The sequence below is a fragment of the Salvelinus alpinus genome, chromosome 2, assembly GCF_045679555.1.
Source record: "Salvelinus alpinus chromosome 2, SLU_Salpinus.1, whole genome shotgun sequence".
In the NCBI taxonomy this organism is placed as follows: Eukaryota; Metazoa; Chordata; class Actinopteri; order Salmoniformes; family Salmonidae; genus Salvelinus; species Salvelinus alpinus.
The window spans coordinates 117,621,288-117,693,112 of record NC_092087.1 but is presented as its reverse complement, the minus strand read 5'-3'; the positions used below and the strand labels follow the sequence as shown (position 1 = coordinate 117,693,112).

General features: G+C 45.0%; 1 protein-coding gene across 6 annotated transcripts; it reads left to right on the top strand.

Moving 5' to 3' along the window:
• Positions 1-13,563: 13,563 nt before the first annotated feature.
• On the top strand, positions 13,564-70,568 carry LOC139568445 (uncharacterized). 6 transcript variants are annotated; one of them, XM_071390264.1, is made up of 22 exons: positions 13,564-13,770; positions 21,166-21,280; positions 21,527-21,653; positions 22,357-22,450; positions 23,108-23,209; positions 26,420-26,468; positions 27,008-27,161; positions 29,863-29,988; positions 33,428-33,490; positions 41,483-41,605; positions 46,278-46,331; positions 47,519-47,754; positions 52,481-52,560; positions 53,316-53,387; positions 53,600-53,683; positions 58,580-58,684; positions 59,603-59,705; positions 59,873-59,921; positions 61,865-61,886; positions 64,709-64,778; positions 68,982-69,026; positions 70,162-70,568. In XM_071390264.1, the coding sequence occupies exons 2-22, from the start codon at positions 21,178-21,180 to the stop codon at positions 70,269-70,271; spliced, it is 1,971 nt and encodes a 656-aa protein (XP_071246365.1). In that variant the 5' UTR covers positions 13,564-13,770; positions 21,166-21,177; the 3' UTR covers positions 70,272-70,568. The 6 variants fall into 6 exon arrangements, 5 of the variants coding, with proteins under 5 accessions (XP_071246365.1, XP_071246364.1, XP_071246367.1 ...); XM_071390263.1 differs by having other exon boundaries at positions 21,163-21,280; XM_071390262.1 differs by having other exon boundaries at positions 13,565-13,770; positions 21,524-21,653.
• The last annotated feature ends 1,257 nt before the right edge of the window (positions 70,569-71,825 follow it).

The window sequence follows — 71,825 nt, the reverse complement described above, 5'->3', positions numbered from 1 at the left end:
TGGTAAACTCATTGGAACCTCTAACCCTGGTAATCTGACTGGTAAACTCATTGGAACCTCTAACCCTGGTAATCTGACTGGTAAACTCATTGGAACCTGAACCCTGGTAATCTGACTGGTAAACTCATTGGAACCTCTAACCCTGGTAATCTGACTGGTAAACTCATTGGAACCTCTAACCCTGGTAATCTGACTGGTCAACTCATTGGAACCTCTAACCCTGGTAATCTGACTGGTCAACTCATTGGAACCTCTAACCCTGGTAATCTGACTGGTCAACTCATTGGAACCTCTAACCCTGGTAATCTGACTGGTCAACTCATTGGAACCTCTAACCCTGGTAATCTGACTGGTAAACTCATTGGAACCTCTAACCCTGGTAATCTGACTGGTAAACTCATTGGAACCTCTAACCCTGGTAATCTGACTGGTCAACTCATTGGAACCTCTAACCCTGGTAATCTGACTGGTCAACTCATTGGAACCTCTAACCCTGGTAATCTGACTGGTCAACTCATTGGAACCTCTAACCCTGGTAATCTGACTGGTCAACTCATTGGAACCTCTAACCCTGGTAATCTGACTGGTCAACTCATTGGAACCTAACCCTGGTAATCTGACTGGTAAACTCATTGGAACCTCTAACCCTGGTAATCTGACTGGTAAACTCATTGGAACCTCTAACCCTGGTAATCTGACTGGTAAACTCATTGGAACCTCTAACCCTGGTAATCTGACTGGTAAACTCATTGGAACCTCTAACCCTGGTAATCTGACTGGTAAACTCATTGGAACCTCTAACCCTGGTAATCTGACTGGTAAACTCATTGGAACCTCTAACCCTGGTAATCTGACTGGTAAACTCATTGGAACCTCTAACCCTGGTAATCTGACTGGTAAACTCATTGGAACCTCTAACCCTGGTAATCTGACTGGTCAACTCATTGGAACCTCTAACCCTGGTAATCTGACTGGTCAACTCATTGGAACCTCTAACCCTGGTAATCTGACTGGTCAACTCATTGGAACCTCTAACCCTGGTAATCTGACTGGTCAACTCATTGGAACCTCTAACCCTGGTAATCTGACTGGTCAACTCATTGGAACCTCTAACCCTGGTAATCTGACTGGTAAACTCATTGGAACCTCTAACCCTGGTAATCTGACTGGTAAACTCATTGGAACCTCTAACCCTGGTAATCTGACTGGTAAACTCATTGGAACCTCTAACCCTGGTAATCTGACTGGTAAACTCATTGGAACCTCTAACCCTGGTAATCTGACTGGTAAACTCATTGGAACCTCTAACCCTGGTAATCTGACTGGTAAACTCATTGGAACCTCTAACCCTGGTAATCTGACTGGTCAACTCATTGGAACCTCTAACCCTGGTAATCTGACTGGTCAACTCATTGGAACCTCTAACCCTGGTAATCTGACTGGTCAACTCATTGGAACCTCTAACCCTGGTAATCTGACTGGTCAACTCATTGGAACCTCTAACCCTGGTAATCTGACTGGTCAACTCATTGGAACCTCTAACCCTGGTAATCTGACTGGTCAACTCATTGGAACCTCTAACCCTGGTAATCTGACTGGTCAACTCATTGGAACCTCTAACCCTGGTAATCTGACTGGTCAACTCATTGGAATCTCTAACCCTGGTAATCTGACTGGTCAACTCATTGGAACCTCTAACCCTGGTAATCTGACTGGTAAACTCATTGGAACCTCTAACCCTGGTAATCTGACTGGTAAACTCATTGGAACCTCTAACCCTGGTAATCTGACTGGTAAACTCATTGGAACCTCTAACCCTGGTAATCTGACTGGTAAACTCATTGGAACCTCTAACCCTGGTAATCTGACTGGTAAACTCATTGGAACCTCTAACCCTGGTAATCTGACTGGTAAACTCATTGGAACCTCTAACCCTGGTAATCTGACTGGTCAACTCATTGGAACCTCTAACCCTGGTAATCTGACTGGTAAACTCATTGGAACCTCTAACCCTGGTAATCTGACTGGTAAACTCATTGGAACCTCTAACCCTGGTAATCTGACTGGTCAACTCATTGGAACCTCTAACCCTGGTAATCTGACTGGTAAACTCATTGGAACCTCTAACCCTGGTAATCTGACTGGTGAACTCATTGGAACCTCTAACCCTGGTAATCTGACTGGTGAACTCATTGGAACCTCTAACCCTGGTAATCTGACTGGTAAACTCATTGGAACCTCTAACCCTGGTAATCTGACTGGTAAACTCATTGGAACCTCTAACCCTGGTAATCTGACTGGTAAACTCATTGGAACCTCTAACCCTGGTAATCTGACTGGTAAACTCATTGGAACCTCTAACCCTGGTAATCTGACTGGTAAACTCATTGGAACCTCTAACCCTGGTAATCTGACTGGTAAACTCATTGGAACCTCTAACCCTGGTAATCTGACTGGTAAACTCATTGGAACCTCTAACCCTGGTAATCTGACTGGTAAACTCATTAGAACCTCTAACCCTGGTAATCTGACTGGTAAACTCATTGGAACCTCTAACCCTGGTAATCTGACTGGTAAACTCATTGGAACCTCTAACCCTGGTAATCTGACTGGTAAACTCATTGGAACCTCTAACCCTGGTAATCTGACTGGTAAACTCATTGGAACCTCTAACCCTGGTAATCTGACTGGTAAACTCATTGGAACCTCTAACCCTGGTAATCTGACTGGTAAACTCATTGGAACCTCTAACCCTGGTAATCTGACTGGTAAACTCATTGGAACCTCTAACCCTGGTAATCTGACTGGTAAACTCATTGGAACCTCTAACCCTGGTAATCTGACTGGTCAACTCATTGGAACCTCTAACCCTGGTAATCTGACTGGTCAACTCAATGGAACCTCTAACCCTGGTAATCTGACTGGTCAACTCATTGGAACCTCTAACCCTGGTAATCTGACTGGTAAACTCATTGGAACCTCTAACCCTGGTAATCAGACTGGTAAACTCATTGGAACCTCTAACCCTGGTAATCTGACTGGTAAACTCATTGGAACCTCTAACCCTGGTAATCTGACTGGTAAACTCATTGGAACCTCTAACCCTGGTAATCTGACTGGTAAACTCATTGGAACCTCTAACCCTGGTAATCTGACTGGTAAACTCATTGGAACCTCTAACCCTGGTAATCTGACTGGTAAACTCATTGGAACCTCTAACCCTGGTAATCTGACTGGTAAACTCATTGGAACCTCTAACCCTGGTAATCTGACTGGTAAACTCATTGGAACCTCTAACCCTGGTAATCTGACTGGTAAACTCATTGGAACCTCTAACCCTGGTAATCTGACTGGTAAACTCATTGGAACCTCTAACCCTGGTAATCTGACTGGTAAACTCATTGGAACCTCTAACCCTGGTAATCTGACTGGTAAACTCATTGGAACCTCTAACCCTGGTAATCTGACTGGTAAACTCATTGGAACCTCTAACCCTGGTAATCTGACTGGTAAACTCATTGGAACCTCTAACCCTGGTAATCTGACTGGTAAACTCATTGGAACCTCTAACCCTGGTAATCTGACTGGTCAACTCATTGGAACCTCTAACCCTGGTAATCTGACTGGTCAACTCAATGGAACCTCTAACCCTGGTAATCTGACTGGTCAACTCATTGGAACCTCTAACCCTGGTAATCTGACTGGTCAACTCATTGGAACCTCTAACCCTGGTAATCTGACTGGTAAACTCATTGGAACCTCTAACCCTGGTAATCAGACTGGTAAACTCATTGGAACCTCTAACCCTGGTAATCTGACTGGTAAACTCATTGGAACCTCTAACCCTGGTAATCTGACTGGTAAACTCATTGGAATCTCTAACCCTGGTAATCTGACTGGTAAACTCATTGGAACCTCTAACCCTGGTAATCTGACTGGTCAACTCATTGGAACCTCTAACCCTGGTAATCTGACTGGTAAACTCATTGGAACCTCTAACCCTGGTAATCTGACTGGTCAACTCATTGGAACCTCTAACCCTGGTAATCTGACTGGTAAACTCATTGGAACCTCTAACCCTGGTAATCTGACTGGTAAACTCATTGGAACCTCTAACCCTGGTAATCTGACTGGTAAACTCATTGGAACCTCTAACCCTGGTAATCTGACTGGTCAACTCATTGGAACCTCTAACCCTGGTAATCTGACTGGTCAACTCATTGGAACCTCTAACCCTGGTAATCTGACTGGTCAACTCATTGGAACCTCTAACCCTGGTAATCTGACTGGTAAACTCATTGGAACCTCTAACCCTGGTAATCTGACTGGTAAACTCATTGGAACCTCTAACCCTGGTAATCTGACTGGTCAACTCATTGGAACCTCTAACCCTGGTAATCTGACTGGTCAACTCATTGGAACCTCTAACCCTGGTAATCTGACTGGTAAACTCATTGGAACCTCTAACCCTGGTAATCTGACTGGTAAACTCATTGGAACCTCTAACCCTGGTAATCTGACTGGTAAACTCATTGGAACCTCTAACCCTGGTAATCTGACTGGTAAACTCATTGGAACCTCTAACCCTGGTAATCTGACTGGTAAACTCATTGGAACCTCTAACCCTGGTAATCTGACTGGTAAACTCATTGGAACCTCTAACCCTGGTAATCTGACTGGTAAACTCATTGGAACCTCTAACCCTGGTAATCTGACTGGTAAACTCATTGGAACCTCTAAACCTGGTAATCTGACTGGTAAACTCATTGGAACCTCTAACCCTGGTAATCTGACTGGTAAACTCATTGGAACCTCTAACCCTGGTAATCTGACTGGTAAACTCATTGGAACCTCTAACCCTGGTAATCTGACTGGTAAACTCATTGGAACCTCTAACCCTGGTAATCTGACTGGTAAACTCATTGGAACCTCTAACCCTGGTAATCTGACTGGTAAACTCATTGGAACCTCTAACCCTGGTAATCTGACTGGTAAACTCATTGGAACCTCTAACCCTGGTAATCTGACTGGTAAACTCATTGGAACCTCTAACCCTGGTAATCTGACTGGTAAACTCATTGGAACCTCTAACCCTGGTAATCTGACTGGTAAACTCATTGGAACCTCTAACCCTGGTAATCTGACTGGTAAACTCATTGGAACCTCTAACCCTGGTAATCTGACTGGTAAACTCATTGGAACCTCTAACCCTGGTAATCTGACTGGTCAACTCATTGGAACCTCTAACCCTGGTAATCTGACTGGTCAACTCATTGGAACCTCTAACCCTGGTAATCTGACTGGTCAACTCATTGGAACCTCTAACCCTGGTAATCTGACTGGTAAACTCATTGGAACCTCTAACCCTGGTAATCTGACTGGTAAACTCATTGGAACCTCTAACCCTGGTAATCTGACTGGTAAACTCATTGGAACCTCTAACCCTGGTAATCTGACTGGTCAACTCATTGGAACCTCTAACCCTGGTAATCTGACTGGTAAACTCATTGGAACCTCTAACCCTGGTAATCTGACTGGTCAACTCATTGGAACCTCTAACCCTGGTAATCTGACTGGTAAACTCATTGGAACCTCTAACCCTGGTAATCTGACTGGTAAACTCATTGGAACCTCTAACCCTGGTAATCTGACTGGTAAACTCATTGGAACCTCTAACCCTGGTAATCTGACTGGTAAACTCATTGGAACCTCTAACCCTGGTAATCTGACTGGTAAACTCATTGGAACCTCTAACCCTGGTAATCTGACTGGTAAACTCATTGGAACCTCTAACCCTGGTAATCTGACTGGTAAACTCATTGGAACCTCTAACCCTGGTAATCTGACTGGTAAACTCATTGGAACCTCTAACCCTGGTAATCTGACTGGTCAACTCATTGGAACCTCTAACCCTGGTAATCTGACTGGTAAACTCATTGGAACCTCTAACCCTGGTAATCTGACTGGTCAACTCATTGGAACCTCTAACCCTGGTAATCTGACTGGTAAACTCATTGGAACCTCTAACCCTGGTAATCTGACTGGTAAACTCATTGGAACCTCTAACCCTGGTAATCTGACTGGTAAACTCATTGGAACCTCTAACCCTGGTAATCTGACTGGTAAACTCATTGGAACCTCTAACCCTGGTAATCTGACTGGTCAACTCATTGGAACCTCTAACCCTGGTAATCTGACTGGTAAACTCATTGGAACCTCTAACCCTGGTAATCTGACTGGTAAACTCATTGGAACCTCTAACCCTGGTAATCTGACTGGTAAACTCATTGGAACCTCTAACCCTGGTAATCTGACTGGTCAACTCATTGGAACCTCTAACCCTGGTAATCTGACTGGTCAACTCAATGGAACCTCTAACCCTGGTAATCTGACTGGTCAACTCATTGGAACCTCTAACCCTGGTAATCTGACTGGTCAACTCATTGGAACCTCTAACCCTGGTAATCTGACTGGTAAACTCATTGGAACCTCTAACCCTGGTAATCAGACTGGTAAACTCATTGGAACCTCTAACCCTGGTAATCTGACTGGTAAACTCATTGGAACCTCTAACCCTGGTAATCTGACTGGTAAACTCATTGGAATCTCTAACCCTGGTAATCTGACTGGTAAACTCATTGGAACCTCTAACCCTGGTAATCTGACTGGTCAACTCATTGGAACCTCTAACCCTGGTAATCTGACTGGTAAACTCATTGGAACCTCTAACCCTGGTAATCTGACTGGTCAACTCATTGGAACCTCTAACCCTGGTAATCTGACTGGTCAACTCATTGGAACCTCTAACCCTGGTAATCTGACTGGTAAACTCATTGGAACCTCTAACCCTGGTAATCTGACTGGTAAACTCATTGGAACCTCTAACCCTGGTAATCTGACTGGTAAACTCATTGGAACCTCTAACCCTGGTAATCTGACTGGTAAACTCATTGGAACCTCTAACCCTGGTAATCTGACTGGTAAACTCATTGGAACCTCTAACCCTGGTAATCTGACTGGTAAACTCATTGGAACCTCTAACCCTGGTAATCTGACTGGTAAACTCATTGGAACCTCTAACCCTGGTAATCTGACTGGTCAACTCATTGGAACCTCTAACCCTGGTAATCTGACTGGTCAACTCATTGGAACCTCTAACCCTGGTAATCTGACTGGTAAACTCATTGGAACCTCTAACCCTGGTAATCTGACTGGTAAACTCATTGGAACCTCTAACCCTGGTAATCTGACTGGTAAACTCATTGGAACCTCTAACCCTGGTAATCTGACTGGTAAACTCATTGGAACCTCTAACCCTGGTAATCTGACTGGTAAACTCATTGGAACCTCTAACCCTGGTAATCTGACTGGTAAACTCATTGGAACCTCTAACCCTGGTAATCTGACTGGTAAACTCATTGGAACCTCTAACCCTGGTAATCTGACTGGTAAACTCATTGGAACCTCTAACCCTGGTAATCTGACTGGTAAACTCATTGGAACCTCTAACCCTGGTAATCTGACTGGTAAACTCATTGGAACCTCTAACCCTGGTAATCTGACTGGTAAACTCATTGGAACCTCTAACCCTGGTAATCTGACTGGTAAACTCATTGGAACCTCTAACCCTGGTAATCTGACTGGTCAACTCATTGGAACCTCTAACCCTGGTAATCTGACTGGTCAACTCATTGGAACCTCTAACCCTGGTAATCTGACTGGTCAACTCATTGGAACCTCTAACCCTGGTAATCTGACTGGTAAACTCATTGGAACCTCTAACCCTGGTAATCTGACTGGTAAACTCATTGGAACCTCTAACCCTGGTAATCTGACTGGTAAACTCATTGGAACCTCTAACCCTGGTAATCTGACTGGTCAACTCATTGGAACCTCTAACCCTGGTAATCTGACTGGTAAACTCATTGGAACCTCTAACCCTGGTAATCTGACTGGTCAACTCATTGGAACCTCTAACCCTGGTAATCTGACTGGTAAACTCATTGGAACCTCTAACCCTGGTAATCTGACTGGTAAACTCATTGGAACCTCTAACCCTGGTAATCTGACTGGTCAACTCATTGGAACCTCTAACCCTGGTAATCTGACTGGTAAACTCATTGGAACCTCTAACCCTGGTAATCTGACTGGTAAACTCATTGGAACCTCTAACCCTGGTAATCTGACTGGTAAACTCATTGGAACCTCTAACCCTGGTAATCTGACTGGTAAACTCATTGGAACCTCTAACCCTGGTAATCTGACTGGTAAACTCATTGGAACCTCTAACCCTGGTAATCTGACTGGTCAACTCATTGGAACCTCTAACCCTGGTAATCTGACTGGTAAACTCATTGGAACCTCTAACCCTGGTAATCTGACTGGTCAACTCATTGGAACCTCTAACCCTGGTAATCTGACTGGTAAACTCATTGGAACCTCTAACCCTGGTAATCTGACTGGTAAACTCATTGGAACCTCTAACCCTGGTAATCTGACTGGTAAACTCATTGGAACCTCTAACCCTGGTAATCTGACTGGTAAACTCATTGGAACCTCTAACCCTGGTAATCTGACTGGTAAACTCATTGGAACCTCTAACCCTGGTAATCTGACTGGTAAACTCATTGGAACCTCTAACCCTGGTAATCTGACTGGTCAACTCATTGGAACCTCTAACCCTGGTAATCTGACTGGTCAACTCATTGGAACCTCTAACCCTGGTAATCTGACTGGTCAACTCATTGGAACCTCTAACCCTGGTAATCTGACTGGTAAACTCATTGGAACCTCTAACCCTGGTAATCTGACTGGTAAACTCATTGGAACCTCTAACCCTGGTAATCTGACTGGTAAACTCATTGGAACCTCTAACCCTGGTAATCTGACTGGTAAACTCATTGGAACCTCTAACCCTGGTAATCTGACTGGTAAACTCATTGGAATCTCTAACCCTGGTAATCTGACTGGTAAACTCATTGGAACCTCTAACCCTGGTAATCTGACTGGTCAACTCATTGGAACCTCTAACCCTGGTAATCTGACTGGTAAACTCATTGGAACCTCTAACCCTGGTAATCTGACTGGTCAACTCATTGGAACCTCTAACCCTGGTAATCTGACTGGTAAACTCATTGGAACCTCTAACCCTGGTAATCTGACTGGTAAACTCATTGGAACCTCTAACCCTGGTAATCTGACTGGTAAACTCATTGGAACCTCTAACCCTGGTAATCTGACTGGTCAACTCATTGGAACCTCTAACCCTGGTAATCTGACTGGTCAACTCATTGGAACCTCTAACCCTGGTAATCTGACTGGTCAACTCATTGGAACCTCTAACCCTGGTAATCTGACTGGTAAACTCATTGGAACCTCTAACCCTGGTAATCTGACTGGTAAACTCATTGGAACCTCTAACCCTGGTAATCTGACTGGTCAACTCATTGGAACCTCTAACCCTGGTAATCTGACTGGTCAACTCATTGGAACCTCTAACCCTGGTAATCTGACTGGTAAACTCATTGGAACCTCTAACCCTGGTAATCTGACTGGTAAACTCATTGGAACCTCTAACCCTGGTAATCTGACTGGTAAACTCATTGGAACCTCTAACCCTGGTAATCTGACTGGTAAACTCATTGGAACCTCTAACCCTGGTAATCTGACTGGTAAACTCATTGGAACCTCTAACCCTGGTAATCTGACTGGTAAACTCATTGGAACCTCTAACCCTGGTAATCTGACTGGTAAACTCATTGGAACCTCTAACCCTGGTAATCTGACTGGTAAACTCATTGGAACCTCTAACCCTGGTAATCTGACTGGTAAACTCATTGGAACCTCTAACCCTGGTAATCTGACTGGTAAACTCATTGGAACCTCTAACCCTGGTAATCTGACTGGTAAACTCATTGGAACCTCTAACCCTGGTAATCTGACTGGTAAACTCATTGGAACCTCTAACCCTGGTAATCTGACTGGTAAACTCATTGGAACCTCTAACCCTGGTAATCTGACTGGTAAACTCATTGGAACCTCTAACCCTGGTAATCTGACTGGTAAACTCATTGGAACCTCTAACCCTGGTAATCTGACTGGTAAACTCATTGGAACCTCTAACCCTGGTAATCTGACTGGTAAACTCATTGGAACCTCTAACCCTGGTAATCTGACTGGTAAACTCATTGGAACCTCTAACCCTGGTAATCTGACTGGTAAACTCATTGGAACCTCTAACCCTGGTAATCTGACTGGTAAACTCATTGGAACCTCTAACCCTGGTAATCTGACTGGTAAACTCATTGGAACCTCTAACCCTGGTAATCTGACTGGTCAACTCATTGGAACCTCTAACCCTGGTAATCTGACTGGTCAACTCATTGGAACCTCTAACCCTGGTAATCTGACTGGTCAACTCATTGGAACCTCTAACCCTGGTAATCTGACTGGTAAACTCATTGGAACCTCTAACCCTGGTAATCTGACTGGTAAACTCATTGGAACCTCTAACCCTGGTAATCTGACTGGTAAACTCATTGGAACCTCTAACCCTGGTAATCTGACTGGTCAACTCATTGGAACCTCTAACCCTGGTAATCTGACTGGTAAACTCATTGGAACCTCTAACCCTGGTAATCTGACTGGTCAACTCATTGGAACCTCTAACCCTGGTAATCTGACTGGTAAACTCATTGGAACCTCTAACCCTGGTAATCTGACTGGTAAACTCATTGGAACCTCTAACCCTGGTAATCTGACTGGTAAACTCATTGGAACCTCTAACCCTGGTAATCTGACTGGTAAACTCATTGGAACCTCTAACCCTGGTAATCTGACTGGTAAACTCATTGGAACCTCTAACCCTGGTAATCTGACTGGTAAACTCATTGGAACCTCTAACCCTGGTAATCTGACTGGTAAACTCATTGGAACCTCTAACCCTGGTAATCTGACTGGTAAACTCATTGGAACCTCTAACCCTGGTAATCTGACTGGTCAACTCATTGGAACCTCTAACCCTGGTAATCTGACTGGTAAACTCATTGGAACCTCTAACCCTGGTAATCTGACTGGTCAACTCATTGGAACCTCTAACCCTGGTAATCTGACTGGTAAACTCATTGGAACCTCTAACCCTGGTAATCTGACTGGTAAACTCATTGGAACCTCTAACCCTGGTAATCTGACTGGTAAACTCATTGGAACCTCTAACCCTGGTAATCTGACTGGTAAACTCATTGGAACCTCTAACCCTGGTAATCTGACTGGTAAACTCATTGGAACCTCTAACCCTGGTAATCTGACTGGTAAACTCATTGGAACCTCTAACCCTGGTAATCTGACTGGTAAACTCATTGGAACCTCTAACCCTGGTAATCTGACTGGTAAACTCATTGGAACCTCTAACCCTGGTAATCTGACTGGTAAACTCATTGGAACCTCTAACCCTGGTAATCTGACTGGTCAACTCATTGGAACCTCTAACCCTGGTAATCTGACTGGTCAACTCATTGGAACCTCTAACCCTGGTAATCTGACTGGTCAACTCATTGGAACCTCTAACCCTGGTAATCTGACTGGTAAACTCATTGGAACCTCTAACCCTGGTAATCTGACTGGTAAACTCATTGGAACCTCTAACCCTGGTAATCTGACTGGTAAACTCATTGGAACCTCTAACCCTGGTAATCTGACTGGTCAACTCATTGGAACCTCTAACCCTGGTAATCTGACTGGTAAACTCATTGGAACCTCTAACCCTGGTAATCTGACTGGTCAACTCATTGGAACCTCTAACCCTGGTAATCTGACTGGTAAACTCATTGGAACCTCTAACCCTGGTAATCTGACTGGTAAACTCATTGGAACCTCTAACCCTGGTAATCTGACTGGTAAACTCATTGGAACCTCTAACCCTGGTAATCTGACTGGTAAACTCATTGGAACCTCTAACCCTGGTAATCTGACTGGTAAACTCATTGGAACCTCTAACCCTGGTAATCTGACTGGTAAACTCATTGGAACCTCTAACCCTGGTAATCTGACTGGTAAACTCATTGGAACCTCTAACCCTGGTAATCTGACTGGTAAACTCATTGGAACCTCTAACCCTGGTAATCTGACTGGTCAACTCATTGGAACCTCTAACCCTGGTAATCTGACTGGTAAACTCATTGGAACCTCTAACCCTGGTAATCTGACTGGTCAACTCATTGGAACCTCTAACCCTGGTAATCTGACTGGTAAACTCATTGGAACCTCTAACCCTGGTAATCTGACTGGTAAACTCATTGGAACCTCTAACCCTGGTAATCTGACTGGTAAACTCATTGGAACCTCTAACCCTGGTAATCTGACTGGTAAACTCATTGGAACCTCTAACCCTGGTAATCTGACTGGTCAACTCATTGGAACCTCTAACCCTGGTAATCTGACTGGTAAACTCATTGGAACCTCTAACCCTGGTAATCTGACTGGTAAACTCATTGGAACCTCTAACCCTGGTAATCTGACTGGTAAACTCATTGGAACCTCTAACCCTGGTAATCTGACTGGTAAACTCATTGGAACCTCTAACCCTGGTAATCTGACTGGTAAACTCATTGGTGGACACACAAAATGGCTGCCTGGTATTATGATGCAATAACTTCCATAGGAATGTAGACTGTTCATTCTAATGATGTTTAACTGATGTGGTTCATGCAATAACACATTACATGTGTCTACTACTCTACTTATCTACAATACAACATCCCCCCCATGTGTACGTGTGTGTGTCTTATGTGTGTGTGTGTGTGTGTGTGTATCCGTCTGTCTGTCTGTGTGTGTCTCTTCACAGTCCCCATTGTTCCATCAGGGGTATTTTGATCTGTTTTTTAAATCTGATTCTACTGCTGCATCAGTTACCTGATGTGGAATAGAGTTCCATGTAGTCATGGCTCTATGTAGTACTGTGCACCTCCCATAGTCTGTTCTGGACAAACCTCTGGTGGCATGTCTTGTGAGCTGTGTGCTAGTCGTTTAAACAGACACCGTGGTGCATTTCAGCTTGTCAACACTTCTTACAAAAAAACAAGTAGTGATGATGTCAATCTCTCCTCCACTTTGAGCCATGAGAGATGTACATGCATATAATTAATGTTAGCTCTCTGTGTACATTTAAGGGCCAGCCGAACAAATCCCAGCAGATATTGATGGGTACACTTCCTGCTTTTACTTCCTGCTTTGCCCCTATGGGTATGCTCGCAATGGCCGCCAGTCCACCCATTATGCCATCGTTAACTTGAACGGGGACGACCGTTCTATTCATTCTATTTCTATGATTACACCCTTTTCGGCTGGGTCGTCACTCTTTACTACAGCCACAAAGTCATAACCCCGCTTATTTATACAATTTATCTCCTTAAAATATTATTTTAAACCGTAACCTTAATCAAAGTGCTAAAACTTAACTTTAAATGAAGACCAAAAAGTTCATTTTTTGTTTTCCTAAATTCTTACGATGAAAAGCACATTTTGACGTTGTTGCTGTGGTAACTAGGGAACACTTCTTGGCTGGTCGCCCAGGTGACGCCGTGTCCGTCACTTCCGGTCTGAAGTTTTGGAAGCCGGCGCGAAACGAAAAAGGAAAACAAGGTCGTGAGAAGGAACCGTCACTCCGGTTAAACGACTTTAATAATTACTCGTTATATATTACATCTAACGCTGTCGGTTCTCACGCTTTATAACCGTATTGTCAACTCAGAAGTGTTCCATTTTTCAAGCAAGGTAACGTAGCTAACGAACGTTTTAACCAACTAGCCAGCCACATCCGCTTTGATACTCTTTTAACTACAGCTGACAAGGATATCAATCAAACTGTTGTTAGCTGGCTAAGGTAGCTAGTTAGGTATGCTAACGTCTGGTTAAATCACAGACCGACGAAAATAAACATGTGCTTTCTCTGGTCGAAGTTGTGTGTTTGGGTTGCGTCGAGGCTGAGTTAGTTGGTTAGATATTGAATATGATTAGTTAGCCTCTGTGCACCTTCATTAATTAGTTATTTATCTCCACCGGTCAGAATTGAAAGTAGTTTTGTTTTCCCCCCTAACCAGTTACATTAAGCTAGTTGTCTACAGATCATTAACGTTGTGTGTCTTGTTATTCTAGTTAACGTTAGTTGGACCGAATCAGAATCAACTTTATCCACCAAGTACATTTTATAGTGAAGGATATACAATGCAGTGTGTGGTTTATAGTGAAGGATATATAATGCAGTGTGGGGTTTATAGTGAAGGATATACAATGCAGTGTGTGGTTTATAGTGAAGGATATATAATGCAGTGTGTGGTTTATAGTGAATGATATACAATGCAGTGTGTGGTTTATAGTGAAGGATATACAATGCAGTGTGTGGTTTATAGTGAAGGATATATAATGCAGTGTGTGGTTTATAGTGAAGGATATATAATGCAGTGTGTGGTTTATAGTGAAGGATATACAATGCAGTGTGTGGTTTATAGTGAAGGATATACAATGCAGTGTGTGGTTTATAGTGAAGGATATACAATGCAGTGTGTGGTTTATAGTGAAGGATATATAATGCAGTGTGTGGTTTATAGTGAAGGATATACAATGCAGTGTGGGGTTTATAGTGAAGGATATACAATGCAGTGTGTGGTTTATAGTGAAGGATATATAATGCAGTGTGTGGTTTATAGTGAAGGATATACAATGCAGTGTGTGGTTTATAGTGAAGGATATACAATGCAGTGTGTGGTTTATAGTGAAGGATATATAATGCAGTGTGTGGTTTATAGTGAAGGATATATAATGCAGTGTGTGGTTTATAGTGAAGGATATACAATGCAGTGTGTGGTTTATAGTGAAGGATATATAATGCAGTGTGTGGTTTATAGTGAAGGATATACAATGCAGTGTGTGGTTTATAGTGAAGGATATATAATGCAGTGTGTGGTTTATAGTGAAGGATATACAATGCAGTGTGGGGTTTATAGTGAAGGATATACAATGCAGTGTGTGGTTTATAGTGAAGGATATATAATGCAGTGTGTGGTTTATAGTGAAGGATATACAATGCAGTGTGTGGTTTATAGTGAAGGATATACAATGCAGTGTGTGGTTTATAGTGAAGGATATATAATGCAGTGTGTGGTTTATAGTGAAGGATATATAATGCAGTGTGTGGTTTATAGTGAAGGATATACAATGCAGTGTGTGGTTTATAGTGAAGGATATACAATGCAGTGTGGGGTTTATAGTGAAGGATATACAATGCAGTGTGTGGTTTATAGTGAAGGATATACAATGCTGTGTGTGGTTTATAGTGAAGGATATACAATGCAGTGTGTGGTTTATAGTGAAGGATATACAATGCAGTGTGGGGTTTATAGTGAAGGATATACAATGCAGTGTGGTTTATAGTGAAGGATATACAATGCAGTGTGTGGTTTATAGTGAAGGATACACAATGCAGTGTGTGGTTTATAGTGAAGGATATACAATGCAGTGTGTGGTTTATAGTGAAGGATATACAATGCAGTGTGGTTTATAGTGAAGGATATACAATGCAGTGTGTGGTTTATAGTGAAGGATATACAATGCAGTGTGTGGTTTATAGTGAAGGATATATAATGCAGTGTGTGGTTTACAGTGAAGGATATACAATGCAGTGTGTGGTTTATAGTGAAGGATATACAATGCAGTGTGTGGTTTATAGTGAAGGATATATAATGCAGTGTGGTTTATAGTGAAGGATATACAATGCAGTGTGTGGTTTATAGTGAAGGATATACAATGCAGTGTGTGGTTTATAGTGAAGGATATACAATGCAGAGTGTGGTTTATAGTGAAGGATATATAATGCAGTGTGTGGTTTATAGTGAAGGATATACAATGCAGTGTGTGGTTTATAGTGAAGGATATACAATGCAGTGTGTGGTTTATAGTGAAGGATATATAATGCAGTGTGGGGTTTATAGTGAAGGATATATAATGCAGTGTGTGGTTTATAGTGAAGGATATACAATGCAGTGTGGTTTATAGTGAAGGATATATAATGCAGTGTGGTTTATAGTGAAGGATATACAATGCAGTGTGTGGTTTATAGTGAAGGATATACAATGCAGTGTGTGGTTTATAGTGAAGGATATATAATGCAGTGTGGGGTTTATAGTGAAGGATATATAATGCAGTGTGGGGTTTATAGTGAAGGATATACAATGCAGTGTGTGGTTTATAGTGAATGATATATAATGCAGTGTGTGGTTTATAGTGAAGGATACACAATGCAGTGTGTGGTTTATAGTGAAGGATATACAATGCAGTGTGTGGTTTATAGTGAAGGATATACAATGCAGTGTGGTTTATAGTGAAGGATATACAATGCAGTGTGTGGTTTATAGTGAAGGATATACAATGCAGTGTGGTTTATAGTGAAGGATATACAATGCAGTGTGTGGTTTATAGTGAAGGATATACAATGCAGTGTGTGGTTTATAGTGAAGGATATATAACGCAGTGTGTGGTTTATAGTGAAGGATATATAATGCAGTGTGTGGTTTATAGTGAAGTATATACAATGCAGTGTGGTTTATAGTGAAGGATATACAATGCAGCGTGGTTTATAGTGAAGGATATACAATGCAGCGTGGTTTATAGTGAAGGATATACAATGCAGCGTGGTTTATAGTGAAGGATATACAATGCAGTGTGGGGTTTATAGTGAAGGATACACAATGCAGTGTGGGGTTTATAGTGAAGGATATACAATGCAGTGTGGTTTATAGTGAAGGATATACAATGCAGCGTGGTTTATAGTGAAGGATATACAATGCAGTGTGGGGTTTATAGTGAAGGATATACAATGCAGTGTGGGGTTTATAGTGAAGGATATACAATGCAGTGTGGTTTATAGTGAAGGATATACAATGCAGTGTGTGGTTTATAGTGAAGGATATACAATGCAGTGTTGTTTATAGTGAAGGATATACAATGCAGTGTGTGGTTTATAGTGAAGGATATATAATGCAGTGTGTGGTTTATAGTGAAGGATATATAACGCAGTGTGTGGTTTATAGTGAAGGATATATAATGCAGTGTGTGGTTTATAGTGAAGTATATACAATGCAGTGTGGTTTATAGTGAAGGATATACAATGCAGCGTGGTTTATAGTGAAGGATATACAATGCAGCGTGGTTTATAGTGAAGGATATACAATGCAGCGTGGTTTATAGTGAAGGATATACAATGCAGTGTGGGGTTTATAGTGAAGGATACACAATGCAGTGTGGGGTTTATAGTGAAGGATATACAATGCAGTGTGGTTTATAGTGAAGGATATACAATGCAGCGTGGTTTATAGTGAAGGATATACAATGCAGTGTGGGGTTTATAGTGAATTATATACAATGCAGTGTGGGGTTTATAGTGAAGGATATACAATGCAGTGTGGGGTTTATAGTGAAGGATATACAATGCAGTGTGTGGTTTATAGTGAAGGATATACAATGCAGTGTGGTTTATAGTGAAGGATATACAATGCAGTGTGGGGTTTATAGTGAAGGATATACAATGCAGTGTGGGGTTTATAGTGAAGGATATACAATGCAGCGTGGTTTATAGTGAAGGATATACAATGCAGTGTGGGGTTTATAGTGAAGGATATACAATGCAGTGTGGGGTTTATAGTGAAGGATATACAATGCAGTGTGGGGTTTATAGTGAAGGATATACAATGCAGTGTGTGGTTTATAGTGAAGGATATACAATGCAGTGTGGTTTATAGTGAAGGATATACAATGCAGTGTGGGGTTTATAGTGAAGGATATACAATGCAGTGTGGTTTATAGTGAAGGATACACAATGCAGTGTGGTTTATAGTGAAGGATACACAATGCAGTGTGGTTTATAGTGAAGGATATACAATGCAGTGTGTGGTTTATAGTGAAGGATATATAATGCAGTGTGTGGTTTATAGTGAAGTATATACAATGCAGTGTGGTTTATAGTGAAGGATATACAATGCAGTGTGGTTTATAGTGAAGGATATACAATGCAGCGTGGTTTATAGTGAAGGATATACAATGCAGCGTGGTTTATAGTGAAGGATATACAATGCAGTGTGGGGTTTATAGTGAAGGATACACAATGCAGTGTGGGGTTTATAGTGAAGGATATACAATGCAGTGTGGTTTATAGTGAAGGATATACAATGCAGCGTGGTTTATAGTGAAGGATATACAATGCAGTGTGGGGTTTATAGTGAAGGATATACAATGCAGTGTGGGGTTTATAGTGAAGGATATACAATGCAGTGTGGTTTATAATGAAGGATATACAATGCAGTGTGGTTTATAGTGAAGGATATACAATGCAGTGTGGTTTATAGTGAAGGATATACAATGCAGTGTGGTTTATAGTGAAGGATATATAATGCAGTGTGGGGTTTATAGTGAAGGATATACAATGCAGTGTGGGGTTTATAGTGAAGGATATACAATGCAGTGTGTGGTTTATAGTGAAGGATATACAATGCAGTGTGTGGTTTATAGTGAAGGATATACAATGCAGTGTGGGGTTTATAGTGAAGGATATACAATGCAGTGTGTGGTTTATAGTGAAGGATATACAATGCAGTGTGGGGTTTATAGTGAAGGATATACAATGCAGTGTGGTTTATAGTGAAGGATATATAATGCAGTGTGTGGTTTATAGTGAAGGATATACAATGCAGTGTGTGGTTTATAGTGAAGGATATACAATGCAGTGTGGTTTATAGTGAAGGATATACAATGCAGTGTGGGGTTTATAGTGAAGGATATACAATGCAGTGTGGGGTTTATAGTGAAGGATATACAATGCAGTGTGTGGTTTATAGTGAAGGATATACAATGCAGTGTGGGGTTTATAGTGAAGGATATACAATGCAGTGTGGTTTATAGTGAAGGATATATAATGCAGTGTGTGGTTTATAGTGAAGGATATACAATGCAGTGTGTGGTTTATAGTGAAGGATATACAATGCAGTGTGGTTTATAGTGAAGGATATACAATGCAGTGTGGGGTTTATAGTGAAGGATATACAATGCAGTGTGGTTTATAGTGAAGGATACACAATGCAGTGTGGTTTATAGTGACGGATACACAATGTAAAATATATTTGGCAGGTGTTTGGTTTATATAAATATATTTAGCAGGTGTTTGGTTTATATAAATATATCTAGCAGGTGTTTGGTTTATATAAATATATTTTGCAGTTTGGTTTACAGTAATCCCTCGTTTATCGCGGGGGTTACGTTCCGAAAATGACCCGCGATAAGTGAAATCCGCGAAATAGAAAACTTTTTTTTTTTTTACAATTAGCAACTATTACATGTATACAAATACAGTGACTCACGTGTAGGCCGTTTCACTGCTCTTCAGACTGGGCCGCTGCATCCTGACTGCGCTCTGCAGTGTTCTCTTCTTCTGAAGCCCGCGGTGCAGGTGTGTTTGTTCGGGAGAAGAACATAGTGATAGGCAGCTGTTGTCGCTCTTTTTTCTTCTTTGCAAAAAGATCCTTGTACACCGACATGCCACCATCGATTACGTTGGAGAACTGTAATGAACGGCTCATCAAAGGGTCCCATTCCTCAGCTACTCGCTTAAGTTCAGTGGCCATTCGCACCATGGTTGCTAAGCGACCAAGCGTTAGTCCTTCCTTCCTTCCTGTCCAACTTAATGTAAATTTGCCAAGCTGTTTTATGTACGTACACATAACTGCACGAGACGACAAAATGATAGCACAATTCGTAGCATGTTTTGATACAAGAAGCGGGAGTGAGTTTTTAGCGAATCAGAATGCAGAGCACAATGCACCAAAAAAAAAAAAAAAATGCATTATGAAAATCCGCGAAATAGCGAATCCGCGATAAGTGAACCGCGAAGTGGCGAGGGATCACTGTATATAAATATATTTAGCAGGTGTGTGGTTTATATAAATATATTTGGCAGGTGCGTGGTTTATATAAATATATTTAGCAGGTGTTTGGTTTATATAAATATATTTGGCAGGTGTTTGGTTTATATAAATATATTTTACAGGTGTGTGGTTTATATAAATATATTTGGCAGGTGTGTGGTTTATATAAATATATTTGGCAGGTGTTTGGTTTGTATAAATATATTTGGCAGGTGTTTGGTTTATATAAATATATTTGGCAGGTGTGTGGTTTATATAAATATATCTAGCAGGTGTTTGGTTTATATAAATATATTTTGCAGGTGTTTGGTTTATATAAATATATTTTACAGGTGTGGTTTATATAAATATATTTTACAGGTGTTTGGTTTATATAAATATATTTAGCAGGTTTTTGGTTTATATAAATATATTTTGCAGGTGTTTGGTTTACATAAATATATTTAGCAGGTGTTTGGTTTATATAAATATATTTAGCAGGTGTGTGGTTTATATAAATATATTTGGCAGGTGTGTGGTTTATATAAATATATTTAGCAGGTGTTTGGTTTATATAAATATATTTTACAGGTGTGTGGTTTATATAAATATATTTTACAGGTGTTTGGTTTATATAATTATATTTAGCAGGTTTTTGGTTTATATAAATATATTTTGCAGGTGTTTGGTTTACATAAATATATTTAGCAGGTGTTTGGTTTATATAAATATATTTAGCAGGTGTGTGGTTTATATAAATATATTTGGCAGGTGTGTGGTTTATATAAATATATTTAGCAGGTGTTTGGTTTATATAAATATATTTAGCAGGTGTTTGGTTTATATACATATATTTAGCAGGTGTTTGGTTTATATACATATATCTAGCAGGTGTGTGGTTTATATACATATATCTAGCAGGTGTGTGGTTTATATAAATATATTTAGCAGGTGTTTGGTTTATATACATATATTTTGCAGGTGTTTGGTTTATATAAATATATTTAGCAGGTGTTTGGTTTTATATAAATATATTTAGCAGGTGTTTGGTTTATATACATATATTTTGCAGGTGTTTGGTTTATATACATATATTTAGCAGGTGTGTGGTTTATATACATATATTTAGCAGGTGTTTGGTTTATATAAATATATTTTGCAGGTGTGTGGTTTATATACATATATTTAGCAGGTGTGTGGTTTATATACATATATTTAGCAGGTGTTTGGAGACATGAATCCAGAAGACGTTGTGATCATTCTCAGTGATGATGATGATGATGATGATGTGTCCATCAACGACTCGGTCTACATCGTCGAAGACATCCAGAACAACGGTAAGATGTCAGCAAAAATACAACAACAGTTTGTAGGAAGATAAAAGGGGAACAACAACAACAGTTTGTAGATAGGGAAAAAAACAGAGATCGGGGAAGTGAAAGGAGAGGAACCTCAAGAAAACCACGTCAGCACTTCTTAAAATCCAGAGTGTCAACCTCTGTGTGGACTTTAGTCCAGTGGTTTCTACATCTATATCATCTATACCATATATATCTACGTGGTCTCTCTACCCACCACAGCAGCAGTACATCAGTCTAACTGCAGCAGGTCACATGATCCTGGAGGAGAAGAGGACCTGGTCGTGACCTTCTGTCAGAGAGGAGAGGTGCTGCCTCACGCACGCTATGACTGTACCTCACACACCTTCACGTGAGTCACGCGCACACCTTCACGTGAGAGAGACACACACACCTTCACGTGAGAGAGACACACACACCTTCACGTGAGAGAGACACACACACCTTCACGTGAGAGAGACACACACATTCACGTGAGAGAGACACACACCTTCACGTGAGAGACACACACCTTCACGTGAGAGACACACACACACCTTCACGTGAGAGACACACACACACCTTCACGTGAGAGACACACACACACCTTCACGTGAGAGACACACACACACCTTCACGTGAGAGACACACACACACCTTCACGTGAGAGAGACACACACACCTTCACGTGAGAGACACACACATTCACGTGAGAGAGACACAGACACACCTTCACGTGAGGGAGACACACACACACACACCTTCACGTGAGGGAGACACACACACACACACACCTTCACGTGAGGGAGACACACATACACACACACACACACCTTCACGTGAGGGAGACACACACACACACACACACACCTTCACATGAGAGAGACACAGACACACCTTCACGTGAGGGAGACACACATACACACACACACACACCTTCACGTGAGAGAGACACACACACAACTTCACGTGAGAGAGACACACACACCTTCACGTGAGCGAGACACACACACCTTCACGTGAGAGAGACACACACTTCTCCTCTTTCTAACATCAGTGTGTCTCCTCTCTTCCAGACCAACAGACAGTGATGTAGGAGGACCAGTAGAATCCAACCAGCTCTTCTGTCACCAGTGCTTCTGTTACGTCTGTGACAAGGTCGCCGCGGAGGTGAGCTGTGTGAGAGAGACGTGAAGGTTAACTCTGTAGAGCTGTCAGAGAGAGACATGAAGGTAAACTCTGTAGAGCTGTCAGAGAGAGAGACGTGAAGGTAAACTCTGTAGAGCTGTTAGAGAGAGAGACGTGAAGGTAAACTCTGTAGAGCTGTCAGAGAGACGTGAAGGTAAACTCTGTAGACCTGTCAGAGACGTGAAGGTAAACTCTGTAGACCTGTCAGAGACGTGAAGGTAAACTCTGCAGAGCTGTCAGAGAGAGACGTGAAGGTAAACTCTGTAGAGCTGTCAGAGAGACGTGAAGGTAAACTCTGTAGAGCTGTCAGAGACGTGAAGGTAAACTCTGCAGAGCTGTCAGAGAGACGTGAAGGTAAACTCTGTAGAGCTGTCAGAGAGACGTGAAGGTAAACTCTGCAGAGCTGTCAGAGAGAGACGTGAAGGTAAACTCTGTAGAGCTGTCAGAGAGAGACGTGAAGGTAAACTCTGTAGAGCTGTCAGAGAGATGTGAAGGGGTTAGGGTTACTGTGTGTGAATTGAGGTGTTGATTACAATCGGCTCACCGAGAGCTTTTCTTTTCTCTTTCCGTGTGTGTGTGTGTGTGTGTGTGTGTGTGTGTGTGTGTGTGTGTGTGTGTGTGTGTGTGTGTGTGCTGCAGTGTTCTGTGTGGACTGTGTCAGGAGTGTGCCACTGTAACGCCCATAAGAGGAGTGTGTTCTGGAGCAACAAGAGAGACAAGGTGGTTCTGGGATACCTTCAGGTCAGTTTAACCTTCAGGTCAGTTTAATAACCCTTAACCTTCAGGTCAGTTTAATAACCCTTAACCTTCAGGTCAGTTTAATAACCCTTAACCTTCAGGTCAGTTTAATAACCCTTAACCTTCAGGTCAGTTTAATAACCCTTAACCTTCAGGTCAGTTTAACAACCCTTAACCTTCAGGTCAGTTTAATAACCCTTAACCTACAGGTCAGTTTAATAACCCTTAACCTTCAGGTCAGTTTAATAACCCTTAACCGTCAGGTCAGTTTAATAACCCTTAACCTTCAGGTCATTTTAATAACCCTTAACCTTCAGGTCAGTTTAATAACCCTTAACCTTCAGGTCAGTTTAATAACCCTTAACCTTCAGGTCAGTTTAATAACCCTTAACCTACAGGTCAGTTTAATAACCCTTAACCTTCAGGTCAGTTTAATAACCCTTAACCTTCAGGTCAGTTTAACCTTCAGGTCAGTTTAATAACCCTTAACCTTCAGGTCAGTTTAATAACCCTTAACCTTCAGGTCAGTTTAATAACCCTTAACCTACAGGTCAGTTTAATAACCCTTAACCTTCAAGTCAGTTTAATAACCCTTAACCTTCAGGTCAGTTTAATAACCCTTAACCTTCAGGTCAGTTTAATAACCCTTAACCTCCAGGTCAGTTTAATAACCCTTAACCTACAGGTCAGTTTAATAACCCTTAACCTTCAGGTCAGTTTAATAACCCTTAACCTACAGGTCAGTTTAATAACCCTTAACCTTCAGGTCAGTTTAATAACCCTTAACCTTCAGGTCAGTTTAATAACCCTTTACCTTCAGGTCAGTTTAATAACCCTTAACCTTCAGGTCAGTTTAATAACCCTTAACCTTCAGGTCAGTTTAATAACCCTTAACCTTCAGGTCAGTTTAATAACCCTTAACCTTCAGGTCAGTTTAATAACCCTTAACCTTCAGGTCAGTTTAATAACCCTTAACCTTCAGGTCAGTTTAATAACCCTTAACCTTCAAGTCAGTTTAATAACCCTTAACCTTCAGGTCAGTTTAATAACCCTTAACCTTCAGGTCAGTTTAATAACCCTTAACCTTCAGGTCAGTTTAATAACCCTTAACCTTCAGGTCAGTTTAATAACCCTTTACCTTCAGGTCAGTTTAATAACCCTTAACCTTCAGGTCAGTTTAATAACCCTTAACCTTCAGGTCAGTTTAATAACCCTTAACCTTCAGGTCAGTTTAATAACCCTTAACCTTCAGGTCAGTTTAATAACCCTTAACCTTCAGGTCAGTTTAATAACCCTTAACCTTCAGGTCAGTTTAATAACCCTTAACCTTCAGGTCAGTTTAATAACCCTTAACCTACAGGTCAGTTTAATAACCCTTAACCTACAGGTCAGTTTAATAACCCTTAACCTACAGGTCAGTTTAATAACCCTTAACCTACAGGTCAGTTTAATAACCCTTAACCTTCAAGTCAGTTTAATAACCCTTAACCTTCAGGTCAGTTTAATAACCCTTAACCTTCAGGTCAGTTTAATAACCCTTAACCTTCAGGTCAGTTTAATAACCCTTTACCTTCAGGTCAGTTTAACCTTCAGGTCAGTTTAATAACCCTTAACCTTCAGGTCAGTTTAATAACCCTTAACCTTCAGGTCAGTTTAATAACCCTTTACCTTCAGGTCAGTTTAATAACCCTTAACCTTCAGGTCAGTTTAATAACCCTTAACCTTCAGGTCAGTTTAATAACCCTTAACCTTCAGGTCAGTTTAATAACCCTTAACCTTCAGGTCAGTTTAATAACCCTTAACCTTCAGGTCAGTTTAATAACCCTTAACCTACAGGTCAGTTTAATAACCCTTAACCTTCAGGTCAGTTTAATAACCCTTAACCTACAGGTCAGTTTAATAACCCTTAACCTTCAGGTCAGTTTAATAACCCTTAACCTTCAGGTCAGTTTAATAACCCTTAACCTTCAGGTCAGTTTAATAACCCTTAACCTTCAGGTCAGTTTAATAACCCTTAACCTTCAGGTCAGTTTAATAACCCTTAACCTTCAGGTCAGTTTAATAACCCTTAACCTTCAGGTCAGTTTAATAACCCTTAACCTTCAGGTCAGTTTAATAACCCTTAACCTTCAGGTCAGTTTAATAACCCTTAACCTTCAGGTCAGTTTAATAACCCTTAACCTTCAGGTCAGTTTAATAACCCTTAACCTTCAGGTCAGTTTAATAACCCTTAACCTTCAGGTCAGTTTAATAACCCTTAACCTTCAGGTCAGTTTAATAACCCTTAACCTACAGGTCAGTTTAATAACCCTTAACCTTCAGGTCAGTTTAATAACCCTTAACCTTCAGGTCAGTTTAATAACCCTTAACCTTCAGGTCAGTTTAATAACCCTTAACCTACAGGTCAGTTTAATAACCCTTAACCTTCAGGTCAGTTTAATAACCCTTAACCTACAGGTCAGTTTAATAACCCTTAACCTTCAGGTCAGTTTAATAACCCTTAACCTTCAGGTCAGTTTAATAACCCTTAACCTTCAGGTCAGTTTAATAACCCTTAACCTTCAGGTCAGTTTAATAACCCTTAACCTTCAGGTCAGTTTAATAACCCTTAACCTTCAGGTCAGTTTAATAACCCTTAACCTTCAGGTCAGTTTAATAACCCTTAACCTTCAGGTCAGTTTAATAACCCTTAACCTTCAGGTCAGTTTAATAACCCTTAACCTTCAGGTCAGTTTAATAACCCTTAACCTTCAGGTCAGTTTAATAACCCTTAACCTTCAGGTCAGTTTAATAACCCTTAACCTTCAGGTCAGTTTAATAACCCTTAACCTTCAGGTCAGTTTAATAACCCTTAACCTACAGGTCAGTTTAATAACCCTTAACCTTCAGGTCAGTTTAATAACCCTTAACCTTCAGGTCAGTTTAATAACCCTTAACCTACAGGTCAGTTTAATAACCCTTAACCTTCAAGTCAGTTTAACCTTCAGGTCTTATCTAGTGCCCTGCTTTTGAGTGGGAGTTGGGAACCATCTCTATCTGTCTGTCTGTTCACCTCCTGTCTGTCTGTCTGTCCACCTCCTGTCTGTCTGTCTGTCTGTCCACCTCCTGTCTGGCTGTCTGTCTGTCCACCTCCTGTCTGTCTGTCTGTCCACCTCCTGTCTGTCTGTTCTCCTTCTGGGTCTCAATTAATCCTCAATTAACTTTCATCTGCAGATATTTAACTTCAACCTGCTGGAGATCGACAGCGACCTCCGACTAGCAGGTACACACACACACACACAAACACACAGAGATGCACACACACACGCACACGCACACACAGAGACAAAGGCACACACACAATGTCCATCCATTACCACGAGCCCAATTAAGGTGCCACCAACCAACTGTGCGGTACAGACACACACACACACACACACACACACACACACACACACACACACACACACACACACACACACACACACACACACACACACACACACACACACACACACACACACACACACACACACACACACACAGAGACAAAGGTACACACACACACACAGACACACACACACACAGACAGACAGACACACACACACACACACACACACACACACACACACACACACACACACACACACACACACACACACACACACACACACACACACACACACACACACACACACATACACACACACATACACACACACAGAGACAAAGGTACACACACACACAGAGACACACACACAGACAAAGGTACACACACACACACAAAGGTACAGATATTACGTCTGTGTTCTGTGTGTGTAGAGTCCTTACTGCTGCAGTTGGAGGAGGAGTTATCGACGGAGTACGCCTCCTTCCAGAGGGGCGTGGCTGTCCAATGTGCCTGTTACTGCCACACAGCCAATCGTTTGGAATGCGAGAACTGCCAATCAAATCACCTGCTGCTACTGGTCTACGAGTAAGACCCCCTTGTTCCAGCGTTAATATCTTGTTACCATGGGGACTGTTACTATGGGGATTATTACCATGGGGAGTGTTACCATGTTGGACTGGGGAATATTACCATGTTGGACTGGGGAGTATTACCATGTTGGGCTGGGGAGTATTACCATGTTGGACTGGGGAGTGTTACCATGTTGGACTGGGGAGTATTACCATGTTGGACTGGGGAGTATTACCATTTTGGACTGGGGAGTATTACCATGTTGGACTGGGGAGTATTACCATGTTGGACTGGGGAGTATTACCATGTTGGACTGGGGAGTGTTACCATGTTGGACTGGGGAGTATTACCATGTTGGACTGGGGAGTGTTACCATGTTGGACTGGGGAGTGTTACCATGTTGGACTGGGGAGTGTTACCATGTTGGACTGGGGAGTATTACCATGTTGGACTGGGGAGTATCACCATGTTGGACTGGGGAGTATTACCATGTTGGACTGGGGAGTATTACCATGTTGGACTGGGGAGTATTACCATGTTGGGCTGGGGAGTGTTACCATGTTGGACTGGGGAGTATTACCATGTTGGACTGGGGAGTATTACCATGTTGGACTGGGGAGTATTACCATGTTGGACTGGGGAGTGTTACCATGTTGGACTGGGGAGTGTTACCATGTTGGACTGGGGAGTATTACCATGTTGGACTGGGGAGTATCACCATGTTGGACTGGGGACTGGGGAGTATTACCATGTTGGACTGGGGAGTATTACCATGTTGGACTGGGGAGTATTACCATGTTGGCCTGGGGAGTATTACCATGTTGGACTGGGGAGTATTACCATGTTGGACTGGGGAGTATTACCATGGTGGACTGGGGAGTATTACCATGTTGGACTGGGGGGTATTACCATGTTGGACTGGGGAGTATTACCATGTTGGACTGGGGAGTATTACCATGTTGGACTGGGGAGTGTTACCATGTTGGACTGGGGAGTGTTACCATGTTGGACTGGGGAGTGTTACCATGTTGGACTGGGGAGTGTTACCATGTTGGACTGGGGAGTATTACCATGTTGGACTGGGGAGTATCACCATGTTGGACTGGGGAGTATTACCATGTTGGACTGGGGAGTATTACCATGTTGGGCTGGGGAGTGTTACCATGTTGGACTGGGGAGTATTACCATGTTGGACTGGGGAGTATTACCATGTTGGACTGGGGAGTATTACCATGTTGGACTGGGGAGTGTTACCATGTTGGACTGGGGAGTGTTACCATGTTGGACTGGGGAGTATTACCATGTTGGACTGGGGAGTATCACCATGTTGGACTGGGGACTGGGGAGTATTACCATGTTGGACTGGGGAGTATTACCATGTTGGACTGGGTGGACTGGGGAGTATTACCATGTTGGACTGGGGAGTATTACCATGTTGGACTGGGGAGTATTACCATGTTGGACTGGGTGGACTGGGGAGTATTACCATGTTGGACTGGGGAGTATTACCATGTTGGACTGGGGAGTATTACCATGGTGGACTGGGGAGTATTACCATGTTGGACTGGGGGGTATTACCATGTTGGACTGGGGAGTATTACCATGTTGGACTGGGGAGTATTACCATGTTGGACTGGGGAGTATTACCATGTTGGACTGGGGAGTATTACCATGTTGGACTGGGGAGTATTACCATGTTGGACTGGGGAGTATTACCATGTTGGACTGGGGGGTATTACCATGTTGGACTGGGGAGTATTACCATGTTGGACTGGGGAGTGTTACCATGTTGGACTGGGGAGTGTTACCATGTTGGACTGGGGAGTGTTACCATGTTGGACTGGGGAGTGTTACCATGTTGGACTGGGGAGTGTTACCATGTTGGACTGGGGAGTATTACCATGTTGGACTGGGGAGTATCACCATGTTGGACTGGGGACTGGGGAGTATTACCATGTTGGACTGGGGAGTATTACCATGTTGGACTGGGTGGACTGGGGAGTATTACCATGTTGGACTGGGGAGTATTACCATGTTGGACTGGGGAGTATTACCATGTTGGACTGGGGAGTATTACCATGTTGGACTGGGGAGTATTACCATGTTGGACTGGGTGGACTGGGGAGTATTACCATGTTGGACTGGGGAGTATTACCATGTTGGACTGGGGAGTATTACCATGTTGGACTGGGGAGTATTACCATGGTGGACTGGGGAGTATTACCATGTTGGACTGGGGGGTATTACCATGTTGGACTGGGGAGTATTACCATGTTGGACTGGGGAGTATTACCATGTTGGACTGGGGAGTATTACCATGTTGGACTGGGGAGTATTACCATGTTGGACTGGGGAGTATTACCATGTTGGACTGGGGAGTATTACCATGTTGGACTGGGGGGTATTACCATGTTGGACTGGGGAGTATTACCATGTTGGACTGGGGAGTATTACCATGTTGGACTGGGGAGTATTACCCTGTTGGACTGGGGAGTATTACCATGTTGGACTGGGGAGTATTACCATGTTGGACTGGGGAGTATTACCATGTTGGACTGGGGAGTATTACCATGTTGGACTGGGGAGTATTACCATGTTGGACTGGGGAGTATTACCATGTTGGACTGGGGAGTATTACCCTTATCTACTGTTTTCTGTTCTTTGTGTTAATGATTTTTGTATTCTCATGTCCTGTGTGTTTGTGTGTGTGTTGCAGTTATTCGCAGGTGTTTCAGTGTGTGTGTCGCTTCCTTGGACGTGCTGAGAGAGAGAGACCGAGAGCAGCAGCTGTTATGAGACTGGGAGCAGCTCACCTCTTCATTACACACTGTCAACCTCCTGGGTACGTACTGTCAACCCTCCTGTCAACCTCCTGTCAACCTCCTGGGTACGTACTGTCAACCTCCTGGGTACACACTGTCAACCTCCTGGGTATGCACTGTCAACCTCCTGGGTACGCACTGTCAACCTCCTGGGTACGTACTGTCAACCTCCTGGGTACGTACTGTCAACCTCCTGGGTACGTACTGTCAACCTCCTGGGTACACACTGTCAACCTCCTGGGTACACACTGTCAACCTCCTGGGTACACACTGTCAACCTCCTGGGTACACACTGTCAACCTCCTGGGTACACACTGTCAACCTCCTGGGTACACACTGTCAACCTCCTGGGTACACACTGTCAACCTCCTGTACGCACTGTCAACCCCCTGTCAACCTCCTGGGTACGCACTGTCAACCTCCTGGGTACGTACTGTCAACCTCCTGGGTACGCGCTGTCAACCTCCTGGGTACGCGCTGTCAACCTCCTGGGTATGTGCTGTCAACCGCCTGGGTATGCACTGTCAACCTCCTGGGTATGCACTGTCAACCTCCTGGGTACGTACTGTCAACCTCCTGGGTACGTACTGTCAACCTCCTGGGTACGTACTGTCAACCTCCTGGGTACGTACTGTCAACCTCCTGGGTACACACTGTCAACCTCCTGGGTACGCACTGTCATCCTCCTGGGTACGTACTGTCAACCTCCTGGGTACGCACTGTCAACATCCTGGGTACGCACTGTCAACATCCTGGGTACGCACTGTCAACCTCCTGGGTACGTGCTGTCAACCTCCTGGGTACGCGCTGTCAACCTCCTGGGTACGTACTGTCAAGATCCTGGGTACGTACTGTCAAGATCCTGGGTACATACTGTCAACCTCCTGGGTACGTACTGTCAACCTCCTGGGTACGCACTGTCAACCTCCTGGGTACGCACTGTCAACATCCTGGGTACGTACTGTCAAGATCCTGGGTACATACTGTCAACCTCCTGGGTACGTACTGTCAACCTCCTGGGTACGTACTGTCAACCTCCTGGGTACGTACTGTCAACCTCCTGGGTACGCGCTGTCAACCTCCTGGGTACGCACTGTCAACCTCCTGGGTACGCACTGTCAACCTCCTGGGTACGCACTGTCAACCTCCTGGGTACGCACTGTCAACCTCCTGGGTACGCACTGTCAACCAGCTGGGTACGCACTGTCAACCAGCTGGGTATGCACTGTCAACCTCCTGTACGCACTGTCAACCTCCTGTCAACCTCCTGGGTAGACACTGTCAACCTCCTGTACGTACTGTCAACCTCCTGGGTACGTACTGTCAACCTCCTGGGTACGCACTGTCATCCTCCTGGGTAAGTACTGTCAACCTCCTGCGTACGTACTGTCATCCTCCTGGGTACGTACTGTCAACCTCCTGGGTACGCACTGTCAACATCCTGGGTACGCACTGTCAACCTCCTGGGTACGTACTGTCAACCTCCTGGGTACGTACTGTCAACCTCCTGGGTATGTACTGTCAACCTCCTGGGTACGTACTGTCAACCTCCTGGGTACACACTGTCAACCTCCTGGGTACGTACTGTCAACCTCCTGGGTACGCACTGTCAACCTCCTGGGTACGCACTGTCAACCAGCTGGGTAGACACTGTCAACCTCCTGGGTATGCACTGTCAACCTCCTTCCAGATATAATGAAAAGTTGGCGGCAATACCTTCCAGATACTGTTCCTTCCAGATACTGTTCTTTCCAGATACCGTACCTTCCAGATACCGTACCTTCCAGATACCGTACCTTCCAGATACCGTACCTTCCAGATACCGTACCGTCCAGATACCGTACCGTCCAGATACCGTACCGTCCAGATACCGTACCTTCCAGATACCGTACCTTCCAGATACCGTACCTTCCAGATACCGTACCTTCCAGATACCGTACCGTCCAGATACCGTACCGTCCAGATACCGTACCTTCCAGATACCGTACCTTCCAGATACCGTACCATCCAGATACCGTACCTTCCAGATACCGTACCGTCCAGATACCGTACCGTCCAGATACCGTACCTTCCAGATACCGTACCTTCCAGAGACCGTACCGTCCAGATACCGTACCGTCCAGATACCGTACCGTCCAGATACCGTACCGTCCAGATACCGTACCTTCCAGATACCGTACCGTCCAGATACCGTACCGTCCAGATACCGTACCTTCCAGAGACCGTACCTTCCAGATACAGATAAAAAAAAATATATATGTATACCCCCTTTTTCTCCCCAATTTCGTGGTATCCGATTGGTTATTAGTCTTGTCTCATCGCTGCAACTCCCGTACGGACTCGGCAGAGGCGAAGGTCGAGCCGTGCGTCCCCACGAAACACGACCCAACCAAGCCATACTGCTTCTTGACACAATGCCCACTTAACCCGGAAGCCAGCCGCGTCCCCACGAAACACGACCCAACCAAGCCGCACTGCTTCTTGACACAATGCCCACTTAACCCGGAAGCCAGCCGCGTCCCCACGAAACACGACCCAACCAAGCCGCACTGCTTCTTGACACAATGCCCACTTAACCCGGAAGCCAGCCGCATCCCCACGAAACAAGACCCAACCAAGCCACACTGCTTCTTGACACAATGCCCACTTAACCCGGAAGCCAGCCGCATCCCCACGAAACACGACCCAACCAAGCCACACTGCTTCTTGACACAATGCCCACTTAACCCGGAAGCCAGCCGCGTCCCCACGAAACACGACCCAACCAAGCCATACTGCTTCTTGACACAATGCCCACTTAACCCGGAAGCCAGCCGCGTCCCCACGAAACACGACCCAACCAAGCCATACTGCTTCTTGACACAATGCCCACTTAACCCGGAAGCCAGCCGCGTCCCCACGAAACACGACCCAACCAAGCCACACTGCTTCTTGACACAATGCCCACTTAACCCGGAAGCCAGCCGCGTCCCCACGAAACACGACCCAACCAAGCCATACTGCTTCTTGACACAATGCCCACTTAACCCGGAAGCCAGCCGCGTCCCCACGAAACACGACCCAACCAAGCCATACTGCTTCTTGACACAATGCCCACTTAACCCGGAAGCCAGCCGCATCCCCACGAAACACGACCCAACCAAGCCACACTGCTTCTTGACACAATGCCCACTTAACCCGGAAGCCAGCCGCATCCCCACGAAACACGACCCAACCAAGCCACACTGCTTCTTGACACAATGCCCACTTAACCCGGAAGCCAGCCGCGTCCCCACGAAACACAACCCAACCAAGCCGCACTCGAACCCAGAATCTCGAGTGGCACAGCTGCGATGCAGTGCCTTAGACAACGGCACCACTCGGGAGGCTTCTCACACACTTCTGATATGACAAAATCCGATACAGCTTCCCTTTAATCTTCCTCGAGGTCTAACCCCTGACTTCTCTAACCCCTAACAGACCAGTGATTTCCCATCATCTCGAGGCCAGGATAGAGGAGGCCCTGCCCTTGCTGCTAACCAGGTACACATACACAACATACACCAAATCCCATATGGACCCCTACACCCTAAAGCACGTGGCCATCTCAGGTGTTTGGGATAGGGGAATAGCTCCACCTTGCGCTCTGATAAGCTTGGTGGTAGTTTCAACATATTGCTTAGACTCATCAAATCCTCTCAGACCTCCACAAGTGGTGTAGGGTCTAGGGGTCCATTTAGGACTGGGTAACACCATAGGGTCTAGAGGTCCATTTAGGACTGGGTAACACCATAGGGTCTAGAGGTCCATTTAGGACTGGGTAACACCATAGGGTCTAGAGGTCCATTTAGGACTGGGTAACACCTTAGGGTCTAGAGGTCCATTTAGGACTGGGTAACACCATAGGGTCTAGGGGTCCATTTAGGACTGGGTAACACCATATGGTCTAGGGGTCCATTTAGGACTGGGTAACACCATAGGGTCTAGAGGTCCATTTAGGACCGGGTAACACCATAGGGTCTAGAGGTCCATTTAGGACTGGGTAACACCATAGGGTCTAGGGGTCCATTTAGGACTGGGTAACACCATAGGGTCTAGAGGTCCATTTAGGACTGGGTAACACCATAGGGTCTAGAGGTCCATTTAGGACTGGGTAACACCATAGGGTCTAGAGGTCCATTTAGGACTGGGTAACACCATAGGGTCTAGGGGTCCATTTAGGACTGGGTAACACCATAGGGTCTCGGGGTCCATTTAGGACTGGGTAACACCATAGGGTCTAGAGGTCCATTTAGGACTGGGTAACACCATAGGGTCTAGGGGTCCATTTAGAACCGGGTAACACCATAGGGTCTAGAGGTCCATTTAGGACTGGGTAACACCATAGGGTCTAGAGGTCCATTTAGGACTGGGTAACACCATAGGGTCTAGGGGTCCATTTAGGACTGGGTAACACCATAGGGTCTAGGGGTCCATTTAGGACTGGGTAACACCATAGGGTCTAGAGGTCCATTTAGGACTGGGTAACACCATAGGGTCTAGGGGTCCATTTAGGACTGGGTAACACCATAGGGTCTAGGGGTCCATTTAGGACTGGGTAACACCATAGGGTCTAGGGGTCCATTTAGGACTGGGTAACACCATAGGGTCTCGGGGTCCATTTAGGACTGGGTAACACCATAGGGTCTAGGGGTCCATTTAGGACTGGGTAACACCATAGGGTCTAGAGGTCCATTTAGGACTGGGTAACACCATAGGGTCTAGGGGTCCATTTAGGACTGGGTAACACCATAGGGTCTAGAGGTCCATTTAGGACTGGGTAACACCATAGGGTCTAGAGGTCCATTTAGGACTGGGTAACACCATAGGGTCTAGGGGTCCATTTAAGACTGGGTAACACCATAGGGTCTAGGGGTCCATTTAGGACTGGGTAACACCATAGGGTCTAGGGGTCCATTTAGGACTGGGAAACACCATAGGGTCTAGAGGTCCATTTAGGACTGGGTAACACCATAGGGTCTAGGGGTCCATTTAGGACTGGGTAACACCATAGGGTCTAGAGGTCCATTTAGGACTGGGTAACACCATAGGGTCTAGGGGTACATTTAGGACTGGGTAACACCATAGGGTCTAGGGGTCCATTTAGGACTGGGTAACACCATAGGGTCTAGAGGTCCATTTAGGACTGGGTAACACCATAGGGTCTAGGGGTCCATTTAGGACTGGGTAACACCATAGGGTCTAGGGGTCCATTTAGGACTGGGTAACACCATAGGGTCTAGGGGTCCATTTAGGACTGGGAAACACCATAGGGTCTAGAGGTCCATTTAGGACTGGGTAACACCATAGGGTCTAGAGGTCCATTTAGGACTGGGTAACACCATAGGGTCTAGGGGTCCATTTAGGACTGGGTAACACCATAGGGTCTAGAGGTCCATTTAGGACTGGGTAACACCATAGGGTCTAGAGGTCCATTTAGGACTGGGTAACACCATAGGGTCTAGAGGTCCATTTAGGACTGGGTAACACCATAGGGTCTAGGGGTCCATTTAGGACTGGGTAACACCATAGGGTCTAGAGGTCCATTTAGGACTGGGTAAAACCATAGGGTCTAGGGGTCCATTTAGGACTGGGTAACACCATAGGGTCTAGAGGTCCATTTAGGACTGGGTAACACCATAGGGTCTAGGGGTCCATTTAGGACTGGGTAACACCATATGGTCTAGGGGTCCATTTAGGACTGGGTAACACCATAGGGTCTAGGGGTGCATTTAGGACTGGGTATCACCATAGGGTCTAGGGGTCCATTTAGGACTGGGTAACACCATAGGGTCCAGGGGTCCATTTAGGACTGGGTAACACCATAGGGTCTAGAGGTCCATTTAGGACTGGGTAACACCATAGGGTCTAGAGGTCCATTTAGGACTGGGTAACACCATAGGGTCTAGGGGTCCATTTAGGACTGGGTAACACCATAGGGTCTAGAGGTCCATTTAGGACTGGGTAACACCATAGGGTCTAGAGGTCCATTTAGGACTGGGTAACACCATAGGGTCTAGAGGTCCATTTAGGACTGGGTAACACCATAGGGTCTAGGGGTCCATTTAGGACCGGGTAACACCATAGGGTCTAGGGGTCCATTTAGGACCGGGTAACAGCATAGGGTCTAGAGGTCCATTTAGGACCGGGTAACACCATAGGGTCTAGAGGTCCATTTAGGACCGGGTAACACCATAGGGTCTAGAGGTCCATTTAGGACTGGGTAACACCATAGGGTCTAGAGGTCCATTTAGGACTGGGTAACACCATAGGGTCTAGAGGTCCATTTAGGACTGGGTAACACCATAGGGTCTAGAGGTCCATTTAGGACTGGGTAACACCATAGGGTCTAGAGGTCCATTTAGGACTGGGTAACACCATAGGGTCTAGGGGTCCATTTAGGACTGGGTAACACCATAGGGTCTAGAGGTCCATTTAGGACTGGGTAACACCATAGGGTCTAGGGGTCCATTTAGGACTGGGTAACACCATAGGGTCTAGAGGTCCATTTAGGACTGGGTAACACCATAGGGTCTAGAGGTCCATTTAGGACTGGGTAACACCATAGGGTCTAGGGGTCCATTTAGGACTGGGTAACACCATAGGGTCTAGAGGTCCATTTAGGACTGGGTAACACCATAGGGTCTAGGGGTCCATTTAGGACTGGGAAACACCATAGGGTCTAGAGGTCCATTTAGGACTGGGTAACACCATAGGGTCTAGAGGTCCATTTAGGACTGGGTAACACCATAGGGTCTAGAGGTCCATTTAGGACTGGGTAACACCATAGGGTCTAGGGGTCCATTTAGGACTGGGTACCACCATAGGGTCTAGGGGTCCATTTAGGACTGGGTAACACCATAGGGTCTAGGGGTCCATTTAGGACTGGGTAACACCATAGGGTCTAGAGGTCCATTTAGGACTGGGTAACACCATAGGGTCTAGAGGTCCATTTAGGACTGGGTAACACCATAGGGTCTAGGGGTCCATTTAGGACTGGGTAACACCATAGGGTCTAGAGGTCCATTTAGGACTGGGTAACACCATAGGGTCTAGAGGTCCATTTAGGACTGGGTAACACCATAGGGTCTAGAGGTCCATTTAGGACTGGGTAACACCATAGGGTCTAGGGGTCCATTTAGGACTGGGTAACACCATAGGGTCTAGAGGTCCATTTAGGACTGGGTAAAACCATAGGGTCTAGGGGTCCATTTAGGACTGGGTAACACCATAGGGTCTAGAGGTCCATTTAGGACTGGGTAACACCATAGGGTCTAGGGGTCCATTTAGGACTGGGTAACACCATATGGTCTAGGGGTCCATTTAGGACTGGGTAACACCATAGGGTCTAGGGGTGCATTTAGGACTGGGTATCACCATAGGGTCTAGGGGTCCATTTAGGACTGGGTAACACCATAGGGTCTAGGGGTCCATTTAGGACTGGGTAACACCATAGGGTCTAGAGGTCCATTTAGGACTGGGTAACACCATAGGGTCTAGGGGTCCATTTAGGACTGGGTAACACCATAGGGTCTAGAGGTCCATTTAGGACTGGGTAACACCATAGGGTCTAGAGGTCCATTTAGGACTGGGTAACACCATAGGGTCTAGGGGTCCATTTAGGACTGGGTAACACCATAGGGTCTAGGGGTCCATTTAGGACCGGGTAACACCATAGGGTCTAGAGGTCCATTTAGGACCGGGTAACACCATAGGGTCTAGAGGTCCATTTAGGACCGGGTAACACCATAGGGTCTAGAGGTCCATTTAGGACTGGGTAACACCATAGGGTCTAGGGGTCCATTTAGGACTGGGTAACACCATAGGGTCTAGAGGTCCATTTAGGACTGGGTAACACCATAGGGTCTAGAGGTCCATTTAGGACTGGGTAACACCATAGGGTCTAGAGGTCCATTTAGGACTGGGTAACACCATAGGGTCTAGAGGTCCATTTAGGACTGGGTAACACCATAGGGTCTAGGGGTCCATTTAGGACTGGGTAACACCATAGGGTCTAGAGGTCCATTTAGGACTGGGTAACACCATAGGGTCTAGGGGTCCATTTAGGACTGGGTAACACCATAGGGTCTAGAGGTCCATTTAGGACTGGGTAACACCATAGGGTCTAGAGGTCCATTTAGGACTGGGTAACACCATAGGGTCTAGGGGTCCATTTAGGACTGGGTAACACCATAGGGTCTAGGGGTCCATTTAGGACTGGGTAACACCATAGGGTCTAGAGGTCCATTTAGGACTGGGTAACACCATAGGGTCTAGGGGTCCATTTAGGACTGGGTAACACCATAGGGTCTAGGGGTCCATTTAGGACTGGGTAACACCATAGGGTCTAGAGGTCCATTTAGGACTGGGTAACACCATAGGGTCTAGAGGTCCATTTAGGACTGGGTAACACCATAGGGTTTAGAGGTCCATTTAGGACTGGGTAACACCATAGGGTCTAGGGGTCCATTTAGGACTGGGTAACACCATAGGGTCTAGAGGTCCATTTAGGACTGGGTAACACCATAGGGTCTAGAGGTCCATTTAGGACTGGGTAACACCATAGGGTCTAGGGGTCCATTTAGGACTGGGTAACACCATAGGGTCTATGGGTCCATTTAGGACTGGGTAACACCATAGGGTCTAGAGGTCCATTTAGGACTGGGTAACACCATAGGGTCTAGGGGTCCATTTAGGACTGGGTAACACCATAGGGTCTAGAGGTCCATTTAGGACCGGGTAACACCATAGGGTCTAGAGGTCCATTTAGGACCGGGTAACACCTTAGGGTCTAGGGGTCCATTTAGGACCGGGTAACACCATAGGGTCTAGGGGTCCATTTAGGACTGGGTAACACCATAGGGTCTAGGGGTCCATTTAGGACTGGGTAACACCATAGGGTCTAGGGGTCCATTTAGGACTGGGTAACACCATAGGGTCTAGGGGTCCATTTAGGACTGGGTAACACCATAGGGTCTAGGGGTCCATTTAGGACTGGGTAACACCATAGGGTCTAGGGGTCCATTTAGGACTGGGTAACACCATAGGGTCTAGGGGTCCTTTTAGGACTGGGTAACACCATAGGGTCTAGGGGTCCATTTAGGACTGGGAAACACCATAGGGTCTAGGGGTCCATTTAGGACTGGGTAACACCATAGGGTCTAGGGGTCCATTTAGGACTGGGTAACACCATAGGGTCTAGGGGTCCATTTAGGACTGGGTAACACCATAGGGTCTAGGGGTCCATTTAGGACTGGGTAACACCATAGGGTCTAGGGGTCCATTTAGGACTGGGTAACACCATAGGGTCTAGGGGTCCATTTAGGACTGGGTAACACCATAGGGTCTAGGGGTCCATTTAGGACCGGTTAACACCATAGGGTCTAGGGGTCCATTTAGGACCGGGTAACACCATAGGGTCTAGGGGTCCATTTAGGACCGGGTAACACCATAGGGTCTAGAGGTCCATTTAGGACTGGGTAACACCATAGGGTCTAGAGGTCCATTTAGGACTGGGTAACACCATAGGGTCTAGGGGTCCATTTAGGACCGGGTAACACCATAGGGTCTAGAGGTCCATTTAGGACTGGGTAACACCATAGGGTCTAGGGATCCATTTAGGACCGGGTAACACCATAGGGTCTAGGGATCCATTTAGGACTGGGTAACACCATAGGGTCTAGGGATCCATTTAGGACTGGGTAACACCAAGGCAGCAGCTACTCTTCCTACTACCTTCCTTTCCTATTATTTTAAAACACTGTACATCAAATACACTACATACAGTATATTATACTGCAGTATTAAAACACTGTACATCAAATACACTACATACAGTATATTATACTGCAGTATTAAAACACTGTACATCAAACACACTACATAGAGTATATTATACTGCAGTATTAAAACACTGTACATCAAATACACTACATACAGTATATTATATTGCAGTATTAAAACACTATACATCAAATACACTACATACAGTATATTATACTGCAGTATTAAAACACTGTACATCAAACACACTACATACAGTATATTATACTGCAGTATTAAAACACTATACATCAAATACACTACATACAGTATATTATACTGCAGTATTAAAACACTATACATCAAATACACTACATACAGTATATTATACTGCAGTATTAAAAACACTATACATCAAATACACTACATACAGTATATTATACTGCAGTATTAAAACACTATACATCAAATACACTACATACAGTATATTATACTGCAGTATTAAAACACTATACATCAAATACATCAAATACACTACATACAGTATATTATACTGCAGTATTAAAACACTATACATCAAATACACTACATACAGTATATTATACTGCAGTATTAAAACACTACATCAAGTACACTACATACAGTATATTATACTGCAGTATTAAAACACTATACATCAAATACACTACATACAGTATATTATACTGCAGTATTAAAACACTATACAAAAAATACACTACATACAGTATATTATACTGCAGTATTAAAACACTGTTGTATACATCAAATAGAGTATATTATACTGCAGTATTAAAACACTGTTGTATACATCAAATACAGTATATTATACTGCAGTATTAAAACACTATACATCAAATACACTCCATACAGTATATTATACTGCAGTATTGAAACACTATACATCAAATACACTATATACAGTATATTATACTGCAGTATTAAACCATTATACAGCAAATACACTACATACAGTATATTATACTGCAGTATTAAAACACTATACATCAAATACATCAAATACACTACATACAGTATATTATACTGCAGTATTAAAACACTATACATCAAATACACTACATACAGTATATTATACTGCAGTATTAAAACACTACATCAAGTACACTACATACAGTATATTATACTGCAGTATTAAAACACTATACATCAAATACACTACATACAGTATATTATACTGCAGTATTAAAACACTATACAAAAAATACACTACATACAGTATATTATACTGCAGTATTAAAACACTGTTGTATACATCAAATAGAGTATATTATACTGCAGTATTAAAACACTGTTGTATACATCAAATACAGTATATTATACTGCAGTATTAAAACACTGTTGTATACATCAAATAGAGTATATTATACTGCAGTATTAAAACACTGTTGTATACATCAAATACAGTATATTATACTGCAGTATTAAAACACTGTATGTATGTGTCTGTGTGTGTCTCTTCACAGTCCCCGCTGTTCCATAAGGTGTATTTTTATCTGTGTTTTAAATCTGATTCTCCTGCGTCATCAGTTACCTGATGTGGAATAGAGTTCCATGTAGTCATGGCTCTATGTAGTACTGTGAGCCTCCCATCGTCTGTTCTGGACTTGGGGACTGTGAAGTGACCTCTGGTGACCTCTGGTGTGTGTGGTGTGTTTCTCTCTGTGTGTGTGTGTGTGTGTGTGTTTGTGTGTTCAGGGTAATGGAGGCGGTGCGGAGACAGATGGTGGAGTGTGACTTCAGTCCAGAGTTTCTCCAGAAACTTCAAAGTTTCTACCAGACCCTCCCCCTACCTCCCAGCTGCATCGCTCTGAGAAACAGGTACAGACCAGACCCTCCCCATACCCCCCAGCTGCATCTCTCTGAGAAACAGGTACAGACCCTCCCCCCTACCCCCCAGCTGCATCGCTCTGAGAAACAGGTACAGACCCTCCCCCCTACCTCCCAGCTGCATCGCTCTGAGAAACAGGTACAGACCCTCCCCCCTACCTCCCAGCTGCATCGCTCTGAGAAACAGGTACAGACCCTCCCCCCTACCCCCCCCAGCTGCATCTCTCTGAGAAACAGGTACAGACCCTCCCCCTACCTCCCAGCTGCATCGCTCTGAGAAACAGGTACAGACCCTCCCCCTACCCCCCAGCTGCATCGCTCTGAGAAACAGGTACAGACCAGACCCTCCCCCCTACCTCCCAGCTGCATCGCTCTGAGAAACAGGTACAGACCCTCCCCCCTACCTCCCAGCTGCATCGCTCTGAGAAACAGGGACAGACCCTCCCCCCTACCTCCCAGCTGCATCGCTCTGAGAAACAGGTACAGACCCTCCCCCTACCTCCCAGCTGCATCGCTCTGAGAAACAGGTACAGACCAGACCCTCCCCCCTACCCCCCAGCTGCATCGCTCTGAGAAACAGGTACAGACCCTCCCCCCTACCCCCCAGCTGCATCGCTCTGAGAAACAGGTACAGACCCTCCCCCCTACCTCCCAGCTGCATCGCTCTGAGAAACAGGTACAGACCCTCCCCCTACCTCCCAGCTGCATCTCTCTGAGAAACAGGTACAGACCAGACCCTCCCCCTACCTACCAGCTGCATCGCTCTGAGAAACAGGTACAGACCCTCCCCCCTACCCCCCAGCTGCATCTCTCTGAGAAACAGGGACAGACCCTCCCCCCTACCTCCCAGCTGCATCGCTCTGAGAAACAGGGACAGACCCTCCCCCCTACCTCCCAGCTGCATCGCTCTGAGAAACAGGTACAGACCCTCCCCCCTACCCCCCAGCTGCATCGCTCTGAGAAACAGGGACAGACCCTCCCCCCTACCTCCCAGCTGCATCGCTCTGAGAAACAGGTACAGACCCTCCCCCTACCTCCCAGCTGCATCTCTCTGAGAAACAGGTACAGACCAGACCCTCCCCCTACCTACCAGCTGCATCGCTCTGAGAAACAGGTACAGACCCTCCCCCCTACCCCCCAGCTGCATCTCTCTGAGAAACAGGGACAGACCCTCCACCCTACCTCCCAGCTGCATCGCTCTGAGAAACAGGGACAGACCCTCCCCCCTACCTCCCAGCTGCATCGCTCTGAGAAACAGGTATAGACCCTCCCCCCTACCCTCCAGCTGCATCGCTCTGAGAAACAGGTACAGACCCTCCCCCCTACCCCCCAGCTGCATCGCTCTGAGAAACAGGGACAGACCCTCCCCCCTACCTCTCAGCTGCATCGGTCGGTCTCAGTGTTAAAGGGACAGGACGTTAATGTGTTCCAGGCTGTGTGTTCTCCCCTGGTCAGACGTCCTGCTGGTCTCAGTGTTAAAGGGACAGGACGTTAATGTGTTCCAGGCTGTGTGTTCTCCCCTGGTCAGACGTCCTGCTGGTCTCAGTGTTAAAGGGACAGGACGTTAATGTGTTCCAGGCTGTGTGTTCTCCCCTGGTCAGACGTCCTGCTGGTCTCAGTGTTAAAGGGACAGAACGTTAATGTGTTCCAGGCTGTGTGTTCTCCCCTGGTCAGACGTCCTGCTGGTCTCAGTGTTAAAGGGACAGGACGTTAATGTGTTCCAGGCTGTGTGTTCTCCCCTGGTCAGACGTCCTGCTGGTCTCAGTGTTAAAGGGACAGGACGTTAATGTGTTCCAGGCTGTGTGTTCTCCCCTGGTCAGACGTCCTGCTGGTCTCAGTGTTAAAGGGACAGGACGTTAATGTGTTCCAGGCTGTGTGTTCTCCCCTGGTCAGACGTCCTGCTGGTCTCAGTGTTAAAGGGACAGGACGTTAATGTGTTCCAGGCTGTGTGTTCTCCCCTGGTCAGACGTCCTGCTGGTCTCAGTGTTAAAGGGACAGGACGTTAATGTGTTCCAGGCTGTGTGTTCTCCCCTGGTCAGACGTCCTGCTGGTCTCAGTGTTAAAGGGACAGGACGTTAATGTGTTCCAGGCTGTGTGTTCTCCCCTGGTCAGACGTCCTGCTGGTCTCAGTGTTAAAGGGACAGGACGTTAATGTGTTCCAGGCTGTGTGTTCTCCCCTGGTCAGACGTCCTGCTGGTCTCAGTGTTAAAGGGACAGGACGTTAATGTGTTCCAGGCTGTGTGTTCTCCCCTGGTCAGACGTCCTGCTGGTCTCAGTGTTAAAGGGACAGAACGTTAATGTGTTCCAGGCTGTGTGTTCTCCCCTGGTCAGACGTCCTGCTGGTCTCAGTGTTAAAGGGACAGGACGTTAATGTGTTCCAGGCTGTGTGTTCTCCCCTGGTCAGACGTCCTGCTGGTCTCAGTGTTAAAGGGACAGGACGTTAATGTGTTCCAGGCTGTGTGTTCTCCCCTGGTCAGACGTCCTGCTGGTCTCAGTGTTAAAGGGACAGGACGTTAATGTGTTCCAGGCTGTGTGTTCTCCCCTGGTCAGACGTCCTGCTGGTCTCAGTGTTAAAGGGACAGGACGTTAATGTGTTCCAGGCTGTGTGTTCTCCCCTGGTCAGACGTCCTGCTGGTCTCAGTGTTAAAGGGACAGGACGTTAATGTGTTCCAGGCTGTGTGTTCTCCCCTGGTCAGACGTCCTGCTGGTCTCAGTGTTAAAGGGACAGGACGTTAATGTGTTCCAGGCTGTGTGTTCTCCCCTGGTCAGACGTCCTGCTGGTCTCAGTGTTAAAGGGACAGGACGTTAATGTGTTCCAGGCTGTGTGTTCCCCCCTGGTCAGACGTCCTGCTGGTCTCAGTGTTAAAGGGACAGGACGTTAATGTGTTCCAGGCTGTGTGTTCTCCCCTGGTCAGACGTCCTGCTGGTCTCAGTGTTAAAGGGACAGGACGTTAATGTGTTCCAGGCTGTGTGTTCTCCCCTGGTCAGACGTCCTGCTGGTCTCAGTGTTAAAGGGACAGGACGTTAATGTGTTCCAGGCTGTGTGTTCTCCCCTGGTCAGACGTCCTGCTGGTCTCAGTGTTAAAGGGACAGAACGTTAATGTGTTCCAGGCTGTGTGTTCTCCCCTGGTCAGACGTCCTGCTGGTCTCAGTGTTAAAGGGACAGGACGTTAATGTGTTCCAGGCTGTGTGTTCTCCCCTGGTCAGACGTCCTGCTGGTCTCAGTGTTAAAGGGACAGGACGTTAATGTGTTCCAGGCTGTGTGTTCTCCCCTGGTCAGACGTCCTGCTGGTCTCAGTGTTAAAGGGACAGGACGTTAATGTGTTCCAGGCTGTGTGTTCTCCCCTGGTCAGACGTCCTGCTGGTCTCAGTGTTAAAGGGACAGAACGTGACGGGGATCCGACCGGGAAAAGGGAAGAGGGAAGCGCTCACTGAATCGGCTGCTGTTGTCCTGCTGAGAGCTGAGAAATTACAGCGACTCAAGAGGTATTTACCACCACAATGAATACATGCAGTCAACTGGTGCACTAGGTCATATATACAGTGGGGAGAAGTATTTGACACACTGCCCATTTTGCAGTTTTTCCTACTTACAAAGCATGTAGAGGTCTGTAATTTTTATCATAGGTACACTTCAACTGTGAGAGACGGAATCTAAAACAAAAATCCAGAAAATCACATTGTATGATTTTTGAGTAATTAATGTGCATTTTATTGCATGACATAAGTATTTGATACATCAGAAAAGCAGAACTTAATATTTGGTACAGAAACCTTTGTTTGCAATTACAGAGATCATACGTTTCCTGTAGTTCTTGACCAGGTTTGCACACACTGCAGCAGGGATTTTGGCCCACTCCTCCATACAGACCTTCTCCAGATCCTTCAGGTTTCGGGGCTGTCGCTGGGCAATACGGACTTTCAGCTCCCTCCAGAGATGTTCTATTGGGTTCAGGTCTGGAGACTGGCTAGGCCACTCCAGGACCTTGAGATGCTTCTTACGGAGCCACTCCTTAGTTGCCCTGGCTGTGTGTTTCGGGTCGTTGTCATGCTGGAAGACCCAGCCACGACCCATCATCAATGCTCTTACTGAGGGAAGGAGGTTGTTGGCCAAGATCTCGCGTTACATGGCCCCATCCATCCTCCCCTCAATACGGTGCAGTCGTCCCCTTTGCAGAAAAGCATCGCCAAAGAATGATGTTTCCACCTCCATGCTTAGTTAGTTTATTTATACCTTAATACTGGCACCATCTCTCTCACACACACCATCACACACACACCATCTCTCTCACACACACCATCACACACACACCATCTCTCTCACACACACCATCACACACACACCATCTCTCTCACACACACCATCACACACACACCATCTCTCTCACACACACCATCTCTCTCACACACACCATCACACACACACCATCTCTCTCACACACACCATCACACACACACCATCTCTCTCACACACACCATCACACACACACCATCTCTCTCACACACACCATCACACACACACCATCTCTCTCACACACACCATCACACACACACCATCTCTCTCACACACACCATCACACACACACCATCTCTCTCACACACACCATCACACACACACTGTACATGATCTGTCCTTATTTGGTTTATTTCTGTTTGTCTGTAGATACAGGGAGTTGACCCGTTACCTGAAGGTGGTCCGTAGTGGGAACACAGAACTGTGAGTCACTGCTCTACCTGTTACTCTGTTACTCTGTATCTACCTGTTACTCTGTTACTCTGTATCTACCTGTTACTCTGTTACTCTGTATCTACCTGTTACTCTGTTACTCTGTATCTACCTGTTACTCTGTTACTCTGTATCTACCTGTTACTCTGTTACTCTGTATCTACCTGTTACTCTGTTACTCTGTATCTACCTGTTACTCTGTATCTACCTGTTACTCTGTATCTACCTGTTACTCTGTTACTCTGTATCTACCTGTTACTCTGTATCTACCTGTTACTCTGTATCTACCTGTTACTCTGTATCTACCTGTTACTCTGTTACTCTGTATCTACCTGTTACTCTGTATCTACCTGTTACTCTGTATCTACCTGTTACTCTGTATCTACCTGTTACTCTGTTACTCTGTATCTACCTGTTACTCTGTATCTACCTGTTACTCTGTTACTCTGTATCTACCTGTTACTCTGTATCTACCTGTTACTCTGTTACTCTGTATCTACCTGTTACTCTGTATCTACCTGTTACTCTGTATCTACCTGTTACTCTGTATCTACCTGTTACTCTGTTACTCTGTATCTACCTGTTACTCTGTATCTACCTGTTACTCTGTTACTCTGTATCTACCTGTTACTCTGTATCTACCTGTTACTCTGTATCTACCTGTTACTCTGTATCTACCTGTTACTCTGTATCTACCTGTTACTCTGTTACTCTGTATCTACCTGTTACTCTGTATCTACCTGTTACTCTGTTACTCTGTATCTACCTGTTACTCTGTTACTCTGTATCTACCTGTTACTCTGTATCTACCTGTTACTCTGTATCTACCTGTTACTCTGTATCTACCTGTTACTCTGTATCTACCTGTTACTCTGTATCTACCTGTTACTCTGTATCTACCTGTTACTCTGTATCTACCTGTCACTCTGTTACTCTGTATCTACCTGTTACTCTGTATCTACCTGTTACTCTGTTACTCTGTATCTACCTGTTACTCTGTTACTCTGTATCTACCTGTTACTCTGTTACTCTGTATCTACCTGTTACTCTGTTACTCTGTATCTACCTGTTTGTGTGTTAGTATATATTTACGTGTGTAATGTGTGTGTGTGTGTGTAATGCTTGTGTGTGTGTGTGTGATGCTTGTCCGTGTGTGTGTGTGTGTGTGTGTACTCTAGTGTCCAGGCGGTGCGGGATCTGATCCCTCTCTTCCTGATGAAGGCGGGGGACTTCAGCTCCGCCCTCTCCTCCTTCTTCTCTCCGCCCCCTGGGGTCTGCTGCCCCGCCTGCCGCCTAACGCCACGCCTCTTCACCCTCTACCTACGCATCGTCACCACGGCAACCGCGCCCAGCACCACTGCTGTCATTGCAACTCAGCCCCTCTCCCCCGACACCCCCTGGGAGGAGGTCAAAGGTTAGATATATACACACACAGCCCCTCTCTCTCGACACTCCCTGGGAGGAGGTCAAAGGTTAGATATATACACACACAGCCCCTCTCCCCCGACACTCCCTGGGAGGAGGTCAAAGGTTAGATATATATACACACACAGCCCCTCTCCCCCGACACTCCCTGGGAGGAGGTCAAAGGTTAGATATATACACACACAGCCCCTCTCCCCCGACACCCCCTGGGAGGAGGTCAAAGGTTAGATATATACACACACAGCCCCTCTCCCCCGACACCCCCTGGGAGGAGGTCAAAGGTTAGATATATACACACACAGCCCCTCTCCCCTGACACTCCCTGGGAGGAGGTCAAAGGTGAGATATATATACACACACAGCCCCTCTCCCCCGACACTCCCTGGGAGGAGGTCACAGGTTAGATATATATACACACACAGCCCCTCTCCCCTGACACTCCCTGGGAGGAGGTCAAAGGTTAGATATATACACACAGCCCCTCTCTCTCGACACTCCCTGGGAGGAGGTCAAAGGTTAGATATATACACACACAGCCCCTCTCCCCCGACACTCCCTGGGAGGAGGTCAAAGGTTAGATATATACACACAGCCCCTCTCCCCCGACACTCCCTGGGAGGAGGTCAAAGGTTAGATATATACACGCAGCCCCTCTCCCCCGACACTCCCTGGGAGGAGGTCAAAGGTTAGATATATACACACAGCCCCTCTCCCCCGACACTCCCTGGGAGGAGGTCAAAGGTTAGATATATACACACAGCCCCTCTCCCCTGACACTCCCTGGGAGGAGATCAAAGGTTAGATATACACACACAGCCCCTCTCCCCCGACACCCCCTGGGAGGAGGTCAAAGGTTAGATATATACACACACAGCCCCTCTCCCCCGACACTCCCTGGGAGGAGGTCAAAGGTTAGATATATACACACAGCCCCTCTCCCCCAACACTCCCTGGGAGGAGGTCAAAGGTTAGATATATACACACACAGCCCCTCTCCCCCGACACTCCCTGGGAGGAGGTCAAAGGTTAGATATACACACACAGCCCCTCTCCCCCAACACTCCCTGGGAGGAGGTCAAAGGTTAGATATATACACACACAGCCCCTCTCCCTCGACACTCCCTGGGAGGAGGTCAAAGGTTAGATATATACACACACAGCCCCTCTCCCCCGACACCCCCTGGGAGGAGGTCAAAGGTTAGATATATACACACACAGCCCCTCTCCCCTGACACTCCCTGGGAGGAGGTCAAAGGTTAGATATATACACACACAGCCCCTCTCCCCCGACACTCCCTGGGAGGAGGTCAAAGGTTAGATATATACACACACAGCCCCTCTCCCCCGACACTCCCTGGGAGGAGGTCAAAGGTTAGATATATACACACACAGCCCCTCTCCCCTGACACTCCCTGGGAGGAGGTCAAAGGTTAGATATATACACACACAGCCCCTCTCCCCCGACACTCCCTGGGAGGAGGTCAAAGGTTAGATATATACACACACAGCCCCTCTCCCTCGACACTCCCTGGGAGGAGGTAAAAGGTTAGATATATACACACACAGCCCCTCTCCCCCGACACTCCCTGGGAGGAGGTCAAAGGTTAGATATATACACACACAGCCCCTCTCCCCCGACACCCCCTGGGAGGAGGTCAAAGGTTAGATATATACACACACAGCCCCTCTCCCCCGACACCCCCTGGGAGGAGGTCAAAGGTTAGATATATACACACAGCCCCTCTCCCCCGACACCCCCTGGGAGGAGGTCAAAGGTTAGATATATACACACACAGCCCCTCTCCCCTGACACTCCCTGGGAGGAGGTCAAAGGTTAGATATATATACACAGCCCCTCTCTCTCGACACCCCCTGGGAGGAGGTCAAAGGTTAGATATATACACACACAGCCCCTCTCCCCCGACACTCCCTGGGAGGAGGTCAAAGGTTAGATATATATACACACAGCCCCTCTCCCCGACACTCCCTGGGAGGAGGTCAAAGGTTAGATATATACACACAGCCCCTCTCCCCTGACACTCCCTGGGAGGAGGTCAAAGGTTAGATATATACACACACAGCCCCTCTCCCCCGACACTCCCTGGGAGGAGGTCAAAGGTTAGATATATATACACACACAGCCCCTCTCCCCCGACACTCCCTGGGAGGAGGTCAAAGGTTAGATATATACACACACAGCCCCTCTCCCCCGACACTCCCTGGGAGGAGGTCAAAGGTTAGATATATACACACACAGCCCCTCTCCCCCGACACCCCCTGGGAGGAGGTCAAAGGTTAGATATATACACACACAGCCCCTCTCCCCCGACACTCCCTGGGAGGAGGTCAAAGGTTAGATATATACACACACAGCCCCTCTCCCCTGACACTCCCTGGGAGGAGGTCAAAGGTTAGATATATACACACACAGCCCCTCTCCCCCGACACTCCCTGGGAGGAGGTCAAAGGTTAGATATATACACACACAGCCCCTCTCCCTCGACACTCCCTGGGAGGAGGTAAAAGGTTAGATATATACACACACAGCCCCTCTCCCCCGACACTCCCTGGGAGGAGGTCAAAGGTTAGATATATACACACACAGCCCCTCTCCCCCGACACCCCCTGGGAGGAGGTCAAAGGTTAGATATATACACACACAGCCCCTCTCCCCCGACACCCCCTGGGAGGAGGTCAAAGGTTAGATATATACACACAGCCCCTCTCCCCCGACACCCCCTGGGAGGAGGTCAAAGGTTAGATATATACACACACAGCCCCTCTCCCCTGACACTCCCTGGGAGGAGGTCAAAGGTTAGATATATATACACAGCCCCTCTCTCTCGACACCCCCTGGGAGGAGGTCAAAGGTTAGATATATACACACACAGCCCCTCTCCCCCGACACTCCCTGGGAGGAGGTCAAAGGTTAGATATATATACACACAGCCCCTCTCCCCGACACTCCCTGGGAGGAGGTCAAAGGTTAGATATATACACACAGCCCCTCTCCCCTGACACTCCCTGGGAGGAGGTCAAAGGTTAGATATATACACACACAGCCCCTCTCCCCCGACACTCCCTGGGAGGAGGTCAAAGGTTAGATATATATACACACACAGCCCCTCTCCCCCGACACTCCCTGGGAGGAGGTCAAAGGTTAGATATATACACACACAGCCCCTCTCCCCCGACACTCCCTGGGAGGAGGTCAAAGGTTAGATATATACACACACAGCCCCTCTCCCCCGACACCCCCTGGGAGGAGGTCAAAGGTTAGATATATACACACACAGCCCCTCTCCCCCGACACTCCCTGGGAGGAGGTCAAAGGTTAGATATATACACACACAGCCCCTCTCCCCTGACACTCCCTGGGAGGAGGTAAAAGGTTAGATATATATACACACAGCCCCTCTCCCCCGACACTCCCTGGGAGGAGGTCAAAGGTTAGATATATATACACACAGCCCCTCTCCCCCGACACTCCCTGGGAGGAGGTCAAAGGTTAGATATATACACACAGCCCCTCTCTCTCGACACTCCCTGGGAGGAGGTCAAAGGTTAGATATATACACACAGCCCCTCTCCCTCGACACTCCCTGGGAGGAGGTCAAAGGTTAGATATATACACACACAGCCCCTCTCCCCGACACTCCCTGGGAGGAGGTCAAAGGTTAGATATATACACACAGCCCCTCTCCCTCGACACTCCCTGGGAGGAGGTCAAAGGTTAGATATATACACACACAGCCCCTCTCCCCGACACGCCCTGGGAGGAGGTCAAAGGTTAGATATATACACACAGCCCCTCTCCCCCGACACTCCCTGGGAGGAGGTCAAAGGTTAGATATATACACACACAGCCCCTCTCCCCCGACACTCCCTGGGAGGAGGTCAAAGGTTAGATATATACACACAGCCCCTCTCCCCCGACACTCCCTGGGAGGAGGTCAAAGGTTAGATATATACACACACAGCCCCTCTCCCCCGACACTCCCTGGGAGGAGATCAAAGGTTAGATATACACACACAGCCCCTCTCCCCCGACACCCCCTGGGAGGAGGTCAAAGGTTAGATATATACACACACAGCCCCTCTCCCCCGACACTCCCTGGGAGGAGGTCAAAGGTTAGATATATATACACACACAGCCCCTCTCCCCCGACACCCCCTGGGAGGAGGTCAAAGGTTAGATATATATACACACACAGCCCCTCTCCCCCGACACCCCCTGGGAGGAGGTCAAAGGTTAGATATATACACACACAGCCCCTCTCCCCCGACACCCCCTGGGAGGAGGTCAAAGGTTAGATATATATACACACAGCCCCTCTCCCCCGACACTCCCTGGGAGGAGGTCAAAGGTTAGATATATATACACACACAGCCCCTTTCCCCCGACACTCCCTGGGAGGAGGTCAAAGGTTAGATATATACACACACTGCCCCTCTCCCCCGACACCCCCTGGGAGGAGGTCAAAGGTTAGATATATACACACACTGCCCCTCTCTCATCTAGCTACCTCTTCTCTCTCCTCCTGTTCTCCTCCATCTCTTCTCTCTCTCCTCCTGTTCTCCTCCATCTCTTCTCTCTCTCCTCCTGTCCTCCTCCATCTCTTCTCTCTCCTCCTGTTCTCCTCCATCTCTTCTCTCTCTCCTCCTCTTCTCCTCCATCTCTCCTCTCTCCTCCTCTTCCCTCTCTCCTGTTCTAGGTGCTGTGGTTCCCCGGCAGGTCGAGGTGGTGAAGTTTGGCCTCAGGGTTCTGAAGAGCAACACGGCTGTCTACAAGGACGTGAGTCTCACAACCTCGAGTCCAGACCCCTGAACTCTGACCCCTGAACTCTGACCCCTGAACTCTGACCCCTGAACTCTGACCCCTGAACTCTGACCCCTGAACGCTGACCCCTGAACGCTGACCCCTGAACGCTGACCCCTGAACTCAGACCCCTGAACGCTGACCCCTGAACGCTGACCCCTGAACGCACTCAGACCGGCTGAACTCAGACCGCTGAACTCAGACCCCTGAACTCAGACCGGCTGAACTCAGACCGCTGAACTCAGACCGCTGAACTCAGATGACCCCTGAACTCAGAATACCCCTGAACTCAGACGACCCCTGAACTCAGACGACCCCTGAACTCAGACGACCCCTGAACTCAGACGACCCCTGAACTCAGACGACCCCTGAACTCAGACGACCCCTGAACTCAGACGACCCCTGAACTCAGACGACCCCTGAACTCAGACGACCCCTGAACTCAGACGACCCCTGAACTCAGACGACCCCTGAACTCAGACGACCCCTGAACTCAGACGACCCCTGAACTCAGACGACCCCTGAACTCAGACCGTTGAACACAGACCCCTGAACTCAGACCCCTGAACTCAGACCCCTGAACTCAGACCCCTGAACTCAGACCCCTGAACTCTGACCCCTGAACTCTGACCCCTGAACTCTGACCCCTGAACTCTGACCCCTGAACTCAGACCCCTGAACTCAGCCATTCAACCTCAGTGTAATAATAACATAATGTATCTGTGTTTCAGTCTCAGAGTTGGTCGTATTTTCTCCACGTCCTCAATTCTCCTGCTGGTCCTCCTGACACTGCCTTTCTGACGGTACAGACACACACACACACACACAGACACACAGACACAGACACAGACACACACACACACACACACACACACACAGACACACAGACACAGACACGCAGACACACACGCAGACACACACGCAGACACACACGCAGACACACACACAGACACACACACACACACACACACACACACCCTGCGCTGCTGTTGTTTCAGCATTGTGTGTTTTGTAGGAGGCGAGAAACGTTACCATGGAGATCCTGCTGAACCAGGGATCTCTGGGACACCTCATCCAGATCCCACGGACCTTCTTGATGGTGCGCACACCACACACACACACTCACATTATACACACCACACACACACTCACATTATACACACACACACACATTATACACACACACACACACATTATACACACACACACTCACATTATACACACCACACACACACTCACATTATACACACACACACACACACACATTATACACACACACACTCACATTATACACACCACACACACACTCACATTATACACACACACATTATACACACACACACACATTATACACACACACACTCACATTGTACACACCACACACACACACTCACATTATACACACCACACACACACTCACATTATACACACACACACACACATTATACACACACACACTCACATTATACACACACACACTCACATTGTACACACACATTATACACACACACGCACTGTAGATTTTTAGATAGGGGGGTGAGAGACTTATAAAGGCTGTCGTGGTAACAAGCCTTCTATTATAAAGGCTGTCGTGGTAACAAGCGTTCTATTATAAAGGCTGTCGTGGTAACAAGCCTTCTATTATAAAGGCTGTCGTGGTAACAAACGTTCTATTATAAAGGCTGTCGTGGTAACAAGCCTTCTATTATAAAGGCTGTCGTGGTAACGAGCCTTCTATTATAAAGGCTGTCGTGGTAACAAACGTTCTATTATAAAGGCTGTCGTGGTAACAAGCGTTCTATTATAAAGGCTGTCGTGGTAACAAACGTTCTATTATAAAGGCTGTCGTGGTAACGAGCCTTCTATTATAAAGGCTGTCGTGGTAACAAGCGTTCTATTATAAAGGCTGTCGTGGTAACAAGCGTTCTATTATAAAGGCTGTCGTGGTAACAAGCGTTCTATTATAAAGGCTGTCGTGGTAACGAGCCTTCTATTATAAAGGCTGTCGTGGTAACAAACGTTCTATTATAAAGGCTGTCGTGGTAACAAGCCTTCTATTATAAAGGCTGTCGTGGTAACAAGCGTTCTATTATAAAGGCTGTCGCGGTAACAAGCGTTCTATTATAAAGGCTGTCGTGGTAACAAGCGTTCTATTATAAAGGCTGTCGTGGTAACGAGCCTTCTATTATAAAGGCTGTCGTGGTAACAAGCGTTCTATTATAAAGGCTGTCGTGGTAACAAGCCTTCTATTATAAAGGCTGTCGTGGTAACAAGCGTTCTATTATAAAGGCTGTCGCGGTAACAAGCGTTCTATTATAAAGGCTGTCGCGGTAACAAGCGTTCTATTATAAAGGCTGTCGTGGTAACAAGCGTTCTATTATAAAGGCTGTCGTGGTAACAAGCCTTCTATTATAAAGGATGTCGTGGTAACGAGCGTTCTATTATAAAGGCTGTCGTGGTAACAAGCGTTCTATTATAAAGGCTGTCGTGGTAACAAACGTTCTATTATAAAGGCTGTCGTGGTAACGAGCGTTCTTTTATAAAGTGGTATCTGCTATATATATATTAGTGTTCAGTAAAGTCTAGACATTAGATTGCTTTCTTTACATGTTTTAGCTGTGAGTTCGTTTCACATGAACCACAGAGACTTGATCATGTTGTTTAATATGTCATAGTCTGTTGTTTAATATGTCATAGTCTGTTGTTTAATAGGTCATAGTGTGTAGTTTAATAGGTCATAGTGTGTAGTTTAATAGGTCATAGTCTGTTGTTTAATAGGTCATAGTCTGTTGTTTAATAGGTCATAGTGTGTAGTTTAATAGGTCATAGTCTGTTGTTTAATAGGTCATAGTCTGTTGTTTAATAGGTCATAGTCTGTTGTTTAATAGGTCATAGTGTGTTGTTTAATAGGTCGTAGTGTGTTGTTTAATAGGTCATAGTCTGTTGTTTAATAGGTCATAGTGTGTTGTTTAATAGGTCGTAGTCTGTAGTTTAATAGGTCGTAGTCTGTAGTTTAATAGGTCATAGTCTGTTGTTTAATAGGTCATAGTGTGTTGTTTAATAGGTCGTAGTCTGTAGTTTAATAGGTCATAGTCTGTTGTTTAATAGGTCGTAGTCTGTTGTTTAATAGGTCGTAGTGTGTTGTTTAATAGGTCGTACTGTGTTGTTTAATAGGTCGTAGTCTGTTGTTTAATAGGTCGTAGTGTGTTGTTCAATAGGTCGTAGTGTGTTGTTTAATAGGTCGTAGTGTGTTGTTTAATAGGTCGTAGTCTGTTGTTTAATAGGTCGTAGTGTGTTGTTTAATAGGTCGTAGTGTGTTGTTTAATAGGTCGTAGTGTGTTGTTTAATAGGTCGTAGTGTGTTGTTTAATAGGTCGTAGTCTGTTGTTTAATAGGTCGTAGTCTGTTGTTTAATAGGTCGTAGTCTGTTGTTTAATAGGTCGTAGTCTGTTGTTTAATAGGTCGTAGTGTGTTGTTTAATAGGTCGTAGTGTGTTGTTTAATAGGTCGTAGTGTGTTGTTTAATAGGTCGTAGTGTGTTGTTTAATAGGTCGTAGTGTGTTGTTTAATAGGTCGTAGTGTGTTGTTTAATAGGTCGTAGTCTGTTGTTTAATAGGTCGTAGTCTGTTGTTTAATAGGTCGTAGTCTGTTGTTTAATAGGTCGTAGTCTGTTGTTTAATAGGTCGTAGTGTGTTGTTTAATAGGTCGTAGTGTGTTGTTTAATAGGTCGTAGTGTGTTGTTTAATAGGTCGTAGTCTGTTGTTTAATAGGTCGTAGTCTGTTGTTTAATAGGTCGTAGTCTGTTGTTTAATAGGTCGTAGTCTGTTGTTTAATAGGTCGTAGTATGTTGTTTAATAGGTCGTAGTCTGTTTAATAGGTCGTAGTGTGTTGTTTAATAGGTCGTAGTGTGTTGTTTAATAGGTCGTAGTGTGTTGTTTAATAGGTCGTAGTCTGTTGTTTAATAGGTCGTAGTGTGCTGTTTAATAGGTCGTAGTCTGTTGTTTAATAGGTCGTAGTCTGTTGTTTAATAGGTCGTAGTGTGTTGTTTAATAGGTCGTAGTGTGTTGTTTAATAGGTCGTAGTGTGTTGTTTAATAGGTCGTAGTGTGTTGTTTAATAGGTCGTAGTGTGTTGTTTAATAGGTCGTAGTCTGTTGTTTAATAGGTCGTAGTCTGTTGTTTAATAGGTCGTAGTGTGTTGTTTAATAGGTCGTAGTGTGTTGTTTAATAGGTCGTAGTGTGTTGTTTAATAGGTCGTAGTGTGTTGTTTAATAGGTCGTAGTCTGTTGTTTAATAGGTCGTAGTGTGTTGTTTAATAGGTCGTAGTGTGTTGTTTAATAGGTCGTAGTCTGTTGTTTAATAGGTCGTAGTGTGTTGTTTAATAGGTCGTAGTGTGTTGTTTAATAGGTCGTAGTCTGTTGTTTAATAGGTCGTAGTCTGTTGTTTAATAGGTCGTAGTCTGTTGTTTAATAGGTCGTAGTATGTTGTTTAATAGGTCGTAGTCTGTTTAATAGGTCGTAGTCTGTTTAATAGGTCGTAGTGTGTTGTTTAATAGGTCGTAGTGTGTTGTTTAATAGGTCGTAGTATGTTGTTTAATAGGTCGTAGTCTGTTGTTTAATAGGTCGTAGTGTGTTGTTTAATAGGTCGTAGTCTGTTGTTTAATAGGTCGTAGTCTGTTGTTTAATAGGTCGTAGTGTGTTGTTTAATAGGTCGTAGTGTGTTGTTTAATAGGTCGTAGTGTGTTGTTTAATAGGTCGTAGTGTGTTGTTTAATAGGTCGTAGTGTGTTGTTTAATAGGTCGTAGTGTGTTGTTTAATAGGTCGTAGTGTGTTGTTTAATAGGTCGTAGTGTGTTGTTTAATAGGTCGTAGTGTGTTGTTTAATAGGTCGTAGTCTGTTGTTTAATAGGTCGTAGTCTGTTGTTTAATAGGTCGTAGTCTGTTGTTTAATAGGTCGTAGTGTGTTGTTTAATAGGTCGTAGTGTGTTGTTTAATAGGTCGTAGTGTGTTGTTTAATAGGTCGTAGTCTGTTGTTTAATAGGTCGTAGTCTGTTGTTTAATAGGTCGTAGTGTGTTGTTTAATAGGTCGTAGTGTGTTGTTTAATAGGTCGTAGTGTGTTGTTTAATAGGTCGTAGTGTGTTGTTTAATAGGTCGTAGTGTGTTGTTTAATAGGTCGTAGTGTGTTGTTTAATAGGTCGTAGTGTGTTGTTTAATAGGTCGTAGTGTGTTGTTTAATAGGTCGTAGTGTGTTGTTTAATAGGTCGTAGTCTGTTGTTTAATAGGTCGTAGTGTGTTGTTTAATAGGTCGTAGTGTGTTGTTTAATAGGTCGTAGTGTGTTGTTTAATAGGTCGTAGTGTGTTGTTTAATAGGTCGTAGTGTGTTGTTTAATAGGTCGTAGTGTGTTGTTTAATAGGTCGTAGTGTGTTGTTTAATAGGTCGTAGTCTGTTGTTTAATAGGTCGTAGTGTGTTGTTTAATAGGTCGTAGTGTGTTGTTTAATAGGTCGTAGTGTGTTGTTTAATAGGTCGTAGTGTGTTGTTTAATAGGTCGTAGTGTGTTGTTTAATAGGTCGTAGTGTGTTGTTTAATAGGTCGTAGTTTAATAGGTCGTAGTCTGTTGTTTAATTAGTTAAAACCTGCATTTCCCCCTGGCAGGGATGTATTACATGTTTCACTGCAACAACTAAAAGGTGTCACCAGTTTGCATATAATTTATTATTTTAATTTAAAACTTGTTTGTATCTAGGTGTATCCAGACCAGGCCCTGTTGCTGTTGGTAACTTGTGTGTGTATCTAGGTGTATCCAGACCAGGCCCTGTTGCTGTTGGTAACTTGTGTGTGTATCTAGGTGTATCCAGACCAGGCCCTGTTGCTGTTGGTAACTTGTGTGTGTGTCTAGGTGTATCCAGACCAGGCCCTGTTGCTGTTGGTAACTTGTGTGTGTGTCTAGGTGTATCCAGACCAGGCCCTGTTGCTGTTGGTAACTTGTGTGTGTATCTAGGTGTATCCAGACCAGGCCCTGTTGCTGTTGGTAACTCAGGCTCTGGCGCTACGCATCCTCCACGAACCTCTGACCTCCGCTCTACCCATCCTCAACTATTACAAGGTACCTCTCTCCTCTGTCCTCCGCTCTCTCCTCTGACCCCCGCTCTACCCATCCTCAACTATTACAAGGTACCTCTCTCCTCTGTCCTCCGCTCTCTCCTCTGACCTCCGCTCTACCCATCCTCAACTATTACAAGGTACCTCTCTCCTCTGTCCTCCGCTCTCTCCTCTGTCCCCCGCTCTACCCATCCTCAACTATTACAAGGTACCTCTCTCCTCTGTCCTCCGCTCTCTCCTCTGTCCTCCGCTCTCTCCTCTGTCCCCCGCTCTACCCATCCTCAACTATTACAAGGTACACCTCTCCTCTGTCCTCCGCTCTACCCATCCTCAACTATTACAAGGTACACCTGTCCTCCGCTCTCTCCTCTGTCCTCCGCTCTCTCCTCTGACCCCCGCTCTACCCATCCTCAACTATTACAAGGTACACCTCTCCTCTGTCCTCCGCTCTCTCCTCTGTCCTCCGCTCTACCCATCCTCAACTCTTACAAGGTACCTCTCCTCTGTCCTCCGCTCTCTCCTCTGACCCTCGCTCTACCCATCCTCAACTATTACAAGGTACACCTCTCCTCTGTCCTCCGCTCTCTCCTCTGTCCTCTGCTCTCTCCTCTGTCCTCCGCTCTCTCCTCTGACCCCCGCTCTACCCGTCCTCAACTATTACAAGGTACACCTCTCCTCTGTCCTCGGCTCTCTCCTCTGTCCTCCGCTCTACTCATCCTCAACTATTACAAGGTACACCTCTCCTCTGTCCTCCGCTCTCTCCTCTGTCCTCCGCTCTACCCATCCTCAACTATTACAAGGTACACCTCTCCTCTGTCCTCCGCTCTCTCCTCTGTCCTCCGCCCTCTCCTCTGTAACGTGTGCAGGGTAACGTGTGTGTCTCTGTGTGTGCAGGGTAACGTGTGTGTCTCTGTGTGTGCAGGGTAACGTGTGGGCCTTGAGGTGGCTTGTTGAGTTTCTGTCTTCGTCTCCTGGAATCCTGGAGTCCTTCCTCAGAGGGGTAGCAGTGGAGCTGCACAACACCGGTACACACACACACACACACACACACACCCATGTACACACACACACACACTGAATGAACATGTTTTGTCTGAATGGTTTCTTTCTCTGCAGATGGATGGTAGTAGTAGTAACAGAGTCTTTCTCTGCAGATGGATGGTTGTAGTAGTAACAGAGTCTTTCTCTGCAGATGGATCCCAGCTGTCGTCCTCCTTCCCTTCTTCCTCCCTCAAAGACCAGTGAGTTCTGTCATTCTGACTCTAAACATTCTGATCTGACTCTAAACATTCTGATCTGACTCTAAACATTCTGATCTGACTCTAAACATTCTGAACTGACTCTAAACATTCTGAACTGACTCTAAACATTCTGATCCGACTCTAAACATTCTGATCTGACTCTAAACATTCTGAACTGACTCTAAACATTCTGAACTGACTCTAAACATTCTGATCTGACTCTAAACATTCTGAACTGACTCTAAACATTCTGATCTGACTCTAAACATTCTGATCTGACTCTAAACATTCTGATCTGACTCTAAACATTCTGATCTGACTCTAAACATTCTGAACTGACTCTAAACATTCTGAACTGACTCTAAACATTCTGAACTGACTCTAAACATTCTGATCTGACTCTAAACATTCTGAACTGACTCTAAACATTCTAATCTGACTCTAAACATTCTGATCTGACTCTAAACATTCTGATCTGACTCTAAACATTCTGATCTGACTCTAAACATTCTGATCTGACTCTAAACATTCTGAACTGACTCTAAACATTCTGAACTGACTCTAAACATTCTGAACTGACTCTAAACATTCTGAACTGACTCTAAACATTCTGAACTGACTCTAAACATTCTGAACTGACTCTAAACATTCTGAACTGACTCTAAACATTCTGAACTGACTCTAAACATTCTGATCCGACTCTAAACATTCTGATCCGACTCTAAACATTCTGATCCGACTCGAAACATTCTGATCCGACTCGAAACATTCTGATCCGACTCTAAACATTCTGATCCGACTCTAAACATTCTGATCCGACTGTAAACATTCTGAACCGACTGTAAACATTCTGAACCGACTGTAAACATTCTGATCTGACTCTAAACATTCTGATCTGACTCTAAACATTCTGAACTGACTCTAAACATTCTGAACTGACTCTAAACATTCTGAACTGACTCTAAACATTCTGAACCGACTGTAAACATTCTGATCTGACTGTAAACATTCTGATCTGACTCTAAACATTCTGAACTGACTGTAAACATTCTGAACTGACGCTAAACATTCTGAACTGACTCTAAACATTCTGAACTGACTCTAAACATTCTGATCCGACTCTAAACATTCTGATCCGACTCTAAACATTCTGATCTGACTCTAAACATTCTGATCTGACTCTAAACATTCTGATCTGACTCTAAACATTCTAATCTGACTGTAAACATTCTGATCTGACTGTAAACATTCTGATCTGACTGTAAACATTCTGAACTGACTCTAAACATTCTGAACTGACTCTAAATATTCTAATCTGACTCTAAACATTCTAATCTGACTCTAAACATTCTAATCTGACTCTAAACATTCTGATCTGACTCTAAACATTCTAATCTGACTCTAAACATTCTGATCAGACTCTAAACATTCTGATCTGACTCGAAACATCCTGATCTGACTCGAAACATCCTGAACTGACTCGAAACATCCTGAACTGACTCGAAACATTCTGATCTGACTCGAAACATTCTGATCTGACTCGAAACATTCTGATCTGACTCGAAACATTCTGATCTGACTCGAAACATTCTGATCTGACTCGAAACATTCTGATCTGACTCGAAACATTCTGATCTGACTCGAAACATTCTGATCTGACTCGAAACATTCTGATCTGACTCGAAACATTCTGATCTGACTCGAAACATTCTAACCTGATTTTAAACATTCTAAACTGACGCTAAACATTCTGATCTGACGCTAAACATTTTGATCTGACTCTAAACATTCTGAACTGATTTTAAACATTTAACATTTTAAGAAGAAGCCAGTCAGTTTAGGATGTTAAAAGGCAATGAATCATGTCAACATTGTAAAGTGCCTTTAAGATCATGGCAGCGTTTCACCAGAAGGATTGTTATTTGTTTGTTCCATGTCCTGAGGCTGTGTCCAGCTCCTACAGCAGTAAGTCATTCTATTATCTTCACCTTTTCTCCTTTCTGTTGTATCTTTAACTCTGTAGTATCTGCTGTGGTGTTCTGTAACTCTATAGTATCTGCTGTGGTGTTCTGTAACTCTATAGTATCTGCTGTGTGTGGTGTTCTGTAACTCTATAGTATCTGCTGTGGTGTTCTGTAACTCTATAGTATCTGCTGTGGTGTTCTGTAACTCTATAGTATCTGCTGTGTGGTGTTCTGTAACTCTATAGTATCTGCTGTGTGGTGTTCTGTAACTCTATAGTATCTGCTGTGGTGTTCTGTAACTCTATAGTATCTGCTGTGTGGTGTTGTGTAACTCTATAGTATCTGCTGTGGTGTTCTGTAACTCTATAGTATCTGCTGTGTGGTGTTCTGTAACTCTATAGTATCTGCTGTGTGGTGTTCTGTAACTCTATAGTATCTGCTGTGTGTGGTGTTCTGTAACTCTATAGTATCTGCTGTGTGGTGTTCTGTAACTCTATAGTATCTGCTGTGTGGTGTTCTGTAACTCTATAGTATCTGCTGTGGTGTTCTGTAACTCTATAGTATCTGCTGTGGTGTTCTGTAACTCTATAGTATCTGCTGTGGTGTTCTGTAACTCTATAGTATCTGCTGTGGTGTTCTGTAACTCTATAGTATCTGCTGTGTGGTGTTCTGTAACTCTATAGTATCTGCTGTGTGGTGTTCTGTAACTCTATAGTATCTGCTGTGTGTGGTGTTCTGTAACTCTATAGTATCTGCTGTGTGTGGTGTTCTGTAACTCTATAGTATCTGCTGTGTGTGGTGTTCTGTAACTCTATAGTATCTGCTGTGGTGTTCTGTAACTCTATAGTATCTGCTGTGTGGTGTTCTGTAACTCTATAGTATCTGCTGTGTGTGGTGTTCTGTAACTCTATAGTATCTGCTGTGTGGTGTTCTGTAACTCTATAGTATCTGCTGTGTGGTGTTCTGTAACTCTATAGTATCTGCTGTGGTGTTCTGTAACTCTATAGTATCTGCTGTGTGGTGTTCTGTAACTCTATAGTATCTGCTGTGTGTGGTGTTCTGTAACTCTATAGTATCTGCTGTGTGGTGTTCTGTAACTCTATAGTATCTGCTGTGTGGTGTTCTGTAACTCTATAGTATCTGCTGTGGTGTTCTGTAACTCTATAGTATCTGCTGTGGTGTTCTGTAACTCTATAGTATCTGTTGTGGTGTTCTGTAACTCTATAGTATCTGCTGTGGTGTTCTGTAACTCTATAGTATCTGCTGTGTGGTGTTCTGTAACTCTATAGTATCTGCTGTGTGGTGTTCTGTAACTCTATAGTATCTGCTGTGTGTGGTGTTCTGTAACTCTATAGTATCTGCTGTGTGGTGTTCTGTAACTCTATAGTATCTGCTGTGTGGTGTTCTGTAACTCTATAGTATCTGCTGTGTGGTGTTCTGTAACTCTATAGTATCTGCTGTGGTGTTCTGTAACTCTATAGTATCTGCTGTGGTGTTCTGTAACTCTATAGTATCTGCTGTGGTGTTCTGTAACTCTATAGTATCTGCTGTGGTGTTCTGTAACTCTATAGTATCTGCTGTGTGGTGTTCTGTAACTCTATAGTATCTGCTGTGTGGTGTTCTGTAACTCTATAGTATCTGCTGTGTGGTGTTCTGTAACTCTATAGTATCTGCTGTGTGGTGTTCTTTAACTCTATAGTATCTGCTGTGTGGTGTTCTGTAACTCTATAGTATCTGCTGTGTGGTGTTCTGTAACTCTATAGTATCTGCTGTGTGTGGTGTTCTGTAACTCTATAGTATCTGCTGTGGTGTTCTGTAACTCTATAGTATCTGCTGTGTGGTGTTCTGTAACTCTATAGTATCTGCTGTGGTGTTCTGTAACTCTATAGTATCTGTTGTGGTGTTCTGTAACTCTATAGTATCTGCTGTGGTGTTCTGTAACTCTATAGTATCTGCTGTGGTGTTCTGTGACTCTATAGTATCTGCTGTGTGGTGTTCTTTAACTCTATAGTATCTGCTGTGGTGTTCTGTAACTCTATAGTATCTGCTGTGGTGTTCTGTAACTCTATAGTATCTGCTGTGTGGTGTTCTGTAACTCTATAGTATCTGCTGTGTGTGGTGTTCTGTAACTCTATAGTATCTGCTGTGTGGTGTTCTGTAACTCTATAGTATCTGCTGTGTGGTGTTCTGTAACTCTATAGTATCTGCTGTGTGTGGTGTTCTGTAACTCTATAGTATCTGCTGTGTGGTGTTCTGTAACTCTATAGTATCTGCTGTGTGGTGTTCTGTAACTCTATAGTATCTGCTGTGTGGTGTTCTGTAACTCTATAGTATCTGCTGTGGTGTTCTGTAACTCTATAGTATCTGCTGTGTGGTGTTCTGTAACTCTATAGTATCTGCTGTGTGGTGTTCTGTAACTCTATAGTATCTGCTGTGTGGTGTTCTGTAACTCTATAGTATCTGCTGTGTGGTGTTCTGTAACTCTATAGTATCTGCTGTGTGGTGTTCTGTAACTCTATAGTATCTGCTGTGGTGTTCTGTAACTCTATAGTATCTGCTGTGGTGTTCTGTAACTCTATAGTATCTGCTGTGGTGTTCTGTAACTCTATAGTATCTGCTGTGTGGTGTTCTGTAACTCTATAGTATCTGCTGTGTGGTGTTCTGTAACTCTATAGTATCTGCTGTGTGGTGTTCTGTAACTCTATAGTATCTGCTGTGTGTGGTGTTCTGTAACTCTATAGTATCTGCTGTGGTGTTCTGTAACTCTATAGTATCTGCTGTGTGTGTGTTCTTTAACTCTCCCCCCCCCCCCCCCTCCTGCAGGCAGTGCAGCAGCCCCCCTCCATCAGCCTGACCCCCCTGAACACAACACACACCCTGCTACCTGGCAACAGTTAGTGCACACACACACCTCTGATCCTATTTGTGTACAACATCTAACATATCAGTGTGTAACCTATTTCATTCTCCATTCCGATTCGGTCTTTTTTTTTTTTTACGTTGAATCAAAGTCGAGGAACAATGGAAAAGTAATTCTGCTTTGAAAGTTGATAAACTTGTAACCTCACTTCTGAGAAAATGGTCCTTGAATGTTTCGGTGCACCTACTGGAGAGCTCTTCTTTGTTTACACCCATTCAGCATCGTTTACACCCTCTTAAGCCTTAGCCCCACCCATCTCTTTAAGGATTCACATGAGAGGCCATGTGCTAAACAGAGGGAGTAGTGTATTAAACAACCAAAGATTTCAAGACTAAAAGTGGTAAAAGTAGTAGCCTACAATAAGGACAAACTCCAGGTAAAAATACACTATCTAGTCCTTGGTTAATATACTGACTTAGGTGATCAGGTTATGTTGTTTTACACAATACCGTCTCTGGTAAACCCACACTATATCATATAAAATACACTATCTAGTCCTTGGTTAATATACTGACTTAGGTGATCAGGTTATGTTGTTTTACACAATACCATCTCTGGTAAACCCACACTATATCATATAAAATACACTATCTAGTCCTTGGTTAATATACTGACTTAGGTGATCAGGTTATGTTGTTTTACACAATACCATCTCTGGTAAACCCACACTATATCATATAAAATACACTATCTAGTCCTTGGTTAATATACTGACTTAGGTGATCAGGTTATGTTGTTTTACACAATACCGTCTCTGGTAAACACACACTATATCATATAAAATACACTATCTAGTCCTTGGTTAATATACTGACTTAGGTGATCAGGTTATGTTGTTTTACACAATACCGTCTCTGGTAAACACACACTATATCATATAAAATACACTATCTAGTCCTTGGTTAATATACTGACTTAGGTGATCAGGTTATACATCAGGAAGTATAAACAGTGAAATGGTTCCTGGCATATTAAAAACAGGAAGTGTAAACAGTGAAATGGTTCCTGGCATATTAAAAACAGGAAGTGTAAACAGTGAAATGGTTACTGGCATATTAAAAACAGGAAGTGTAAACAGTGAAATGGTTACTGGCATATTAAAAACAGGAAGTGTAAACAGTGAAATGGTTCCTGGCATATTAAAAACAGGAAGTGTAAACAGTGAAATGGTTACTGGCATATTACAAACAGGAAGTGTAAATAGTGAAATGGTTCCTGGCATATTAAAAACAGGAAGTGTAAACAGTGAAATGGTTCCTGGCATATTAAAAACAGGAAGTGTAAACAGTGAAATGGTTCCTGGCATATTAAAAACAGGAAGTGTAAACAGTGAAATGGTTCCTGGCATATTAAAAACAGGAAGTGTAAACAGTGAAATGATTCCTGGCATATTAAAAACAGGAAGTGTAAACAGTGAAATGGTTACTGGCATATTAAAAACAGGAAGTGTAAACAGTGAAATGGTTACTGGCATATTAAAAACAGGAAGTGTAAACAGTGAAATGGTTCCTGGCATATTAAAAACAGGAAATGTAAACAGTGAAATGGTTACTGGCATATTAAAAACAGGAAGTGTAAACAGTGAAATGGTTCCTGGCATATTAAAAACAGGAAGTGTAAACAGTGAAATGGTTCCTGGCATATTAAAAACAGGAAGTGTAAACAGTGAAATGGTTACTGGCATATTAAAAACAGGAAGTGTAAACAGTGAAATGGTTACTGGCATATTAAAAACAGGAAGTGTAAACAGTGAAATGGTTACTGGCATATTAAAAACAGGAAGTGTAAACAGTGAAATGGTTACTGGCATATTAAAAACAGGAAGTGTAAACAGTGAAATGGTTCCTGGCATATTAAAAACAGGAACTGTAAACAGTGAAATGGTTACTGGCATATTAAAAACAGGAAGTGTAAACAGTGAAATGGTTACTGGCTTATTAAAAACAGGAATTGTCCAGATAAAAATATTGTATTAATATTTAATAAATATTAGATGATTCACTATTGTCTTTACAATAGACTGCTTGTTACCATGACAGCCTTTATAATAGAAGGCTTGTGACCACGACAGCCTTTAGAACAGAACGCTTGTTACCACGACAGCCTTTATAAAAGAACGCTTGTTACCACGACAGCCTTTATAATAGAACGCTTGTTACCACGACAGCCTTTATAATAGAACGCTTGTTACCACGACAGCCTTTATAATAGAACGCTTGTTACCACGACAGCCTTTATAATAGAAAGCTTGTTACCACGACAGCCTTTAATAGAACGCTCGTTACCACGACAGCCTTTATAATAGATCGCTCGTTACCACGACAGCCTTTATAATAGAACGCTCGTTACCACGACAGCCTTTATAATAGAACGCTCGTTACCACGACAGCCTTTATAATAGAACGCTCGTTACCACGACAGCCTTTATAATAGACTGCTTGTTACCATGACAGCCGTTATAATAGACTGCTTGTTACGCGACAGCCTTTATAATAGACTGCTTGTTACGCGACAGCCGTTATAATAGACTGCTTGTTACCACGACAGCCTTTATAATAGACTGCTTGTTACCGCGACAGCCTTTATAATAGAACGCTTGTTACCACGACAGCCTTTATAATAGACTGCTTGTTACCGCGACAGCCGTTATAATAGACTGCTTGTTACCATGACAGCCGTTATAATAGACTGCTTGTTACGCGACAGCCTTTATAATAGAACGCTTGTTACCGCGACAGCCTTTATAATAGAACGCTTGTTACCACGACAGCCTTTATAATAGAACGCTTGTTACCGCGACAGCCTTTTATAATAGACTGCTTGTTACCACGACAGCCGTTATAATAGAACGCTCGTTACCACGACAGCCTTTATAATAGACTGCTTGTTACCAGTGTTAGGGTTAGGGGTTAAGGGTTAGGGTTAGGGTTACAGCCTGTGTTTGTCCCGCTGTGTCTCCGGTTAACACTGACCTTGTGCAGAGGGTTAGGGTTAAGGGTTAGGATTTAAGGGTTAGGGTTAGGGTTAGGGTTAAGGGTTAAGGGTTAGGGGTTAAGGGTTAAGGGTTAGGGTTAGGGTTACAGCCTGTGTTTGTCCCGCTGTGTCTCCGGTTAACACTGACCTTGTGCAGAGGGTTAGGGGTTAAGGGTTAGAGGTTAAGGGTTAGGGTTACAGCCTGTGTCTCTGACCTTGTGCAGAAGGTTAGGGGTTAAGGGTTAGGGGTTAAGGGTTAGGGTTTAAGGGTTAGGGTTAAGGGTTAGGGGTTAAGGGTTAAGGGTAGGGTTACAGCCTGTGTTTGTCCCGCTGTGTCTCTCCGGTTCACACTGACCTTATGCAGAGGGTTAGGGGTTAAGGGTTAGGGGTTAGGGTTACAGCCTGTTTTGGCCCGCTGTGTCTCTCCGGTTCACACTGACCTTGTGCAGAGGGTTAGGGGTTAGGGTTAAGGGTTAAGGGTTAGGGTTAGGGTTACAGCCTGTTTTTTCCCGCTGTCTCTCCGGTTCATACTGACCTTATGCAGAGGGTTAAGGGTTAAGGGTTAGGGTTACAGCCTGTTTTGTCCCGCTGTGTGTCTCCGGTTCACACTGACCTTGTGCAGAAAAGTCGTCCATCGCAACTTTTTCCCACTGATCTTTGTCGATAAATTTCCCGCTAAATTCAGGGCAGCGATGTTGTTGACTAGCAACGCTATGTCAGTTCTCCGTGGCTAACGTTAGATCTTTCAACAACAAAACAACTGCGGTAGCAAATGGTTAATCTACACATCCTGAGCAGACCAATCCGAACTCTGCTCTCGGAGATGTCCAGCCCATCCATTAATCTCAGCCAATCATGACTAGCGGGAAGGTTGTCCTGAAACAGGAAGCTAAGCTAGGCGTCTGTCCTGAAACAGGAAGCTGAGCTAGGCGTCTGTCCTGAAACAGGAAGCTGAGCTAGGCGTCTGTCCTGAAACAGGAAGCTAAGCTAGGCGTCTGTCCTGAAACAGGAAGCTGAGCTAGGCGTCTGTCCTGAAACAGGAAGCTAAGCTAGGGTTCTGTCCTGAAACAGGAAGCTGAGCTAGGCGTCAGCCCTGAAACAGGAAGCTAAGCGTCTGTCGCACGTCACTATGTTACCCACTGATATGTTACATACTGATATGTTACCCACTGATATATCATATCCGTATCGTTCTGTCTCCAGGCCTGACCCCTTGTGGCACTTCTACCTCACAGACTTCATCAGAAGGTAAGTCTCACAACACACTCTACCCCTTCTCTACAAGAGCCCCCCCCTTCTCTACGAGAGCCCCACCCTTCTCTACGAGAGTCCCCCCCCTTCTCTACGAGAGTCTCCCCCCCTTCTCTACGAGAGCCCCACCCTTCTCTACGAGAGTCTCCCCCCCTTCTCTACGAGAGTCCCCCCCCTTCTCTACAAGAGCCCCCCCCTTCTCTACGAGAGTCCCCCCCTTCTCTACGAGAGTCCCCCCCCTTCTCTACGAGAGTCCCCCCCCTTCTCTACGAGAGTCCCCCCCCTTCTCTACGAGAGTCCCCCCCCTTCTCTACGAGAGTCCCCCCCCTTCTCTACGAGAGTCCCCCCCCTTCTCTACGAGAGTCCCCCCCTTCTCTACGAGAGTCCCCCCCCTTCTCTACGAGAGTCCCCCCCCTTCTCTACGAGAGTCCCCCCCCTTCTCTACGAGAGTCCCCCCCCTTCTCTACGAGAGTCCCCCCCCTTCTCTACGAGAGTCCCCCCCTTCTCTACGAGAGTCCCCCCCCCTTCTCTACGAGAGTCCCCCCCCCTTCTCTACGAGAGTCCACCCCCCTTCTCTACGAGAGTCCCCCCCCTTCTCTACGAGAGTCCCCCCCCCTTCTCTACGAGAGTCCCCCCCCCTTCTCTACGAGAGTCCCCCCCCCTTCTCTACGAGAGTCCCCCCCCCTTCTCTACGAGAGTCCCCCCCCCTTCTCTACGAGAGTCCCCCCCCCTTCTCTACGAGAGTCCCCCCCCCTTCTCTACGAGAGTCCCCCCCCCCTTCTCTACGAGAGTCCCCCCCCCTTCTCTACGAGAGTCCCCCCCCTTCTCTACGAGAGTCCCCCCCCCTTCTCTACGAGAGTCCCCCCCCTTCTCTACGAGTGTCCCCCCCCCTTCTCTACGAGTGTCCCCCCCCCTTCTCTACGAGAGTCCCCCCCCCCTTCTCTACGCGAGTCCCCCCCCTTCTCTACGAGTGTCCCCCCCCTTCTCTACGAGAGTCCCCCCCCCTTCTCTACGAGTGTCCCCCCCCTTCTCTACGAGAGTCCCCCCCCTTCTCTACGAGAGTCCCCCCCCCAGAAAACAGAGTAACGTCTGTGTCTGGTGTGTTACTGACGGAGTGGGTGTCTGTCTCCAGGACGCTGTAATCCCAGAATGCAGCAGACTGGACCTGGTTCAGATTGGAGTGTGACTCAGACTGTGAGGACATCTCTGAACACGAGGAAGCAGCGAAGAAGAGGACAATGAAAGTATAATAAAGTGTTTATCAGACTGTTAGTGAGAACATCTCTGAACACGAGGAAGCAGCGAAGAAGAGGACAATGAAAGTATAATAAAGTGTTTATCAGACTGTTAAAAATACCTTTGTGCCTTTTTCTTTCTTTTTTTTACAAATAAACAGATCATTTTATTTATCCGTATCACCGGAGTAGGACTATGCGGTGTAAAAACTGTGAGAGTAAATAGTGTGTGTTTTGGCTGTTGTAAAAAAGCTCTTCGTTATTTACCGAACACATTAATAATAAATCATGTTTCTTTTTTTGGTTCACGTCTGTTTGCTGTTTTTACACGATGACGTCACAATCACGTTCCGTTGTCACGTCAGAATGGGTTGTTGTTTATAGACGATGACGTCACAATCACGTTCCGTTGTTTTGTCACAATGGGTTGTTTATAGACGATGACGTCACAATCACGTTCCGTTGTCACGTCAGAATGGGTTGTTGTTTATAGACGATGACGTCACAATCACGTTCCGTTGTCATGTCACAATGGGTTGTTGTTTTTACACGATGACGTCACAATCACGTTCCGTTGTCATGTCACAATGGGTTGTTGTTTATAGACGATGACGTCACAATCACGTTCCGTTGTCACGTCAGAATGGGTTGTTGTTTATAGACGATGACGTCACAATCACGTTCCGTTGTCATGTCACAATGGGTGGTTGTTTATAGACTATGACGTCACAATCACGTTCCGTTGTCATGTCACAATGGGTGGTTGTTTAGACGATGATGTCACAATCACGTTCCGTTGTCATGTCACAATGGGTTGTTGTTTTTACACGATGACGTCACAATCACGTTCCGTTGTCATGTCACAATGGGTTGTTGTTTATAGACGATGACGTCACAATCATGTTCCGTTGTCATGTCACAATGGGTGGTTGTTTAGACGATGACGTCACAATCACGTTCCGTTGTCATGTCACAATGGGTTGTTGTTTAGACGATGACGTCACAATCTCGTTCCGTTGTCATGTCACAATGGGTTGTTGTTTTTACACAATGACGTCACAATCACGTTCCGTTGTCATGTCACAATGGGTTGTTTATAGACGATGACGTCACAATCACGTTCCGTTGTCATGTCACAATGGGTTGTTGTTTATAGACGTTGACGTCACAATCACGTTCCGTTGTCATGTCACAATGGGTTGTTGTTTAGACGATGACGTCACAATCACGTTCCGTTGTCATGTCACAATGGGTTGTTGTTTAGACGATGACGTCACAATCACGTTCCGTTGTCATGTCACAATGGGTTGTTGTTTTTACACAATGACGTCACAATCACGTTCCGTTGTCATGTCACAATGGGTGGTTGTTTAGACAATGACGTCACAATCACGTTCCGTTGTCATGTCACAATGGGTTGTTGTTTTTACACAATGACGTCACAATCACGTTCCGTTGTCATGTCACAATGGGTGGTTGTTTAGACGATGACGTCACAATCACGTTCCGTTGTCATGTCACAATGGGTTGTTGTTTAGACGATGACGTCACAATCTCGTTC

Coding starts and splice junctions, on each gene's coding strand:
- LOC139568445 (XM_071390262.1), top strand. CDS start 21,178: ATGAATCCAGAAGACGTTGTGATCATTCTCAGTGATGATGATGATGAT. Junction 59,922..61,864: donor TCTTCCTCCCTCAAAGACCA/GTGAGTTCTGTC, acceptor CCATGTCCTGAG/GCTGTGTCCAGCTCCTACAG. Junction 61,887..64,708: donor TGTGTCCAGCTCCTACAGCA/GTAAGTCATTCT, acceptor CCCCTCCTGCAG/GCAGTGCAGCAGCCCCCCTC.